Raw genomic sequence first — 72,089 nt, forward strand, 5'->3', positions numbered from 1 at the left:
CAGAGAGGAACTGCCCTCTGTGCAGCCCCACCCGTCAGATTAACGGTAACGGTAAGGCCTCTGACCTGACGGCAACCCTCCCGTCCGAGCGTCTGCAAGGGGTTTAAAAGTAGAGGGAGGGGAAAACTGAGGAAAAACTAACGAGCTGGGGAAAACTGAGCACAACTAAGGACCCGAGGGCACGAAAATAGAAATCCCTACAACAAAATTATGGATAGTCCCTAAAATTTTGTGTAAAAGTGTTGCAACATTTTAAACATGCCATGTAGCAAGGAAAGGGCATATGCAAAATATCTCGTCGAATGTAGAAAAATCTTGGAGAAAATCGATCAGAACCCATCAACTCTGCAACCTGAAAATCTAGTGAATGCAACAATGTGAAAGTGCAACATGAAAACCAAAATCCATCGCCCGAGTTAGACATGTTTATGTAGCACACGCGATCTTGCAGTAAATCAAAATGCCTAATGCAACATCAAAATTCCTGATGCACTAACATATAAACTATCAACAATGGAGGCACGACCTTGGTTGATCTGACCAGGGCTCGCCTACCAGAAAATCCGTTTAGCGGAGATTGACTTGGCGATCATGCATCTATTCCTGATGTCTCAACATCTACCAGGGCTCGATGATGCATATTTAGGTTGTGGTCAGTTTTTACCCAAGATCGCCTTACCAAAATTTGGTTGAGCCTTTTGTTCCCTACAAGTTGGCCAACATTGGCTAAAAAATAAACTAAGTTTGGTAGTGGAGCATAGGCATACCAAAGACTTCGCAACTATTCAAACATCAGCCAACCTTTTGGTCTGACGCAGACTTTGCTCAAAAGAGCATCTCTAGTCAGAGCCCCCTCTCTGTCCGGATTTATGCTTTGGGAAGGTCTATGAGGGGCGCCGGAAAAACTTGCCGAGTATTGGGGGCATGTTTTCCTTGTGGCACCCCCAATAGATCTAGTATAACTAGCAGATTGCTCGTATGTTACCACAGAACATCATCAGATATGTTTGAAACAAGTCTATCTAAACCCTAAATATATGTTGGCCCTTGGGCACGAGCCGGCTACAGCTATGTCGGTGCGGGCAGTGGGGGAGCGTGCCATGGATTGGGGAAAGAGAGATTATGGAAAGAGTTAAATATGACATGTGGGTCTTGATTGTCACTGAGACTACCAATTGAGTTTTTTCTCACGTAGAAAATTGTTTCAAGGTTTGATTTAGATGGGGATTTGCAAGTTTAGGGTACACATGACAGAGATTTAAAATTCAAGGTCTATTTCGGCAAACCTGCGTATGAGTTTAGGGTTTTTAAATTATACTTGGAATACCAGGTTTGCTCGATGACAAGTATATACCACATGTATTCTTTAAATCTGCGATGGTTATCACTATTGTTGTAAGTAGTCTTCTGTTGAGGCCGAGAAAACTAGGTTAGACCTAGCCGCCGCCCCTCCACCCTTCGAGCGCCACTGCCGTCCCCCTCCCTCCACCACCACCCCCTCCCATCCCCTCACCTCCCTCCCCACCTTCGCCCCGGGTCGTCTCGCGCGAGGCGGCTCCGGGCGATGACCCAAATGTTGGAGATATGCCCAAGAGGCAATAATAAAAGTGGTTATTATATATCTTTATGTTTATGATAAATGTTTATATACCATGCTATAATTGTATTAACCGAAACATTAATACATGTGTGTTATGTAAACAACAATGAGTCCCTAGTAAGCCTCTTAACTAGCTTGTTGATTAATAGATGATTAGTTTCATAATCATGAACATTGGATGTTATTAATAACAAGGTTATATCATCTATTATATACTAAAAGCAAAATAAGGATGTTTAACAGAGACACCACGTTAATCCACATCATCCTAATTATTTTGATGGTTAGATCTAAAATTTACGGTTAAGATTAAATAATAAAAAAAATATTACGTAACATCAGTCACGTACAAAATATCCCGGCTGACACGCTACAAGACAATTTGGAAAACCAGAAAAGCATGTCGATAGCTAAGCAAATATGCTTCCAGATGCTTGACACGCTCAGAAAGTAATCGTGTTGAATACTGACTCTTGGAATTAAGCCAGCACTCCCCTTTTACTATGATCGTTTACTTATGATCAATACACGTACATCCTAGGATGGTACAAATAGGTGTCCCAAAAACGTAAAAATAGTGTCACAAAAACGTGAACGATATCTACCCCTTGCGCTGAAACGTGGTATTTGTAAAAAATAAAAGGACTGGAACATGGTGAAAGTGGAACCACACAGATTGGATATGTATTTTTTTCCCAAAAAAAAGATGGAGTATACAACTTGCATATGTTCTTCGACGGAACGATAAATAAGATCAAATTTGATTAGGCACGATCAGCTCTTTTCAAATTCCATGTATACAGTCAGGTTTTAAAAAGGTTTGGAGATATAGTATGCCATATGAATCCACGTACAGAACTCCTCAAATATGAAAAAAAAAGTACAGGACTCCAACACGTCCTGGCCGAGGACTTCTAAACACCCTATTCCAGCTTACCATGTTTGAAAGAATAACATAGCACGTCAAAATACGGAAACTGACTCCATCCATACACATGAATTGCATCGGCCGCACACTTATTTGTCCCCATATTCTACAAATGTAATCATGTAATAGGAAGAGACAAATCGATCACGACGACACAACGACGAGAGGCTCGACGGCATGTGGAGGTGGGTGTTGGTGGCTCCTGGGTCCGTATCTCCATCGTAAGAAAAATACAAATCAAATAAGGAGGTTAAACCAGCCCTGTATGTTCCGCCATTGTTGCTACTCGCAGCCGATCGCCGCAAACGGGAGCGGCGAGGAGAAAGAGCGCTTGACGGGCTGCTTATGATGCAGGTACGATGCGTAGCTCACGGACCGATGAGCCGCGGAGGAGGGGACGGTGAAGATAGCTGCGGACTGAACGCCATAGGCAGCGGCGAGAACGCGGTCGATCACGCCGGCCGTTGCTATCTCGCTGCCAATCGCCACGAAAAGGAGATGGAGGAGAAGGAGCTCCTTGATCAGGCCAGGCTGCTTATGCTGCGTATCTCGTGGATCGATGCGCCATGGAGAAGGGGACGGTGAAGATAACTGCGAACTAGGGGGCGGTGAAGATAGCTGCGAACTGTTCGCCATTGACAGTGGCGACAACGCGGTTAGGCGGAAAAAACCCCATCTCGCTGGAGACCAGGAGCTACCAAGCTAGCTTCCCTGTGACTACTCCAACCCTGCCACCGAGCTGGTCGCTGTTAACGCCTAGGACGCCTCGGTTGGACATGTTGTCGGTGGCGAACGAGAAGCGGCTGAGTGCTGAAGTATGGGGCGCTGGTGGTTAGCTTCAGAAAGGCTTCGGTGTGCGGGCTGCTTCGATTTAGGCTAGGATGGTAGAGGTGCCTGGTACAAGCACGAGCTCGGCGGAAGAAGGCAAGAAGTGCTCCGGCTGCGCTGATGTTGTGCTGCCAGGTGCGGTGCTTCAACGAGGCAACGAATGCTCGAATTTATAGATTAGCGTTGCTTTGTGCCTTCGGAGATTCTGATTAATATGTGATTTGGAGCGAGCTGATGCAATCTGGGTGTAAAAACAATTGTGGATAATTTCACTGAAGTATCCTGACATCATCACATAGAATAGAATCTCAATAATTAATATGCATTGAATTGTCAGGCAGTGCACAAATTTTCAACCAGCCAAGCCTTATTCACATGTTTAACCGTTATTTATGAGCTTAATGCTATCCATGCAATGTCAATTGCACATGTACTAGCGTACTAGCCGGATTATCTTACAATTTACGTCTAGCACGGCAGCGGACGCTGCTTTGATTTCCTCGATCCCTTACGTTATGCACGTACACAAGTTTAAAATAACCATGAATTAGCTCTCATTTTGCTATAGGTTTCAAAAAAAAAACTCTCATTTTGCTATTACAAGCTCGAAACAGAACTGTTGCTACAAGCATGCGCTGAGTTGCAGATTTAGAAAAAATACAATCTTGCAACACAGGAGACCCATAAAAATATATTATGTGTATTCCGGTCGGCCGTAAAACAAAAGAGTTATATGTCAAAATATGGTTCAGACGAAATAGTGTACCCGTCCGTCCAACAAAAGATGTCTCAATTTTGTCTATATTTAGATGCATCTAGAGGTGGTTTAGTGTATTGATAATCCACATTTAGACAAAGTTAAGACATATTTTATTGGACTGAAGGATTATTACAAAATGAACAGTGAAAACCTAATGTATATTACATATTATACCTGAGTAATAAATATTTGGATCAGGTTAAATGAAAATTCTTATTATTAAGGTGTCCTACACAAGGTTTTGGCTCCCGACAGGAAAAAAATCCCGGGGGGGATCGGGATTCCCGGTCCCGACCGGTTACCGGACGAATTAAAAATTCGAAATTTGAATTTTAAGAGAATATTCGCTAAAATTATATAGAATATTCGCTAAAATTTTAAATTTTCACTAAAATCCAAAAATTTCGGGAATTTTCGCCCGGTAAGACCAATTCCCGGGGGTGGTCGGGATATCCGGTTCCTGGCCGGGAACCGGATTTCCCGGGCGGTAACCAAATCCCTGGTCCTACATATAATGTTGTGTGTTTTAGATGCTATATTCCGGCATAGGAGAACATGTCGCTACAATACAATCATGACATGCTATATTTATCATACACAATATTAGCCAACAGGAAATTCAAGCAACTAATTCGCAAAAAATAAATGAATGATAACCAATTATCCATTTCCATAGAGCATCACCATGAAACAATGATCTTCAATTTAAACCCCCCTCCAAGCAACGTTTCCTAATACAAAACACAGACACACCCTCTGCTGTTGCATCCGACCATTGGAGAAAATATCAAGGACTTTCACAAATGTGCTACAATTACATGACCATATTTTTGTACTTACATAAAAAAAAATCTACAAAACTATCAACGTACACATAAAGATGATGCCCTCGCATTTGCGAGGGCCACTGTGCTAGTTATATGAATGATGTAATGGACACACCCAAATTAAGCGTAGCATAAGATCACGTCATTAAGTTATTTGCTATAAGCTTTCGATACATAGTCACCTAGTCCTTTTGACCATAAGATCACGTAAATCACTTATACCGGAAAGGTACTTTGATTACATCAAACGCCACTGCGTAAATGGGTAATTATAAAGGTGGGATTAAGTATCCGGAAAGTATGAGTTGAGGCATATGGATCAACAGTGGGATTTGTCCATCCCGATGACGGATAGATATACTCTGGGCCCTCTCGGTGGAATGTCGTCTAATTAGCTTGCAAGCATATGAATAAGTTCATAAGAGACTACATACCACGGTACGAGTAAAGAGTACTTGTCAGGAGACGAGGTTGAACAAGGTATAGAGAGTGATACCGATGATCAAACCTCGGACAAGTAAAATATCGCGTGACAAAGGGAATTGGTATCGTATGTGAATGGTTCATTCGATCACTAAGTCATCGTTGAATATGTGGGAGCCATTATGGATCTCCAGATCCCGCTATTGGTTATTGGTCGGAGAGAGTTCTCAACCATGTCTACATAGTTCGCGAACCGTAGGGTGACACACTTAAGGTTTGATGTTGTATTAGTAGAACTTGAATATGGAATGGAGTTCGAAGTATTGTTCGAAGTCTCAGATGGGATCCCGGACATCACGAGGAGTTCCGGAATGGTCCGGAGAATAAGATTCATATATAGGAAGTCATTTTATAAGTTTGAAAATGATCCGGTGCATTTATGGAAGGTTCTAGAAGGTTCTAGAAAAGTCCGGAAGAAATCACTTTGGAAGGCAGAGTCCAGAAGGGACTCCACCTCCCATGGTCGGCCAACCCTAGAGGGGTGGAGTCCCAGGTGGACTCCACCAAGGGTGGCCGGCCACCCCCCTCATGGAAGGGTGGGAGTCCCACTTGAGGTGGGAATCCCACCTTGGGTAGGTTTCCCTACACATGGAAGGTTTTGGGTTGGGGTCTTATTCGAAGACTTGTAGTCCAACACTTGGGGGTTCCACCTATATAATGAGGGGCAAGGGGAGGGGGCCGGCCACCCCAAAGCCACCACCTTGGCCGCACCCCTTGGAGGCCGGCCACCCCCTCTCCCCAAACCCTAGCCGCCCCACTCCTCCACCTCTCCCGCAACGCTTAGCGAAGCTCCGCCGGAGATCTCCATCGCCACCGCCACCACGCCGTCGTGCTGCCGGATTCAAGGAGGAGCTACTACTTCCGCTGCCCGCTGGAACGGGGAGAAGTACGTCGTCTTCATCAACACCGAACGTGTGACCGAGTACGGAGGTGCTGCCAGTTTGTGGCACCGTCAAGATCTTCTACGCTCTTTTGAAAGCGGCAAGTGATCGTCTACCGCAGCAACAAGAGCCTCATCTTGTAGGCTTTGGAAATCTTCAAGGGTGAGTCTCGTTCATCCCCTCGTTGCTCCCGTCTTCTAGATTGCATCTTGGCTTGGATTACGTTCTCGCGGTAGGAATTTTTTTGTTTTCTATGCAACGAATCCATACAGTGGTATCAGAGCCGTGTCTATGCATAGATGGTTGCACGAGTAGAACACAATGGTTTTGTGGGCGTTGATGCTTATGTTGTCTTTAGTTTGAGTACTTTGCATCTTTGTGGCATAGTGAGATGAAGCGGCTCGGGCTAACTTTACATGACCGCGTTCATGAGATTTGCTCCACGCTCGACATGCAACTTGTATTGCATAAGTGGCTTTGCGGGTGTCTGTCTCTCCTACTATAGTGAAGATTCAATTTACTCTTCTATTGACAACACTAGTATCACCGTTGTGGTTCATGTTCGTAGGTAGATTAGATCTCACTCGAAAACCCTAAACCACGTAAAATATGCAAACCAAATTAGAGAACGTCTAACTTGTTTTTGCAGGGTTTGGTGATGTGATATGGCCATAATGTGATGATGAATATGTATGAGATGATCATTATTGTATTGTGGCAACCGGCAGGAGCCTTATGGTTGTCTTTAAATTTCATGTTGAGTAGTATTTCAAAGAAGTTGTAATAGTTGCTACATGGGAGAACAATCATGAAGACGGCGCCATTCACCTTGATGCTACGCCGACGATGATGGAGATCACGCCCGTTGATGATGGAGATCATGTCCGTGCTTTGGAGATGAAGATCAAAGGCGCAAAGACAAAGGGGCCATATCATATCACATATGAACTGCATGTGATGTTAATCCTTTTATGCATCTTATTTTGCTTAGATCGCGACGGTAGCATTATAAGATGATCCCTCTCACTAAAATATCAAGATAATAAAGTGTTCATCCTTAGTAGTACCGTTTCCAAGACTTGTCGTTTCGAAGCATCTCGTGATGATCGGGTGTGATAGACTCAACGAGTGCATACAATGGGTGCAAGCCAGTTTTGCACATGCGGATACTAAGGTGGCCTTGACGAGCCTAGCATGTACAGACATGGTCTCGGAACACGTGATACCGAAAGGTAGAGCCTGAATCATATGATTGATATGATGAACACTTTGAGTGTTCGCCATTGAAGTTACATCTTGTCTCGTGATGATCGGACTTGGTGTGGTGGATTTGGTTCGTGTGATCACTAAGACAATTCGAGGGATATTGTTTTGAGTGGGAGTTCACCTAGTTTTTAATTTTGTTGAATTAAAATTTGAACACAATTTGTCATAAACTTAGTCTAAACTATTGCAAATATATGTTGTAGATATGGCGTCCCCAATCAATTTTAACCAGTTCCTAGAGAAAGAAAAGCTTAAGAGCAACGGTAGCAACTTCACCGACTGGTTCCGTCATGTGAGGATCTTCCTCAATGGTGGAAACCTGCAATATGTGCTTGATGCACCGCTAGGTGACCCTCCTGCAGAAACTGAAACCGATGAAGTAAAGAATGTTAACGCGACTCGGAAAACTCGGTACTCTCAAGTTCAGTGTGCCATCCTATGCAGTCTGGAAGCCGATCTTCAAAAATGTTTTGAGCACCACGATCCTCATGAGTTGGTCAATGAGTTGAAAACTATCTTTGAAACTCATGCGGCCGTGGAATGCTATGAAGCATCGAAACACTTCTTCAGTTGCATGATGGAAGAAGGCAGCTCCATTAGTGAGCACATGCTCGCCATGACCGGGCATGCGAAGAAACTCAGTGACTTGGGAATAGTGATTCCTAACAGACTGGGGATTAATCGTGTCCTTCAATCACTGCCACCTAGTTACAAGAACTTTGTGATGAACTACAATATGCAGAACATGAACAAAGAGTTACCTGAACTCTTCGCCATGCTAAAATCTGCTGAGATTGAGATCAAGAAAGAGCACCAAGTGTTGATGGTCAACAAGACCACTAGTTTCAAGAAACAGGGCAAGTCTAAAGGCAAAAACAAGAAGGGTGGCAAGAAAGCTGCCACGCCTCCTGTGAAACCTAAGACTGGCCCTAAGCCTGATGCTGAGTGCTATTACTGCAAGGAGAAGGGACACTGGAAGCGTAATTGCTCCAAGTATTTGGCGGATCTGAAGAGCGGCCTTGTCAAGAAGAAGAAAGAAGGTATATCTGATATACATGTTATAGATGTTTATCTTACTGGTTCTCGTACTAGTACCTGGGTATTTGATACTGGTTCGGTTTCTCATATTTGTAACTCGAAACAGGAACTAAAGAATAAACGAAGACTATTGAAGGATGAAGTGACGATGCGCGTTGGAAATGGATCCAAAGTCGATGTGATCGCTGTCGGCACACTTCCTCTACATCTACCTTCGGGATTAGTTTTAAACCTCAATAATTGTTATTTTGTACCCGCGTTGAGCATGAACATTATATCTGGATCTTGTTTAATGCAAGACGGTTATTCATTCAAGTCTGAGAATAATAGTTGTTCTATTTTTATGAATAATATCTTTTATGGTCGAGCACCTGAAAAGAATGGTTTATTTCTGTTAGATCTCGATAGTAGTGATACACATATTCATAACATTGATGCTAAGCGAATTAAATTGAATGATAATTCTACTTATATGTGGCACCGCTGCCTTGGTCATATTGGAGTGAAACGCATGAAGAAACTCCATACCGATGGATTACTTGAATCACTTGACTTTGAGTCACTTGATAGATGCGAAGCATGTCTAATGGGAAAAATGACTAAGACTCCATTCTCTGGTATTATGGAGCGAGCTACAGACTTATTGGAAATCATACATACCGATGTGTGTGGACCAATGAGTGTAGCCTCGCGCGGTGGTTATCGTTATGTTCTAACCTTCACAGATGATTTGAGTAGATATGGGTATATCTATTTCATGAAACATAAATCCGAAACTTTCGAGAAGTTTAAGGAATTCCAAAGTGAAGTAGAAAATCAACGTAACAAGAAGATTAAATTTCTACGATCTGATCGCGGAGGTGAATATCTGAGTTATGAGTTTGGCATGCATTTAAAGAAATGCGGAATACTTTCACAATTGACACCGCCGGGAACACCACAACGAAACGGTGTGTCCGAACGTCGTAATCAAACTCTCTTAGATATGGTTCGTTCTATGATGTCTCTTACTGATTTGCCGTTATTATTTTGGAGTTATGCATTAGAGACAGCCGCATTCACTTTAAATAGAGCACCATCAAAATCCGTTGAAACGACACCGTATGAATTATGGTTAAATAAGAAACCTAAGCTGTCGTTCCTTAAAGTTTGGGGTTGCGAAGCCTATGTAAAAAAGTTACAACCGGACAAGCTAGTGTAGGGATACGTTGCATAGAAAACAAAAAATTTCCTACCGCGAGAACGCAATCCAAGCCAAGATGCAATCTAGAAGACGGGAGCAACGAGGGGATGATCAAGACTCACCCTTGAAGATTTCCAAAGCCTATAAGAGTAGGCTCTTATTGCTGCGGTAGACGATCACTTGCCGCTTGCAAAAGCGCGTAGAAGATCTTGATCACGGTGCCACAATCGGGCAGCACCTCCGTACTCGGTCACACGTTCGGTGTTGATGACGACGTCCTTCTCCCCGTTCCAGCGGGCAGCGGAAGTAGTAGATCCTCCTTGGAATCCCGGCAGCACGACGGCGTGGTGGCGGTGGTGGTGGAGAACTTCGGCAGGGCTTCGCCTATGCGCTGCGGGAGTTTGTATGTGGAGGAGGGGAGGCTAGGGTTTGGGGAGAGGGGGTGCCATGGGCGCCGGCCTCAAGGGGGCAGGGGTGGTGCGGCCAAGCCATGGGCTGCCCCCTCCCTCTCCTCCTCATTATATAGGTGGAACCCCAAGGGTTTGCCCAAAGTCTTCGAATAAGACCCCAACAGAAAAACTGCCTTATGGACGAAACCTAGAGGGACAGGGACTCTCCCCTTTCCCCTTTTCTTGGCCGGCCAAGGAGGTGGAGTCCACCATGGACTCCACCCTCCCACTTGGTTGGCTGGTTAGGGTTTGTGGAGTCCCTCCGGGACTCCTCCTTCCATAGTGAATTATTTCCGGATAATTCTAGAAACCACCTTCCATAAATTCACCGGATCATTTCCAAACTTGGAAAGTGACTTCCTATATATGAATCTTATTCTCCGGACCATTCTGGAACTCCTCGTGATGTCCTGGATCCCATCCGAGACTCCGAACAAAACTTCGAACTCCATTCCATATTCCATATCTACTTAAACGACATCAAACCTTAAGTGTGTCACCCTACGGTTCGCGAACTATGTAGACATGGTTGAGACTTCTTTCCGACCAATAACCAATAGCGGGATCTGGAGATCCATAATGGCTCCCACATATTCAACGATGACTTTAGTGATCGAATGAACCATTCACATACGATACCAATTCCCTTTGTCACGCGATATTTTACTTGTCCGAGGTTTGATCATTGGTATCTCTATACCTCGTTCAACCTCGTCTCATGACAAGTACTCTTTACTCGTACCGTGGTATGTGGTCTCTTATGAACCATTCATATGCTTGCAAGCTATTAGACGACATTCCACCGAGAGGGCCCGTGAGTATATCTATCCGTCATCGGGATGGACAAATCCCACTGTTGATCCATATGCCTCAACTCATACTTTCCGGATACTTAATCCCACCTTTATAACCACCCATTTACGCAGTGGCGTTTGATGTAATCAAAGTACCTTTCCGGTATAAGTGATTTACATGATCTCATGGTCATAAGGACTAGGTATCTATGTATCGAAAGCTTATAGCAAATAACTTAATGACGTGATCTTATGCTACGCTTATATGGGTGTGTCCATTATATCATTCACATAATGACATAACCTTGTTATTAATAACATCCAATGTTCATGATCATGAAACGATGATCATCTATTAATCAACAAGCTAGTTATACAAGAGGCTTACTAGGGACTCATTGTTGTTTACATAACACACATGTATCAATGTTTCGGTTAATACAATTATAGCATGATATATAAACTTTTATCATAAACATAAAGATATATAATAACCACTTTTATTATTGCCTCTTGGGCATATCTCCAACAGTCTCCCACTTGCACTAGAGTCAATAATCTAGATTACATTGTAAGGTACTTAACACCCATGGCATTCTGGTGTTGGTCATACTTTGCCCTAGGGAGAGCTTTAGTCAACGGTTCTGACACACTCAGAAACGTATGTATTTTGCAATTCATTTGCGTCTTCACGCATCACTTATTTTCCAAATGAGTCGGCATTAAATATGTTTGGTCTTCTGGTGGAACCTTAATTCCGCGGTCTGAAATATGTCACTAATATTGTCATACACAATATAGCTTCAAAGTTCTGACACTATCGGAACTACACCAAGTTCTCAAAGAACCTCTTGACTTAACATCCTCAGTCATTGTCAAAACAATGACATATTCTGCCTTCGTTTGTAGAATCCGTCACAATATTTAGAACTCTTCTAAATCTAGCATTGTGCTACCTTTTAAACAACACTTAGCCTAATTTTGAGATTGAAATTTTATTTTTTTATATGTGACAAAACCAATATCGGTGCAACACCTTACAGAGATTTGTTTGTCATTTCTCCATACAAAAATATTTATATATCCATGGTTCTTCTAAAGTACATAGGGATATTCTTACTGTTTGTCCAATGATCATCACATGAATCATTCTGGTATATGCTCCTAACATTTTAGAGTACAGGACATCTGATTGTGTACATATTAATTGTGATCTAAATCACTCATGTGTTTTTACTCATTGAGTGTCAGATACACTCAAGTTTTGTTAAAACTTCACATGACAAGAACATTTTCTTAATATTTCTATATTGAACTACTTCAATATTCTTTCTATGTACTTTGACTTAAACTTATTATGTGTTTCAATCTATCTTCATAGATCTTGACACTAAATATGTTTCAGTCCATATCCTTTCATTGAAGTTAATTCTCAATGAAACCTTTTATAATCAAGTATATAATTACATCATTTATAACCAACTATATGTATCTACATAAAGTATTATAAATATGTCTCAGCGCTCCCACTTAATTTCTTGCAAATGCAAGCCTCTTCATCGTTTCTGATGAAATCAAAAACTCTTTGACTATTTCATCCGGTGAAGATTCCAACTCCGTGATACTCACTTCATCCAATTGAAGTTTGTTTACCTATCTAGTATTCCACGGACTAGCAAAACAATTGGTTGTATCTTGTATACACCTTTAATACACACTTCTGTTAAGTAATGTATTTTGCCATCCTACTATCTGTAGGGATTCGTAGCATAGAAAACAAAAAATTTCCTACCGCGAGAACGCAATCCAAGCCAAGATGCAATCTAGAAGATGGTAGCAACGAGGGGATGAACGAGACTAACCCTTGAAGAGTTCCAAAGCCTACGAGAGGAGGCTCTCGTTGCTGCGGTAGACGATCACTTGCCGCTTTCAAAAGCGCGTAGAAGATCTTGACGGTGCCACAATCGGGCAGCACCTCCGTACTCGGTCACACGTACGGTGTTGATGACGACGTCCTTCTCCCCGTTCTAGCGGGCAGCGGAAGTAGTAGATCCTCCTCGGAATCCCGGCAGCATGACGGCGTGGTGGCGGTGGTGGTGGAGAACTCCGGCAGGGCTTCGCCTATGCGCTGCGGGAGTATTATGTGGAGGAGGAGAGGCTAGGGTTTGGGGAGAGGGGGTGGCTAGGGCGCCGGCCATGGGAAGCCCTAGGTGGTGCGGCCAAGAGTGGCTGCCCCCTCCCTCTCCTCCTCATTATATAGGTGGAAATCCCCAAGAGTTGTAGTCCAAGTCTTCGAATAAGACCCCAACAACAAAACCTCCCATAGGTGGGAAACCTACTCAAGGGGGGAGTCCTACCCAAGGTGGGACTCCCACCTTTCCCTTAGGTGGGGTGGCCGGCCACCTATGGTGGAGTCCACCTGGGACTCCACCCCTTAGGGTTTGGCTGGCCATGCAAGGTGGAGTCCCTTCGGGACGCCACTTTCCATGGTGATTTCTTCCGGACTTTTCTAGAACCTTCTAGAACCTGCCATAAATGCACCGGATCATTTCCAAACTTGGAATATGACTTCCTATATATGAATCTTATTCTCCGGACCATTCCGGACCTCCTCGTGATGTCCTGGATCCCATCCGAGACTCCGAACAAAACTTCGAACTCCATTCCTTATTCCATATCTACTTAAACGACATCAAACCTTAAGTGTGTCACCCTACGGTTCGCGAACTATGTAGACATGGTCGAGATCTCTCTCCGACCAATAACCAATAGCGGGATCTGGAGATCCATAATGGCTCCCACATATTCAACGATGACTTAGTGATCGAATGTGAAGGAGATATGCCCTAGAGGCAATAATAAAGTGGTTATTATTTATATCTTTATGTTTATGATAAATGTTTATATATCATGCTAGAATTGTATTAACCGAAACATTAGTACATGTGTGATATGTAGACAAACAAGAAGTCCCTAGTATGCCTCTTAAACTAGCTTATTGATTAATGGATGATTAGTTTCATAATCATGAACATTGGATGTTATTAATAACAAGGTTATGTCATTGTGTGAATGATGTAATGGACACACCCAATTAAGCGTAGCATAAGATCTCGTCATTAAGTTATTTGCTATAAGCTTTCGATACATAGTTACCTAGTCCTTATGACCATGAGATCATGTAAATCACTTATACCGGAAAGGTACTTTGATTACACCAAACACCACTGCGTAAATGGGTGGCTATAAAGGTGGGATTAAGTATCCGGAAAGTATGAGTTGAGGCATATGGATCAACAGTGGGATTTGTCCATCCCGATGACGGATAGATATACTCTGGGCCCTCTCGGTGGAATGTCGTCTAATGTCTTGCAAGCATATGAATGAGTTCATAAGAGACCACATACCACGGTACGAGTAAAGAGTACTTGTCAGGAGACGAGGTTGAACAAGGTATAGAGTGATACCGAAGATCAAACCTCGGACAAGTAAAATATCGCGAGACAAAGGGAATTGGTAATATATGTGTATGGTTCATTCGATCACTAAAGTCATCGTTGAATATGTGGGAGCCATTATGGATCTCCATATCCCGCTATTGGTTATTGGTCGGAGTGAGTACTCAACCATGTCCGCATAGTTCTCGAACCGTAGGGTGACACACTTAATGTTGGATGTTGAATTGGTAGTTCTTGAATTATGGAATGAAGTTCGAATATTTGTTCGGAGTCCCGGATGAGATCCCGGACATCACGAGGAGTTCCGGAATGGTCCGGAGAATAAGATTCATATATAGGATGTCATTTTATGTGAAATAAAATGTCGCGGAAGGTTCTATGGAAGGTTCTAGAAGGTTCTAGAAAAGTCCGGAAGAAACCACCAAGGAAGGTGGAGTCCACAAGGGACTCCACCTCCATGGCCGGCCAGCCCTAGTGGGGGTGGAGTCCCAAGTGGACTCCACCATAGGGGGCCGGCCACCCCCCCACATGGGAGGTGGGAATCCCACCTTTGGGTGGGAGTCCTAGTTGGGCTAGGTTTGCCCCCTCCTATGGAAGGTTTTGGTTTCGGGTCTTATTCGAAGACTTGGACACCAACACTTGGGATCCACCTATATAATGAGGGGCCAAGGGAGGGGGCCGGCCACCCCAAGACCATAGCTTGGCCGCCCCCTTGAGTGGCCGGCCACCCCTCCCAAACCCTAGCTTTGCTCCTCCACTTCATATTGTCCGGTTTGCTTAGCGAAGCTCCGCCGGACTTCTACACCGCCACCGACACCACGCCGTCGTGCTGTCGGATTCAAGAGGAGCTACTACTTCCGCTGCCCGCTGGAACGGGGAGGTGGACGTCGTCTTCATCAACAACCGAACGTGTGACCGAGAACGGAGGTGCTGCCCGTTCGTGGCGCCGGAACCGATCGTGATCAAGATCTTCTACGCGCTTTTGCAAGCGGCAAGTGATCGTCTACCGCAGCAACAAGAGCCTCATCTTGTAGGCTTTGGAATCTCTTCAAGGGTGAGACTCGATACCCCCTCGTTGCTACCGTCTTCTAGATTGCATCTTGGCTTGGATTGCGTGTTCGCGGTAGGAAAAATTTTGTTTTCTATGCAACGTTATCATACAGTGGTATCAGAGCCGTGTCTATGCATAGATGGTTGCACGAGTAGAACACAATGGTTTGTGGGCGTTGATGCTCTTGTTATCTTTAGTTTGAGTACTTTGCATCTTTATGGCATAGTGGGATGAAGCGGCTCGGACTAACTTTACATGACCGCGTTCATGAGACTTGTTCCTCGTTCGACATGCAACTTGTATTGCATAAGAGGCTTTGCGGGTGTCTGTCTCTCCTACTATAGTAAAGATTCAATTTACTCTTCTATTGAAAACATTAGTATCAACGTTGTGGTTCATGTTCGTAGGTAGATTAGATCTCTCTCGAAAACCCTAAACCACGTAAAATATGCAAACCAAATTAGAGACGTCTAACTTGTTTTTGCAGGGTTTGGTGATGTGATATGGCCATGATATGATGATGAATATGTATGAGATGATCATTATTGTATTGTGGCAACCGGCAGGAGCCTTATGGTTGTCTTTAAATTTCATGTTGAGTAGTATTTCAAAGTAGTTGTAATAGTTGCTACATGGAGGACAAACATGAAGACGGTGCCATTGACCTTGGTGCTACGCCGACGATGATGGAGATCATGCCCGAAGATGATAGAGATCATATCCGTGCTTTGGAGATGAAGATCAAAGGCACAAGAACAAAAGGGCCATATCATATCACATATGAACTGCATGTGATGTTAATCCTTTTTATGCATCTTATTTTGCTTAGATCGCGACGGTAGCATTATAAGATGATCCCTCACTAAAATCTCAAGATAATAAAGTGTTCATCCTTAGTAGCACCGTTATTAAGTCTTATCGTTTCGAAGCATCTCGTGATGATCGGGTGTGATAGATTCGATAAGTACATACAACGGGTGCAAGACAGTTTTGCACATGCGGATACTAAGGTGGCCTTGACGAGCCTAGCATGTACAGACATGGTCTCGGAACACGTGATACCAAAAGGTAGAGCATGAATCATATGGTTGATATGATGAACACTATGAGTGTTCGCCATTGAAATCACACCTTTTCTCGTGATGATCGGGTTTAGGTGCGGTGGATTTGGTTCGTGTGATCACTAAGACAATGCGAGGGATATTGTTTTGAGTGGGAGTTCACCTAGGGTTTTAATTATGTTGAATTAAAATTTGAACTCAATTTGTCATAAACTTAGTCTAAACTATTGCAAATATATGTTGTAGAGATGGCGTCCTCAATCAATTTTAATCAGTTCCTAGAGAAAGAGAAACTTAAGAGCAACGGTAGCAACTTCACCGATCGGTTCCGTCATGTGAGGATCTTCCTCTCTCGGCGGAAATCTGCAATTTGTGCTTGATGCACCGCTAGGTGACCCTCCCGCAGAAGATGAATCCGATGAAGTAAAAGCTGTTTACGCAACTCGGAAAACTCGGTACTCTCAAGTTCGTGTGCCATCCTGTGCGATCCTGAATCCGATCTTCAAAAACGTTTTGAGCACCATGATCCTCATGAGTTGATGAATGAGCTGAAAGCTATATTCGAGACTCATGCGGCAAGGAATGCTATGAAGCATCGAAACATTTCTTCACCTGTATGATGGAAGAAGGCAGCTCCGTTAGTGAGCACATGCTCGCCATGACCGGGCATGCGAAGAAACTTCGATGACTTGGGAATAGTGATTCCTAACAGATCGGGGATTAATCGTGTCCTTCAATCATCGCCACCAAGTTACAAGAACTTTGTGATGAACTACAATATGCGTAACATGAACAAGGAGTTACCTCGAACTCTTTGGCATGCTAAAAGCTGCTGAGATTGAGATCAAGAAAGAGCACCAAGTGTTGATGGTCAACAAGACCACCAGTTTCAAGAAACAGGGCAAGTCTAAGGGAAAATTCAAGAAGGGTGGCAAGAAAGCTGCCACGCCTCCTATGAAACCTAAGAACGGCCCTAAGCCCGATGCTGAGTGCTATTATCGCAAGAAGAAGGGACACCGAAGCGTAATTGCTCCAAGTATCCGGCTGATCTAAAGAGCGGCCTTGTCAAGAAGAAGAAAGAAGGTATATCTCGATATACATGTTATAGATGTTTATCTCACTAGTTCTCGTTCTAGTACACTGGTATTTGATACCGGTTCGGTTGCTCATATTTGTAACTCAAACAGGAACTAAAGAATAAACGACAACCGCTGAAAGATGAAGTGACGATGCGTTGGAAACGGATCCAAGGTCAATGTGATCGCAATCGGGACACTTCCTCTACATCTACCTTCGGGATTAGTTTTAAGCCTAAATAATTGTTATTATGTACCTGCGTTGAGCATGAACATTATATCTGGATCTTGTTTAATGCAAGACGGTTATTCATTCAAGTCTGAGAATAATGGTTGTTCTATTTTTATGAATAATATCTTTTATGGTCGAGCACCACAAAAGAATGGCTTATTTCGTTAGATCTCGAAAGTAGTGATACACATATACATAACATTGATGCTAAGCGAATTAAACTAAATGATAATTCTACTTATATGTGGCAATCGGCTGCCTTGGTCATATTGGAGTGAAACGCATGAAGAAACTCCATACTGATGGATTACTTGAATCACTTGACTTTGAGTCACTTGATAGATGCGAAGCATGTCTAATGGGAAAAATGACAAAGACTCCATTCTCTCAGATGATGGAGCGAGCCACCGACTTATTGGAAATCATACATACCGATGTATGTGGACCAATGAGCGTAGCATCGCGCGGTGGTTATCGTTATGTTCTAACCTTCACAGATGATCTGAGTAGATATGGGTATATCTATTTCATGAAACATAAATCCGAAACTTTCGAGAAGTTTAAGGAATTTCAAAGTGAAGTAGAAAATCAACGTAACAAGAAGATCAAATTTCTACGATCTGATCGTGGAGGTGAATATCTGAGTTATGAGTTTGGCATGCATTTAAAGAAATGCGGAATACTTTCACAATTGACACCGCCGGGAACACCTCAACGAAACGGTGTGTCCGAACGTCGTAATCGAACTCTCTTAGATATGGTTCGTAGTATGATGTCTCTTACTGATTTGCCGTTATCATTTTGGAGTTATGCAGTAGAGACAGCCGCATTCACTTTAAATAGAGCACCATCAAAATCCGTAGAAACGACACCGTATGAATTATGGTTTAATAAGAAACCTAAGTCAGTCGTTCTGAAAGTTTGGGGTTGCGAAGCCTATGTAAAGAAGTTACAACCGGACAAGCTAGAACCCAAAGCGGAGAAATGCGTCTTCATAGGTTATCCTAAGGAAACTATAGGATACACTTTCTATCACAGATCCGAAGGCAAAATCTTTGTTGCTAAGAACGGAACCTTTCTTGAGAAAGAATTTCTCACTAAAGAAGTGACTGGAAGAAAAGTAGAACTCGATGAGATTGATGAATCTATACTCGTTGATCGAGTAGCGCAAAGATCGGAAGTTGTACTGTACCGCCTACACCGGCAACAGAGGAAGCTAATGATAATGATCATGAAACTTCGAACGAGGAAACCATCGAACCTCGCAGATCGACAAGGGAACGTGCCACTCCGATTGGTATGATCCTTGTCTAAATGTCATGATTGTGGATAACAATGATGAGGACCCCGCGACGTATGAAGAAGCGATGATGAGCCCGTATTCCAACAAATGGCAAGAAGCCATGAAATCCGAAATGGGATCCATGTATGATAACAAAGTATGGACTTTGGTAGACTTACCTGATAGCCGAAAGGCTGTCGAAAATAAATGGATCTTCAAAGAGAAAAACAGATGCTGATGGTAATATTACTGTCTATAAAGCTCGACTTGTCGCAAAGGGTTTCCGACAAATTCAAGGAGTTGACTACGATGAGACTTTCTCACCTGTAGCGAAGCTGAAATCTGTGAGGATTTTGTTAGCAATAGCTGCATTTTTCGATTATGAGATTTGGCGATGGATGTCAAAACGGCGTTCCTTAATGGAGACATTGAGGAAGAGTTGTATATGGTACAACCCAAAGGTTTTGTCGATCCTAAAAATGCCGACAAAGTATGCAAACTTCAGCGTTCAATCTATGGACCGAAGCAAGCATCGAGAAGTTGGAACCGACGCTTTGATAAGGTGATCAAAGACTTCGGTTTATACAAGGTCATGGAGAGGCCTGTATTTACAAGAAAGTGAGTGGGAGCTCGTAGCATTCCTGATATTATATGTAGATGACATATTATTGATCGGGAATGATATAGAACTATTAAGCGATGTTAAGGGTTATTTGAATAATAGTTTTTCAATGAAAGACCTTGGTGAAGCATCGTATATATTAGGCATCAAGATTTATAGAGATAGATCAAGACGTCTAATAGGGCTATCACAGAGTACATATCTGGACAAGATTCTAAAGAAGTTTAGAATGGACGAAAGTAAGAAAGGGTTCTTACCTATGTTACTGTGCAAGGTATTGAGTAAAACTCAAGGACCGGCTACTACAGAAGAAAGAGAAAGGATGTGTAACATCCCCTATGCCTCGGCAGTAGGATCTATCATGTATGCCATGCTATGTACTAGACCGGATATAGCACATCTGCCGTTAGTTTGACTAGCAGATATCAAAGTGATCCAGAATGGAACATCGGACAGCTGGTCAAGAATATCCTGAAATACTTGAAAAGAACTAAGGATATGTTTCTTTGTTATGGAGGTGACCAAGAGCTCGTTGTAAACGGTTACACCGATGCAAGTTGGAACACCGATCCCGATGACTCTAAGTCACAATCTGGGTACGTGTTTATATTGAATGGTGCTGCAGCAAGTCGGGCAAGCTCGAAGCAAGGCACGGTGGCGAAGTCTTCAACGAGAATCGTAGTACATAAGCGGCTTCGGAGGCTTCATCGAAGCGGTATGGATGAAGAGGTTCATTGTAGAGCTCGGTGTGGTTCCGAGTGCATTGGACCCATTAATCATTTATCGTGATAACATGGGTGCCATCGCCAATGCACAAGAGCCAAGGTCACACAAGAGGCTGAAGCATATCAAGCTGCGTTACCACTCGATTCGCGAGTACATCGAAGATGGAGAAGTAAAGATTTGCAAAGTACACACCGATCCGAATGTAGCAGATCCGTTGACTAAAGCTCTCCCTAGGGCAAAGCATGACCAACACCGAATGCCATGGGTGTTAGGTATATTACAATGTAATCTAGATTATTGACTCTAGTGCAAGTGGGAGATCAAGGAGATATGCCCTAGAGGCAATAATAAAGTGGTTATTATTTTTATCTTTATGTTTATGATATATGTTTATATATCATGCTAGAATTGTATTAACCTAAACCTTAGTACTGGTGTGATATGTAGACAAACAAGAAGTCCCTAGTATGCCTCTTAAACTAGCTTGTTGATTAATGGATGATTAGTTTCATAATCATGAACATTGGATGTTATTAATAACAAGGTTATGTCATTGTGTGAATGATGTAATGGACACACCCAATTAAGCGTAGCATAAGATCTCGTCATTAAGTTATTTGCTATAAGCTTTCGATACATAGTTACCTAGTCCTTATGACCATGAGATCATGTAAATCACTTATACCGGAAAGGTACTTTGATTACACCAAACACCACTGCGTAAATGGGTGGCTATAAAGGTGGGATTAAGTATCCTAAAGTATGAGTTGAGGCATATGGATCAACAGTGGGATTTGTCCATCCCGATGATGGATAGATATACTCCTGGGCCCTCTCGGTGGAATGTCGTCTAATGTCTTGCAAGCATATGAATGAGTTCATAAGAGACCACATACCACGGTACGAGTAAAGAGTACTTGTCAGAGACGAGGTTGAACAAGGTATAGAGTGATACCGAAGATCAAACCTCGGACAAGTAAAATATCGCGAGACAAAGGGAATTGGTAATATATGTGTATGGTTCATTCGATCACTAAAGTCATCGTTGAATATGTGGGAGCCATTATGGATCTCCAGATCCCGCTATTGGTTATTGGTCGGAGTGAGTACTCAACCATGTCCGCATAGTTCTCGAACCGTAGGGTGACACACTTAAAGTTGGATGTTGAAATGGTAGTTCTTGAATTATGGAATGAAGTTCGAATATTTGTTCGGAGTCCCGGATGAGATCCCGGACATCACGAGGAGTTCGGAATGGTCCGGAGAATAAGATTCATATATAGGATGTCATTTTATGTGAAATAAAATGTCGCGGAAGGTTCTATGGAAGGTTCTAGAAGGTTCTAGAAAAGTCCGGAAGAAACCACCAAGGAAGGTGGAGTCCACAAGGGACTCCACCTCCATGGCCGGCCAGCCCTAGTGGGGGTGGAGTCCCAAGTGGACTCCACCATAGGGCCCCGGCCACCCCCCCAAATGGGAGGTGGGAATCCCTCCTTTGGGTGGTAGTCCTACTTGGGCTAGGTTTCCACCTCCTATGGAAGGTTTTGGTTTCGGGTCTTATTCGAAGACTTGGACACCAACACTTGGGATCCACCTATATAATGAGGGGCCAAGGGAGGGGGCCGGCCACCCCCAAGACCATAGCTTGGCCGCCCCCCTTGAGTGGCCGGCCACCCCCTCCCAAACCCTAGCTTTGCTCCTCCACTTCAGATTGGCCGGTTTGCGTCGCGAAGCTCCGCCGGACTTCTACACCGCCACCGACACCACGCCGTCGTGCTGTCGGATTCAAGAGGAGCTACTACTTCCGCTGCCCGCTGGAACGGGGAGGTGGACGTCGTCTTCATCAACAACCGAACGTGTGACCGAGTACGGAGGTGCTGCCCGTTCGTGGCGCCGGAACCGATCGTGATCAAGATCTTCTACGCGCTTTTGCAAGCGGCAAGTGATCGTCTACCGCAGCAACAAGAGCCTCATCTTGTAGGCTTTGGAATCTCTTCAAGGGTGAGACTCGATACCCCCTCGTTGCTACCGTCTTCTAGATTGCATCTTGGCTTGGATTGCGTGTTCGCGGTAGGAAAATTTTTGTTTTCTATGCAACGTTATCCTACAGAATGAACCATTCACATACGATACCAATTCCCTTTGTCACGCGATATTTTACTTGTCCGAGGTTTGATCATCGGTATCTCTATACCTTGTTCAACCTCGTCTCCTGACAAGTACTCTTTACTCGTACCGTGGTATGTGGTCTCTTATGAACCATTCATATGCTTGCAAGCTATTTAGACGACATTCCACCGAGAGGGCCCAGAGTATATCTATCCATCATCGGGATGGACAAATCCCACTGTTGATCCATATGCCTCAACTCATACTTTCCGGATACTTAATCCCACCTTTATAACCACCCATTTACGCAGTGGCATTTGATGTAATCAAAGTACCTTTCCAGCATAAGTGATTTACATGATCTCATGGTCATAAGGACTAGGTAACTATGTATCGAAAGCTTATAGCAAAAAACTTAATGACGTGATCTTATGCTACGCTTAATTGGGTGTGTCCATTACATCATTCACATAATGATATAACCTTGTTATTAATAACATCCAATGTTCATGATTATGAAACTAATCATCTATTAATCAACAAGCTAGTTGAGAGGCTTTACTAGGGACTCATTGTTGTTTACATAACACACATGTATCAATGTTTCAGTTAATACAATTATAGCATGGTATATAAACATTTATCATAAACATAAAGATATATAATAACCACTTTTATTATTGCCTCTTGGGCATATCTCCAACAGTCTCCCACTTGCACTAGAGTCAATAATCTAGATTACATTGTAATGTACCTAACACCCATGGCATTCTGGTGTTGGTCATACTTTGCCCTAGGGAGAGCTTTAGTCAACGGTTCTGACACACTCAGAAACGTATGTATTTTGCAATTCATTTGCGTCTTCACGCATCACTCATTTTCCAAATGAGTCGGCATTAAATATGTTTGGTCTTCTGGTGGAACCTTAATTCCGTGGTCTGAAATATGTCACTAATATTGTCATACACAATATAGCTTCAAAGTTCTGACACTATCGGAACTACACCAAGTTCTCAAAGAACCTCTTGACTTAACATCCTCAGTCATTGTCAAAACAACGACATATTTTGCCTTCGTTTGTAGAATCCGTCACAACATTTAGAACTCTTCTAAATCTAGCATTGTGCTACCTTTTAAACAACACTTAGCCTAATTTTGAGATTGAAATTTTATTTTTATATGTGACAAAACCAATATCGGTGCAACACCTTACAGCGATTTGTTTGTCATTTCTCCATACAAAACTATTTATATATCCTTGGTTCTTCTAAAGTACACAGGGATATTTTTACTGTTTGTCCAATGATTATCACATGAATCATTCTGGTATATGCTCCTAACATTTTAGAGCACAGGACATCTGATTGTGTACATATTAATTGTGATCTAAATCACTCATGTGTTTTTACTCATTGAGTGTCAGATACACTCAAGTTTTGTTAAAACTTCACATGAAAAGAACATATTCTTAATATTTCTATATTGAACTACTTCAATATCCTTTCTATGTACTTTGACTTAAACTTATTATGTGTTTCAATCTATCTTCATAGATCTTGACACTAAATATGTTTCAGTCCATATCCTTTCATTGAAGTTAATTCTCAATGAAACCTTTTATAATCAAGTATATAATTATATCATTTATAACCAACTATATGTATCTACATAAAGTATTATAAATATGTCTCAGCGCTCCCACTTAATTTCTTGCAAATGCAAGCCTCTTCATCGTTTCTGATGAAATCAAAAACTCTTTGACTATTTCATCCGGTGAAGATTCCAACTCCATGATGCTCACTTCATCCAATTGAAGTTCGTTTACCTATCTAGTATTCCACGGACTAGCAAAACAATTGGTTGTATCTTGTATACACCTTTAATACACACTTCTGTTAAGTAATGTATTTTGCCATCCTACTATCATATCTCATGAAAGAAATATGAAGCGATTACTAGAATAATCCACATAGACTATAAGCATTGCTACGGAAGATCTAATCTTATCGTAGTCAACTCTTTGAATTTTGTCGTAAACAACTTTTCGACAAGTCGAGCTTATTCAAGGATATTCCATCCAAGTCCATCAATTTTATAGATCCGTTTACTTTCAAAAAGTATTCATCTATCTTGGATTTCATGACGTATAGCCATTTTAACGGAGTCAGGGTCCATCATAACTTCTTTGTATGTAGTTGGTTTATCATTGTTCAAAAAACAATCCTTTGTTCACAAATCATTTATTTGATCACAAAGTAAACCATACCTACAAGGTTTAATAAGTACTTCGATCTCCATGACTATAACATTTTGTAGACATGGGAGCCATGATCGTCATGGCCGCTTCCGGAACCAATTCCGATGCTGCGCTACTCTGATCATTATGCTCAGGTTCATAAACCTTATCAAGTTCTATTGTCCTCCCACTCAAATACTTCACTAAAAACAATTTCTTGGAAATAAGTAAGAAACATCGACAGACACTTTTGTCTTTGTCTCCATAGTGGAAAGAATTCCCAATCAATTCTGTGGGATAACCAACAAAGACATTCATCCGATTTTGGTTGTAAACTTATTTACTTTATGCTATGCATTCCAAAATTTAAGAAAGGACTCCATGCCATAACTCGTATGGTGTCATTTCAACGGATCATGATGATGCTCTATTTAGTGTAAAAGCGGTAGTCACTAAAGCATAATCCACAAAAATATAATAGCATCAATATTTTATCTCATCATTGACCCAACAAGGTTTGGATACATCTCTCGGATACTCCATCATCACTATGATACTCCAAGAAACGTGAGTTGTAGAACAATTTCATAACTCTCTTAGATGTTCACTAAAACTCGTAATTCAAATATTTCCACTATGATCCAATCATAGATATTTGACTTTTCTATTACGATGATTTCCACCTCATGCTGAAATTTATTTGAATCCATTCAAATGTTTCAAACTTCTTCCTTATCGAATATATCCACATATATATACTCAATTCATTGTTGGAAGTTTTCATGAAGTAGAAGAATCTCCCGCACAACCTATGCCCAGTGAACCACATACATCATCATGTATTTTTCCACTAAGTTAGTTGCCCGTTCAACTCTTGGCCTATGAACGGTATTTCAGTCATTCTCTTTAGAAAAGATTTGCAAGCACCAAACGATTCAAAAATCGAATGACTCCAAAAATCCATTTGCATGGAGTTCTTTCATGCGTTCCTCTCTAATATGACCTAAATGGCGGTTCCACAAATAAGTGGAATTCAAATCATTTGCCTTATGGCATTTTAGCGTCAGTGTTATGTATGTGTGTTTCACCATTAATATTTATAATAACTTATCCATCGTACATGGAGTAATGTCATAATTTGAACAACTCATTGTTTTCATTTGACCAGAGCAAAATAACAATTATTAAGTTCTTTATTATAAATTCTAAGGGCTAGATAGGATGCCAACGACGAACATAATAACACTTTATTTTTGTTCCAGAAGTGCATTCCTATCATATTCCTTGTCAGTCACTTAGGCCATTGTATTCTTGTATTGCGTTGTTTTGTATGACATTTCATACCAACCAATATGGTACTAATACCCAAGAATTTCATTGTGTGACCAAACTAGGAATACAACCATAACATGTATATCATGTATATACACCTGAGCTAGACTTTCTCGTCTTCTCTTTTCTTTACTTAAAATATCTTTTGTAGTTTCTCTTTTAGCTTTCCTCATTATTCAGAAAATACTTCACCTTCAATAACTTCTAGGTTTGTTGGTCAAATACCAATAACCTTGAGGTTCTTACTTTGAAGTTGATCATCATATGACAAGTGTTTCAGATTTCACTATTAGTAACTTTGTAATATGATGAACAATTTCACTCATAATTTTATCCATCATATCATGACGACTTTTCTGAGACCATGTCTGTACATGCTAGGCTCGTAAAGTTTAACCTCAGTATTCGCATGTGCAAATCTGGCTTGCACCCGTTGTATGCACACGTAGAATCTATAACACCCGATCATCACGTGATGCTACGAAACGACAAGTCTTAGCAACGGTGCATACTAAGGACGATCACTTCATGGATATGCGAATATCGTTAGTGCCCCAATAGTTGGAGGATTGGGACGCCTTGCGTCTTCAACCTTCCTACATTCCCATAAAACTTATGAGTTTATGTAGTCTCACCAAATTATATTCTATCATCTTACAATAAGGTCTTAGATATCACATATATCTCATACCTTGATTATTTCTGAAAACAAAATTTTCAGCTCCTTACTTTTCAAACAGATTTGAACTTCAAGTTTCACGGAGACAAGATAACTTTAGGTACTAATTGAAACCATAGCTCTTTGAATCAACAATGTGAGGTTTACTAAAAGTTTGCAATAGGACTTAATCATTTCTTGATTCTTTAACAATACGGTACCAGTCCGTAAAGTTTCTTGTCAGATTTTAACAGTATTTCTATCTCAATTACAAGACTAGCGCTTGGTAGAAAACGGATGCCAATACTACAAATTAATTCAAAATACTACTCAGACTATGTTTATGATAATTATTTCATGTTTTAATCTAATTACTAATGAACTCCCACTTAATACAACATCCCTCATAGTTGTTAAGTGGTACACGATCCACATCTACTACACCAAAACCGATCATCACGTGAGATGATGTAGCTTCAATGGTGAACATCAACATGTTGATCATATCATCCATATGACTCGTGTTCAACCTTTCGGTTTCCGTTGTCCCGAGGCCATGTCTGTACATGCTAGGCTCGTCAAGCAAACCCAAGTATTCCGCGTGTGCAACATGGCTTACACCCGTTGTATGTGAACGTTGAGTCTATCACATCCGATCATCACGAGATGCTTCGAAACGACGAACTGTGCAACGGTGCATACAAGGGGAGAACACTTTATTATCTTGATATTAATGTGAGGGATCATCTTATAATGCTACCGTCGCGATCTAAGCAAAATAAGATGCATAAAGGATTAACATCACATGCAATTCATATGTGATATGTTATGGCCCTTTAGTCTTTGCACCTTCGATCTTCATCTCCAAATCACGGACATGATCTCCATCATCAACGGGCATGATCTCCATCATCGTCGGCGTAGCGTCAAGGTCCATGGCGCCGTCTTCATGATTGTTCACCTCATGTAGCAACTATTACAACTACTTTGAAATACTACTCAACATGAAATTTAAAGACAACCATAAGGCTCCTGCCGGTTGCCACAATACAATAATGATCATCTCATACATATTCATCATCACATCATGGCCATATCACATCACCAAACCCTGCAAAAACAAGTTAGACGCGTCTAATTTGGTTTGCATATTTTACGTGGTTTAGGGTTTTCGAGTAAGATCTAATCTACCTACGAACATGAACCACAACGGTGATACTAGTGTTGTCAATAGAAAGAGTAAATTGAATCTTCACTATGGTGGGAGAGACAGACACCCGCAAAGCCACTTATGCAATACAAGTTGCATGTCGAACGTGGAGCAAGTCTCATGAACGCGGTCATGTAAAGTTAGCCCGAGCCGCTTCATCCCACCATGCCACAAAGATGCAAAGTACTCGAACTAAAGACAACAAAGCATCAACGCCCACAAAACAATTTTGTTCTACTCGTGCAACCATCTATGCATAGACATGGCTCTGATACCACTGTAGGGATACGTTGCATAGAAAACAAAAAATTTCCTACCGCGAGAACGCAATCCAAGCCAAGATGCAATCTAGAAGACGGGAGCAACGAGGGGATGATCAAGACTCACCCTTGAAGATTTCCAAAGCCTATAAGAGTAGGCTCTTATTGCTGCGGTAGACGATCACTTGCCGCTTGCAAAAGCGCGTAGAAGATCTTGATCACGGTGCCACAATCGGGCAGCACCTCCGTACTCGGTCACACGTTCGGTGTTGATGACGACGTCCTTCTCCCTGTTCCAGCGGGCAGCGGAAGTAGTAGATCCTCCTCGGAATCCCGGCAGCACGACGGCGTGGTGGCGGTGGTGGTGGAGAACTTCGGCAGGGCTTCGCCTATGCGCTGCGGGAGTTTGTATGTGGAGGAGGGGAGGCTAGGGTTTGGGGAGAGGGGGTGCCATGGGCGCCGGCCTCAAGGGGGCAGGGGTGGTGCGGCCAAGCCATGGGCTGCCCCCTCCCTCTCCTCCTCATTATATAGGTGGAACCCCAAGGGTTTGCCCAAAGTCTTCGAATAAGACCCCAACAGAAAAACTGCCTTATGGACGAAACCTAGAGGGACAGGGACTCTCCCCTTTCCCCTTTTCTTGGCCGGCCAAGGAGGTGGAGTCCACCATGGACTCCACCCTCCCACTTGGTTGGCTGGTTAGGGTTTGTGGAGTCCCTCCGGGACTCCTCCTTCCATAGTGAATTATTTCCGGATAATTCTAGAAACCACCTTCCATAAATTCACCGGATCATTTCCAAACTTGGAAAGTGACTTCCTATATATGAATCTTATTCTCCGGACCATTCCGGAACTCCTCGTGATGTCCTGGATCCCATCCGAGACTCCGAACAAAACTTCGAACTCCATTCCATATTCCATATCTACTTAAACGACATCAAACCTTAAGTGTGTCACCCTACGGTTCGCGAACTATGTAGACATGGTTGAGACTTCTTTCCGACCAATAACCAATAGCGGGATCTGGAGATCCATAATGGCTCCCACATATTCAACGATGACTTTAGTGATCGAATGAACCATTCACATACGATACCAATTCCCTTTGTCACGCGATATTTTACTTGTCCGAGGTTTGATCATTGGTATCTCTATACCTCGTTCAACCTCGTCTCATGACAAGTACTCTTTACTCGTACCGTGGTATGTGGTCTCTTAATCCCACTGTTGATCTATATGCCTCAACTCATACTTTCCGGATACTTAATCCCACCTTTATAACCACCCATTTACGCAGTGGCGTTTGATGTAATCAAAGTACCTTTCCGGTATAAGTGATTTACATGATCTCATGGTCATAAGGACTAGGTATCTATGTATCGAAAGCTTATAGCAAATAACTTAATGACGTGATCTTATGCTACGCTTATATGGGTGTGTCCATTATATCATTCACATAATGACATAACCTTGTTATTAATAACATCCAATGTTCATGATCATGAAACGATGATCATCTATTAATCAACAAGCTAGTTATACAAGAGGCTTACTAGGGACTCATTGTTGTTTACATAACACACATGTATCAATGTTTCGGTTAATACAATTATAGCATGATATATAAACTTTTATCATAAACATAAAGATATATAATAACCACTTTTATTATTGCCTCTTGGGCATATCTCCAACAGCTAGAACCCAAAGCGGAAAAATGCGTCTTCATAGGATACCCTAAGGAAACTATAGGGTACACTTTCTATCACAGATCCGAAGGCAAGATCTTTGTTGCTAAGAACGGAACCTTTCTTGAGAAAGAATTTCTCACTAAAGAAGTGACTGGAAGAAAAGTAGAACTCGATGAGATTGATGAATCTTTACTCGTTGATCAGAGTAGCGCAGTACCGGAAGATGTTCCTGTGCCGCCTACACCGGCAATAGAGGAAGCTAATGATAATGATCATGAAACTTCAAACGAGATAGCTACTGAACCTCGCAGATCGACAAGAGAACGTGCCACTCCTGATTGGTATGATCCTTGTCTAAATGTCATGATTGTGGACAACAATGATGAAGACCCTGCGACGTATGAAGAAGCGATGATGAGCACAGATTCCAACAAATGGCAAGAAGCCATGAAATCCGAAATGGGATCCATGGATGATAACAAAGTGTGGACTTTGGTAGACATACCTGATAGCCGCAAGGCTGTCGAGAATAAATGGGTCTTCAAGAGAAAAACAGATGCTGATGGTAATATTACTGTCTATAAAGCTCGACTTGTCGCAAAGGGTTTCCGACAAATTCAAGGTGTTGACTACGATGATACTTTCTCACCTATAGCGAAGCTAAAATCTGTGAGAATTTTGTTAGCAATAGCTGCATTTTTCGATTATGAGATTTGGCAGATGGATGTCAAAACGGTGTTCCTTAATGGAGACATTGAGGAAGAGTTGTATATGGTACAACCCAAAGGTTTTGTCGATCCTAAAAATGCTGACAAAGTATGCAAACTTCAGCGTTCAATTTATGGACTGAAGCAAGCATCGAGAAGTTGGAACCGACGCTTTGATAAGGTGATCAAAGACTTCAGGTTTATACAGTGTCATGGAGAGGCCTATATTTACAAGAAAGTGAGTGGGAGCTCTGTAGCGTTCCTGATATTATATGTAGATGACATATTATTGATTGGGAATGATATAGAACTATTAAGCAGTGTAAAAGGTTATTTGAATAATTGTTTTTCAATGAAAGACCTTGGTGAAGCATCGTATATATTAGGCATCAAGATTTATAGAGATAGATCAAGACGTCTAATAGGGCTATCACAGAGTACATACCTGGACAAGATTCTAAAGAAGTTTAGAATGGACGAAAGTAAGAAAGGATTCTTACCTATGTTACCAGGCAAGGTCTTGAGTAAGACTCAAGGTCTGGCTACGGCAGAAGAAATAGAAAGGATGAGTCAGATCCCCTATGCCTCGGCAGTAGGCTCTATCATGTATGCCATGCTATGTACAAGACGGGATATAGCACATGCTGTTAGTTTGACTAGCAGATATCAAAGTGATCCAGGAATGGAACACTGGACAGCGGTCATGAATATCCTGAAGTACTTGAAAAGAACTAAGGATATGTTTCTTTGTTATGGAGGTGACCAAGAGCTCGTTGTAACAAGTTACACCGATGCAAGTTGGAACACTGATCCTGATGACTCTAAGTCACAGTCTGGGTACGTGTTTATATTGAATGGTGCTGCAGTAAGCTGGGCAAGCTCAAAGCAGTGCACGGTGGCGAAGTCTTCAACAGAATCGGAGTACATAGCGGCTTCAGAGGCTTCATCAGAAGCGGTATGGATGAAGAGGTTCATTGTAGAGCTCGGTGTGGTTCCTAGTGCATTGGACCCACTAGTCATATACTGTGACAACATGGGTGCCATCGCCAATGCACAAGAACCAAGGTCACACAAGAGGCTGAAGCATATCAAGCTGCGTTATCATTCGATTCGCGAATACATCGAAGATGGAGAAGTAAAGATTTGCAAAGTACACACTGATCTGAATGTAGCAGATCCGTTGACTAAAGCTCTCCCTAGGGCAAAGCATGACCAACACCAGAATGCCATGGGTGTTAGGTACCTTACAATGTAATCTAGATTATTGACTCTAGTGCAAGTGGGAGACTGTTGGAGATATGCCCAAGAGGCAATAATAAAAGTGGTTATTATATATCTTTATGTTTATGATAAATGTTTATATACCATTCTATAATTGTATTAACCGAAACATTGATACATGTGTGTTATGTAAACAACAATGAGTCCCTAGTAAGCCTCTTAACTAGCTTGTTGATTAATAGATGATTAGTTTCATAATCATGAACATTGGATGTTATTAATAACAAGGTTATATCATTATATGAATGATGTAATGGACACACCCAAATTAAGCGTAGCATAAGATCACGTCATTAAGTTATTTGCTATAAGCTTTCGATACATAGTTACCTAGTCCTTTCGACCATGAGATCATGTAAATCACTTATACCGGAAAGGTACTTTGATTACATCAAACGCCACTGCATAAATGGGTGATTATAAAGGTGGGATTAAGTATCCGGAAAGTATGAGTTGAGGCATATGGATCAACAGTGGGATTTGTCCATCCCGATGACGGATAGATATACTCTGGGCCCTCTCAGTGGAATGTCGTCTAATTAGCTTGCAAGCATATGAATAAGTTCATAAGAGACTACATACCACGGTACGAGTAAAGAATACTTGTCAGGAGACGAGGTTGAACAAGGTATAGAGTGATACCGATGATCAAACCTCGGACAAGTAAAATATCGCGTGACAAAGGGAATTGGTATCGTATGTGAATGGTTCATTCGATCACTAAGTCATCGTTGAATATGTGGGAGCCATTATGGATCTCCAGATCCCGCTATTAGTTATTGGTCGGAGAGAGTTCTCAACCATGTCTACATAGTTCGCGAACCGTAGGGTGACACACTTAAGGTTTGATGTTGTATTAGTAGAACTTGAATATGGAATGGAGTTCGAAGTATTGTTCGAAGTCTCGGATGGGATCCCGGACATCACGAGGAGTTCCGGAATGGTCCGGAGAATAAGATTCATATATAGGAAGTCATTTTATAAGTTTGAAAATGATCCGGTGCATTTATGGAAGGTTCTAGAAGGTTCTAGAAAAGTCCGGAAGAAATCACTTTGGAAGGCAGAGTCCAGAAGGGACTCCACCTCCCATGGCCGGCCAACCCTAGAGGGGTGGAGTCCCAGGTGGACTCCACCAAGGGTGGCCGGCCACCCCCCTCATGGAAGGGTGGGAGTCCCACTTGAGGTGGGAATCCCACCTTGGGTAGGTTTCCCTACACATGGAAGGTTTTGGGTTGGGGTCTTATTCGAAGACTTGTAGTCCAACACTTGGGGGTTCCACCTATATAATGAGGGGCAAGGGGAGGGGGCCGGCCACACCAAGGCAACCACCTTGGCCGCACCCCTTGGAGGCCGGCCACCCCCTCTCCCCAAACCCTAGCCGCCCCACTCCTCCACCTCTCCCGCAACGCTTAGCGAAGCTCCGCCGGAGATATCCATCGCCACCGCCACCACGCCGTCGTGCTGCCGGATTCAAGGAGGAGCTACTACTTCCGCTGCCCGCTGGAACGGGGAGAAGGACGTCGTCTTCATCAACACCGAACGTGTGACCGAGTACGGAGGTGCTGCCAGTTTGTGGCACCGTCAAGATCTTCTACGCGCTTTTGAAAGCGGCAAGTGATCGTCTACCGCAGCAACAAGAGCCTCATCTTGTAGGCTTTGTAAATCTTCAAGGGTGAGTCTCGTTCATCCCCTCGTTGCTCCCGTCTTCTAGATTGCATCTTGGCTTGGATTGCGTTCTCGCGGTAGGAAATTTTTTGTTTTCTATGCAACGAATCCATACACCAAACCCAAGAAGAGGCGGCCCATCTTCCTCCTCATGGCCGCTGCCGCCGTCGGGGTCGGCGGTGGCGGCCGCGTCCGACTGCCAAAGTCAGGGGCGGTGGTGGTGCTTCCATTGACTCCCCTTCGCGCGGAGGAGGCGTCTTCCAGGGGCGGCGGCGGTGGACGACAGGTCTGGTGGTGGTGGCCTTCAGCTACTTCACCTAGATCATGGCGGGAGACACGGTGGTGTGGCGGAACTCGGTGGAGAAAGGGAGGCAGCGGGATCACTACTGACCTCCACCGGCCGGGTTGGAGGAGGAAGATGGACCACGGTTCTAGCCATGGCAGCGGCGTGGGGGCCGGCCGTTCCGGCTTTCATGGTGATGGTCCTAGGGTTCTTCTTTCACGAAGATGAAGACATTCCGTATGCCGATCTTTCTTCATCTAGCCAGAGTGATGAGTTCCGGAAGGCTCCGACAGCGAATGGAACAATGCATCTTTTGCCTGGAGTTCACAGGATCGGGTGGTATTCGGTCGCGCGCACCCATGCTTTTATTCCGACCGTTTGGTTCCGGAGGGAGCGGCGCGAAGCTCTGTTCTATATTGACATCAAGAGACTTTTGGTCCATGGTGAAGTCAGAAGCAGAGAATTTCATGAAGGCGGGATTGGGGGATTAGGTAAAGAAGGTTCAAGTCTCCGCGATGTTGAGGAACTTGCTTGGTGTTCCGGGATTCGCAGCAGTGGTATGAAAGTGGGGGCGGCAGCACAGGTGAAGTTCAGAGTCCTACCTTTCAGGGTGAAAATCCAAGGTCTGGGCTTAACTGGTTGTGCCTGACAATGACCTTGTTGGAGTCATTGTTTTGAGAGCGGAGACTATCTTCGGGGTGAAAACATAAGATCTTTGATCGGGCGATGACAGCATTGGTGCATTGTTCCCTTCTTGAAGGCGTCGCTTTTGGAGGGTTTGTATTCCAGGTGTTGTCTAGGGGTGGATGTATTACTGTTGCTAGGCCTGTGATACTATAGCAGAACTTTTTCTTCTTAGTTTTCTTTTATCTTTTTTGGCTTTATGCATGGTGCACTTGGTATCTTTTGATATTAATATATTTCCTTTATCGATTTTTTTCTTTAAATCTGCTCTTCCATCACCTATAGGCCGTTGATCGATTCGCACAGTCTTCAATTTTCTTGGGACTTAGTTTTTTCCTATTAGTACAGGGTCAGCCTTAATTCAACATGAATATTCTGATAAATACATCCTTACATGAAATAATAGAAAATTATTATATTCCCTCTCTCACAGTTTATTAGACGTTCGCGTACCTCTAGGTCGCAAATTCGATCAAGTTAGCATTAGTTATATGTTATAAAAATTATATAATTAGAAATTTTAGATGTTCTATTTTCCAATGATATAATTTTTGCATTATATAATTTAAATTATATATGTTAAATTGGTGACCTAGAGATACGGGAAAGACTAGTAAACCTCATGATCTCCCTACTTGGGTTTTGGTCCGACTGAATTAATTGCCGTGCACGTAGCATGTGTGCTAGCACACCCATGAAATGCAAGTCAAGGAAAAGAAATAAAACGCCCGGAAAAACTACATGTATATGCATAAATGTACAAGCTACATACCTCTGGCTAGGAATTATGCGATAAACTCGCATGTACACGGGCTGCCGGGGACTTTGATCCAATGTTAGCCAATGGGGAACTAAAAGGGATGCCCTGTTGGGGTCTCCTCGTATTTCAGTGGATTCCTGACAAGTTATTTACCAGTACTTTTGATAATCAAGGAAGGCGAGGATTTGACAGTGGTAGTTACGGATCTGATCTGAAGGAGTCCTATAACCAACAGCGGGAGCATGGACATCCCTGATGGTTTATGTGCGTACTGACTAAGTTCAAGCGAACCTTGTGTTACCCATATATCATTTTCTATTGCTTCTCGATATAATGAAAGCCCGAGGCGAGACTTTGGTACCTCGTCATTTAACTTTTGATCACTATACCAATTATTCTAGTTTGGTTTCATTCTCTTTTCTCATTTATTTTGATGTCTTTGTAATTACTATCGTATTGCATGGACTGGGAATTGCTAGACGAGTCATGTGAGCGGAGATGCTCTTACTCCCTCCGTTTTTATTTACTTTATGTTAGGTTTTGCCATAGTCAAACTTCGCAAAATTTGTCAAAAATATACAATATTTATAATACCAAACATGTATATAATATAAAATATACTGTATTTACTATTTCAATACAACAGATTTTATATTGTAAATGTTTATGTTTTTTCATTAGTATTTGATCAAGATCTACAGTCTGGATGCCGAAGTAATTGTCAATATCTATCATAAACACATATATAATATAAAAATATACTTCATTACTATTTCAATACTCCAACAGATTTTATGTTGTAAATGCTCATATCTTTTCATTAATATTTGGTCAAAATCTACAGTCTGGATGCCGAAGTAATTGTGAAGGGAGACTTGCCACCGTCCGTGGTTAATATAGACAGCTAATCACTGTCCACCAAAGATATTCGAAATCCACCAAAGATATTCATTCACGCACGGAGCCGTTACGATCTTATCTCGTCGTCATCCCAAATTTCCCAAGTCGTTTCCTCCTCGCGAGGATCCCAGCTAGGGTTTACGACCTGCCGCTCCCAATGCTCGTCTGGCGGCGGGGCGTGGTGGTCGAGCCCGTCAGGGAGAGGCACCAGGCGCTTGTCCTCCGCTTCCGCCGCCGCGGGTCAGCAGTACCTCCCCATCCCTCTGATCCATGGTGGTGCTATTGTATTTCCTCGGATCCTCTGTTTCACGTTCTATGGATTCTGACCGTTTCGTGCTTTTTTTTGTTGGACGGATCCAATTTCGCTCGCAGGCTGCAGCCATGGGTGGAACGCTAGGATGACCGCGGAGGAGATCGACGCCTGCGAGGTATGCGCTCAACTGCGATGTCTTGCTGCTCTGTCTATGATCACAGCCACTGGCTGAATAATGAATATTGTAGTCAATATGGAACGATTCTGCAAGGAAACATACATGATTGTTAGCAACTTCACAAATCACAAGTGTATAGGCGACGGAGGACATGGTTGGTTAAGACTTAAGACCTCTTGTTATCAAACGGGGGTTTGTTTTCTGAGTTCTAATCACGGGGGATTTAAGTTTGGGAACCAGGATTTTGTATCCCTTATCTCAGTGCAGACCTCAGAGTGCTGATACTTGAAAGTTGAAATAGGTAAACAGTTTTCTTCTTTTCGTCTATAGCCATTTTGAAACTAATCCTTGCAACTTCCCTTGTCAACAAGTTCTAGTCCAGTACTTCTCAACACAACGTGTATTTTAGTGTATATACTACTCACGACTTTGGATCCAACTCTCTCTTATGATGCATGTGCAGTGGTTGAAATCAATAGCCCATATTATACACCAGATTAGGAAGGGAATCCACAACTAAGCCATATACGGATTAAATCCAAATAGTTGTGTCTAGATTTGGGCAGGACTCGAGTAGGCAACATATGACAGATGATCCATAGTTGGCTTTTTAATATGTGCAAAGTCCATGCCACTCAGTGCTGCTGGACAAAAATAATCGTATGCAGGGTTTGAACCAACAATCAATAGTATCACACATATGCATGTACATGATAACCAATTTGACTAGTTGGGTTTCATGTTTCTTGTGAAAGGAGGAACTGTAGTAATGATGGCAGCTAGTTATTCTGCACAAACACTACAAGTCCACAACATGCTATAGAAATTCTAGATCGTTGATCATGTTATGCTAACTTCATTCCATTGTGATCATAATATAGAACATTTGACGAGCCTGCCCATTTACTATGTGCATATAACTACTATAACATTTGATCCAGTGTGAGTGTTTCGGTGTAGCACGCTATTCATATCATGTACTCATTTTGATATTGTAGTAATCTGGTTTAATCTTCATGATTTATGTCTGTCTGCAATATCCGCTATTTGTGGATGTTTAATTTGAACTCATCTTGTCTCCACCCCATGTTTGCATCCAAGATAATATGATAATATATACAGGGGCGGAGCTAGAGAAGTGCATACCAGAGTGCCAAGCTCTAGAAAACCTTGTCTTAACTTGTTCCATTTTTCGTTGGTCTTGGCTTGGGATTTTATCATCAATATCTGAAGCACACTTTTCTTATTTGTTGGTCTATATGCATTTCTAATTGTTTTTCTCTTCTTCATTTATGTTGTGTGTGTCAAAAATTTCATATCAGGTACATGATGGTTTGGTTGACCGTGGTCCGTCCTGTTGGATAGTTGGCCTTGGCCACATTCTCCCTATTCACATGTTGTCAGAGATCTTAATAGTTACTTAAGGTGCTACCATGCTCTTTGTCAGAGTATGTCATTCTCTTAAGTTTATAGTGTCACTCAGCTTCTAATGCACCGACCCCTCATTAGATACAATGACCACAACAAAAACTAAAAAGAAATGTATCCAAAGTTATCCCTGTTATGCATGGAGAGAGAAACAATGCAAAATATTCTCACCTCAATGAATCTGTCTCGCGAGAAAAGGGGAACCAAGTACTATATAATAGGAGGAGATGGAGTGTACAAAACAAGACATAGCTGTGTATATAAATAGAAGGCTCGCAACAAAATCTTCTCCCGAGATATGAATTTATTCGATGCCATTAACTGCAAAAGAGAAAATATTCCCTAAATGAATAAGCGTTCTACCGCTAAGTGATATGATAATTTATACATGTAGCAAATGACAAGTAATAATACAATATGGAAAATTGTATTCATAGTGCTAAAATAGCACTAAAACAATAATTATCCATCAAAATATCACGTATACAAATACCATACTAAAACCGGACTAATCCACCGAAATATATGATAAATTGATTATCAAAAATGTTGTTATGTTTTCGATATTCCATGAGGGAACTTTCATTTTTGTTAACATATTAATTTTGTCGAACCGAAAGAGCAACATAAAGAAATATATTTGCATTACCTTGTGCAATCATATGCATATTTGAGTAAACTTTTGGATACGAAGAGTGTTAGAATGCAAATATGAAAGGGATATGGTGGTGGTTTCCTTTTTCTCAAAATCCGGCTTTCACGTGTTTACAAACCCATTCTACTGAAGAGAAAAAATGATATATCGTCCCTCCACCCATCCCAAATTCCCCAATTAGATTCCAGAACTATGGCTAGGGCCGCGCCTAATGATCTAACGGCGGTAGGGCATGGTGGTCGGGGCCGCTAGCGAGAGGCACCAGGCGCTTCTCCTCGGAACCGGCTGCCACCACAGATCAGCACAGTACAAGTACACTAACGAAAAAGCATGTAGTGAAGGGCCTCATTATCATGTGGTGAAGGGCACAATAGTGGGAAGACTATGAGTAGGAGTGTGGTGTACTCGTGTATCACGGAATCAGAGCAAGGGTGACTTCCATTCAAAGCAAAAGGGATTTCCACCAGCAAATGATCTCACTTGTTACATATTTTTGGATTGTTGGGAATTAAAAAATGGGGATTTGTGCCTTGTGAATGTTTATGTACACAAGCGAATCGTATTGCCTAAATTCATAGAAATATTAACTTTATGTTAAATGTTGAAAAGTAGCGCACTATAAAATTCTATTTTTAACTCTATAACAGAAAAGATATCTAACATATGTAAAGTACCATGCTCTTTCTTATTTGGATCTTAAGAGTTACTCCCCCGTTCCGATCTAATTGATGCGGGAGTGTACCAACATACTCGCCCGCGGGGCTACCATTGTCGTCAATTAAAACGGAACCGAGGTAGTATTTTTAAGGTGGTACCATGCTCTTTTTCTTATTTGGATCCATTTCAAATAACTCAGAGAGTTAATTTGAATGTCAAATACCATGTGGTAATTAATGTAGCACTTAGTTCACCTACTAGCCGAGTTAAGTATTATAGTTTTAAGCTGTTAGAATTGATGGCTAACACACAGTATATGAACTTAAACTATTAAAAAAAGTGCATACATTGCATATTCTCATTCTAACACTCTTAGTGTCTCAATTTTACTTAATAACACTTATGATTGTACAACATGTTGCGAATACAATTTTGTATGTTGCTCATTCGGTTCTACTAACAGATATGCTACCGTACGAGAACGAAAGTACCCTAACAGACAATCCAAAACAACACGAATTCAAAGATCAGATTTATTATATAATTTGGTGAAATAGTTCGCTTTTAGTATTTTTTTTTGTATATTTGATGGATAATTATTGTTTTGGTGCTATTTAGCAGTATGGACACAATCGTTCATTCTTTATTACTACTTGTCATTTGTTAGATCTATAAATTATCATATCACTTGTAGTATGACTATTTATGTAGGCAAGATTTTCTTTTGCATTAAATGTCATTGAGGAAATCCATATCTCTGAGAAGATTTTGTCTCGGGTCATCTATTTATACACATGGCCATGTTTTATTCTTCATACTCCATCTCCTCTTACTATATAGTCCCTTTCGCCCCTTTTCTCGCGAAACTCATTCATTGAGGTGAGAACATTTGCATCGTTTCTCTCTTTGTGCCTAACGTGGATAACTTTGGTTACATTTCATTTTAATTTTTGTTGTGGTCAGGGCCGGCGCATCATAAGTGGAGTGGCAATATAAACTTGAGACAATGAAATACTTCGAGAAAGAGCATGGTAGCACCTTAAAAATAACTCTTTTCTACTACAATGTCAAGTTAAAATAACCTCATTGGGTGCCGTGTGTTGTCATTCTTCTATCTTTGTTTCTTGCCATGCTACGATGATGCCATCAAGACATGACTTTGGATGTTTTCTTATCTTGATTTATTACCTTTTCTACTGCAATGCCATTGCATACATGGATACGTCTTCATGTGATTGGGTCGGGTGTTTAATGCCTTTGAGTATTTTGTAGTGTCCTTATCCATGTTCACACTCCTGCATCTTTTAGTTTATTTGTATGTGTACACAAAATTAAGCATTGAGTTCGCATTGCATTCGGTACTATATATTCACCCCTTTGGACTCTTCAAAATCCAACTTAACCCACACTTGTGCCCTCCTCAATCCTTTCGGTGCTTTAGTTACGCGACAACAACTCTATGATTGATTTCCTCAAAAGTCATAATCATGAGCTTCATGAGCTATGCGGGATTGAAGCCGGTTGCTCTATCCATGTCTCAAGGTGAGGATGCTCTATCGAAAAGTATCTATATAGGTCTATTTGTGGATGCTTTGATGGGGATTAGCTAGGCTATACTGGATTGGTAATTCACATCTTGATAAAATTAATATATTACTCCCTCCGATCCAGAAAAAATGTCGGACAGGTTATTTTACGAAAACAACCTTGCGTTTATCTTGTACACAACCCGCACTCCATGTCACTTGGAGCAAGCGCGCGTGGGTCGCTGTGGTGGCATTGGCCAGATCCTGATGGTCTAGTTTCGTGATTTTGGAAGGGTGTAACTGTAAAACGCTATTGTACTAACTGCCCGACGTTTTTTCCGGATCGGAGGAAGTAGTTGTTTGTGATTTCTAGTATTGACAACTTCCCTTTTATCATGCAATGTGGTTTTTCGCCCTTGTTTTGTTAAGGAAACAATTTTATTTTAGGTTCTGTTTGGATCATAACCAACGGTTACCTTACCAAAATCTTGGCGTTGACCGGTAATATAGGCCACCGTTTGGTTTGAAGCCCACTTCCCTGAACCACACCAAATTATTGGTCATCTAGTTCAGATTTCACGCCAACCGCTGGCGAAACACGAGCGAGCAAATGGTTAGAAAAAATATTGACACGCCCTTGATTTGGCGTGGCTGGCCTGGGCATGAACCAAACACCCCTTAGATACTGCATATAAATTCGCAATTGCAAGAATTAACATAAATAGATAAGCAACGACATTTTTTTCACTTGCCTTGTGCAATGTAAGAATGTATATCTCCTCTAAGGTTGATAGGAGACTTGAATTACCTTTTCACCCTTCTCAAATTTGTGAATTTGTATGTATACACATGATTATGTGGTGTGGTAGCATTACATCCTGTACTACATATCCGCCCCTCTGGACTCTTCCAAATTCAACCTAACCCACTCTTGTGCATTCCTCCATCTTTTGGCGCTTCGTTGATTTCCTTGAAAACGTAATCATAAGCTTCATGAGCTACGAGGTATTGGAGCTAGCTGCTTTATCCATGTCTCGACGTGAGGATGCTCTATCAAAATGGATCTATATGGATCCATTCATGGATGCTTTGAACGGGGTTTCAGCTAGTTTGTATTGGATTGATCATTCCAGACTGATGAAAATGGATATATTTGTTTCATTTTTGTTTTTGATATTGACAGCTTCCCTTTATCATGCATGGTAGTTTTGCATCCTTGTTTTGTTAAGAAAACTATTTTAAATAATCACGGATAAAATTATAATTGCTACAATTACCATAAATAGTTGTGCAACTACAAATTTTACACTTGCCTTGTGCAATGCAAGAATGTATATCTCCTCCAAGGTTGATAGGAGAGTCGAATTGCCTTTTGGACCTTCTCAAATTGAAACCTTCTAAAATTAGTATTCTTGTATGTGTACACACGATTATGCGTTGTGTTCGCATTGCATCCTGAACTATATATTCATCCCGCTGGACTCTTGAAAAAACAACCTAACCCACACTTGTGCACTCCTCCATCCTTTCCGTTCTTCAAGTATGCCACGATAGTTTTATCGTTGATTTATTCGAAAGACGTAATCGTCTTCATGAGCTACGAGGGATTGGAGCCAGTTGCTTTATGCATGTCTCAAGGTGAGGATGCTCTATCAAAATGTGTCTGTAAAGGACACTGTAGTTTTTCATCCTTGTTTTGTTAAGAAAAATAATTTATTTTGAATATCGCGGATAAAATCATAGTTGCTAGAATTACCATAAAAATCCCTCTCTTTCCTGCGTCACCCACGTGGCGACGGCGAGGGAACCCTAGCTGCCACCCAACAGAGCCCTCTCTCCCTCTCTTCCCCCTTCTCACCGCCGCCGGTCGGTGCCGCCGGGCGAAGCCCGGGAATTGGCGGCAGCGGGGCCCCTTCTCCCCCTCACATGGAGGCTTTGGCACGGGCCGGTGAGGGCGATGCGCTGGGCGAGGGGCGTGGCGGCTTCGCGGTGGTAAGGGTGGAGCCAGCTCACACTGCTGCGCTACTTGCGGAGTAGCGGTAGTTGGGTGGCGGCGGCAGCTGCAGCCGTGGTGCTGCAGCCTGCCAGCAGGGACTTTACGGGCCCAATCTGGGCCCTGGCCAGGCCCAATATAGGCCTGGTGTGCTCCTGCTGTGTCCAGCGGTGGAGGGTGCACTCCTACGACTGGCTGCTGCGCGGCTGTGACCGGCGGCTGATCCCTCGCTCACCTACCTCATTCGAGTCGGCGGCCCCATAGTGTGCTGCTGTCCTGAGCTCACGGACGCCAGGGCGGCGGCCCCAGGAGGTAGATCGCGCAGGCGTCTTTACGGCTAGCGGCGCGGTGGTGATGGCGTTGCTCCTTAGTCATTTGAATGCGAGGAGCAGGCAACCTGTGATCCTGGTGTTGACGGAACTTCGGCAATGGTAGCTCCCAGATCGCGATTTGGAGGCTGGGCTCAGTGTGCGGTCCGAAATATCAGGCGTGTGCGATGATTTGTCTGGGCGAAAGCTTTGCGTTTCGACGCCAACTGCGGCGATACATGCGGGTGTCGTAACCCTCTTGAGGGCACCGTTGTGGGTACATTTCCCCGTTAGGGATCCGGGTGAAAACCTTTAACCGTCGCGGTCTCAACGACAACGGCGCTGTGCGTCGTTATCTTCTTAGGGGCGTCGTCGTGGAGCTTAGATTCCACTGGGTCTCGTTCTGGTGTCTTTAGTGGCAAGTTTTGGTTCCCTTGTACTTTTTTGTTTATCTTTGATCTACTTGTTTGTGGCTTCATTTATAAAGCGGGTTGAAAGCCTATCTCAAGGAGGATCTCTAAGGTTAATAGGAGATTCACATTACCCTTTCGCCCTTCTCAAATTGGTACTTTTAGCTTTATATGTCTATTGTTTTGTTTTGTTTTGTCTGGTACTTTCTCAATCAAGTACACCCTCTGTCCCTTAATATAAGATGTTATCACAACATATATATTATGGGACAGAGGGAGTATTAGGTAAGGTTTGTAGTGATAGTAATGACTAGTGAAGTGGTCGGCAAGGTCAACTGTGCCTGGTGGTAACCAACTAACTGGTCGGTGAGGCCTATGGTGGTGATTGGTGTTCCAGGCAGTGGCTGGGAAGAGCTGTGGTGGCCGAAATTAGTTAACGCATGTTTGCAGTGACTAGTATAGCTAATTGTGGCACAATGCATCATAGCAATAGCTAGTAAGGTAGGTTATGTGTGACAAATGGATGAAAACGGCGATAGAGGAGAGGTGAGAAGCATAACTGATAGAGTGCATGTGTTTCGCTAGCAGAGTTAGTGGTTGTGTTGTGCAAGAAGTAAGCGAAACTGGTCATGCTGATGGTCAGTACTCAGTAATGGCATTAACAAATGGGAAAACAGAGGCAACAAAGAAGTGTTAATTGACAGGAGAACCATGTGGCCATTGGCTGTTTATTACAAACTCTTGGGGGAAAGAGGAGAGATAGTTTTTCACTTACACTTAATATTGTGCAAAGTGCAAACCCAGCGGAACGTTTGCAGACTTGTGAATTACTATGGCCTTTCTAAGAATAGAGTTTATTTACAGGAGAACCATGTGGCCATTGGCTGTTTATTACAAACTCTTGGGGGCAAGAAGAAGAAAGAAGAGATAGTTTGCCACTTACACTTAATATTGTGCAAAGTGCAAACCCAGCGGAACGTTTGCAGTCTTGTGAATTACTATGGCCTTTCTAACAATAGAGTTTATTTACCAGTTCTTTTTAATCTTGGAGAAGATTCACTTGCTAACATAAATTTTACAACATACTAGCCTGGTGGCTGAAATATTCCTTTGACCATGTCCTCGAATAAAAGCTGTGCACGCCAAACTGTACCCGTCTTCATTTTACATTATTTTCACAATCTAGTACAATGAGGTAATCATCAGAATTCTCCCAAAAAAATGCTCTGGTTCTTGAGGTGGCATCTGTTGGACACTTTTTTCCAGTTCAATGCATAGTTTTGGTTTTTGAAACGCCCTAAATTTTGTTTTATGTTATAGCTGGAATTATGAATAGGAAAGTATATTCTGGTCAAATATTTGTTGCGTGATTGTGTAGTACACCTTGAGGCTTGAGCCAAACTGTGCACACTTATAGTGTGTGCGGTGTTTGTTTCCGACATCGGATAGAACACCTAATATATAAGCCCTTATTATTATTTGATATGCCAATCAACTCTCTGAGATTTGTCTGATATGTAAAATTAAGCATTAGGTCAATGAAACATGGGCTCAAGGATATTGAATAGTTACTGAATATATGTTCTTTGCAGTAATATATTGTATTGACATTTATCGAAATGTGTCACTTCAAGTAATGAAAAAATGGAAGTATAAAAAAACTGAAAGCAATTCTCATTATGACGACTTTGTTCGTACCATTGTTTTTTTTCAAGGATTTTCCTTTTACAGAAAAGTAGTAAAATATATCCTGCAAATTTCTCTAAATTTCGTCATCGTAGATTATGCATAGATGTGGCTGAGTAACGTACATACCTGGGTGCGTACACAAGATAATACTACTGATGTCCAAAATGAATGTGTTTGTATGTCTTTTGTGGAGAACATAAGTATAGGTTGGGTTAAAGGGATTGGACACAGCCTCTAATTTTATAAGATCTAGGATTTTTTTTTCTTGTTATACTTGTTTAATCAATGGTTTTCAGCTATCTGTGCTGAACTTTTAGTCTTGGTTCACTTGACTATTCGATTGCTCACTTGTTTTACTGTAGGGACCCCTGATGGATTTATGGATCTTAAAAATGTAATTAATAATGCATGGTTTGTGGCATTTGGTTCCAGGTAGTGGACCACAATCTTCTGAGGGCTCGAAGTCGGGTCTTGGTGAGGTAAGTTCTTCCCAGTTTACAATTCGAAATGCATTTCTGAACTTGGTAGCACTGCCGATGCTTCATAATTAAAACGATTATGTTAATGCAGACAAGCCCTGACTTCAGTGGTGCCAGTTTCTCGTTGGATGACGACAAGATCAACGCCTACGACAGCATCCTGAACCTCCAAGCGCCTGACTTCACCACTGTCATGGCAATTGTGCACGGCGAAGGGTACTGGACCGAGGTTGCGTGCTACTTCCAGGACTCTGACTTCGTGACTCTCCTCAACTTTATGAACAGCCTCGGGCTGGAGGCCGTCGAGGACGAGGACTTTCTTTACTTCGCCAATGCCGTGAGCTTCGCAAACAGCTTCGGGAAGGAGTCCAACGAAGAAGACGACATGGTCAGGGTGTTGCTGAATGTGGATGATGTTTCTGAAGAGTTGTGAGCAGGCAGGGGGGAGATAGAGCGTAGGGCATGCTCTGCCATCATCTGGAAGACTTGAGTATGCTTGAATATGAAGTTGTGTGGCACTGGGTTATTTTTTCTGGTATACCAAAACTATGAATTTTATTCAGATTGGTTGATGTGTTGTATGGCTGATGTCTCCGTGCCGTGGGGCAGAGAGGTGATGTATGTTTGTTTCTTTTTTTGATGGATGGCAGTATTTTATTTGCAGTACTTGTTTATGTTTGATTTTCTGAACTTTCAAGCTTTTGCATATTCTCATATTACTTTGTTTTCTGCATTCTCTGTGCTTAAAATTACTTTGTGGGAAGGAAACTAGGCAGTGCGCTGGAAGAACTGTCACCGCAACAGATCGGAAGTGAATTCAATAAATTGATTAAATTTTAGCTTGAGTTCGTTTCCAATGCACAATGCAATAATATTACCTGAAGTTTATAGGAACTTCACATACAACACTATGATCCCTGGCTCCTTTTGGACCATGGAAATCGAACTATCAGTTGTGCGAAAATGTCCGAGCAACTAGGCTGTCCGCGCATGAATCTCCAGGTTTGAAGTTTTTGCGGGAGATCATTAGGAACAGGTCATGTTGTGTGATGCCTGAGCCGGGCCTTGAGAGGGACAAGTTCGATGGGTGCGAACTTGTAGGGATTGCACTGCCTTTGATCATGTCACTGGAAACTTTTGCACAGTAAGTAGGAGGACTACTAGCATTTGCGTTAAATATAAATATACAAGCGTGGAGATTTGGTGCACATGACACCAGTGATTCCTTATTTTGAAAAATTGAAAATCATATTTATATCTAAAATCTCTAAAATTATTGCATTGTGATTTTGCATGCTTGTAATATATATCATTGGCGAAGTCCGAAGATGTTTTCATTCTTTTTTTGAAACTTATAAGTAAGTTTTTTGCAGTCATCAGCCCCATGGCATGGGTAGATGCCATGGCGTGACAAGGTATCTAACCGCGCCACCATGGGACCTACTTTGGGCCTCGTGGATTTCCCAGTTGACTCCTTGTGTCCATCGTCTTTATTTAGATGAAAAATTTCAGTGGTATTTTTTTAATTATTTAACTCCACGAAAGTCACTAAAACATAAAATATGAGAAAAGAGATTTTCCGCCTCCCACTAATTAAATACGAAAACATGAGACTTTGTATAAAAGTACCATAAATCATCTAAATAAGTGGAAATAATGCAATATCTATGCAGATAACAATAAAAACTATCCCTATATGATGCATATATGATGATATAAATGCATGTATCACATGGCGCTGGCTTTTTTTTCGAAATGAGGGAAATATCGCCCCAGCTTCTGCATCCAAAGGATGCACACGGTTTTTTTATTAGATTATTCACAACACCTTACAAGAGCAATACAAAAGATCAAACTCGAACCCACGGGGATGTGCCGGTGAGTTCGTGAAGGGGAGCAAGGACATGGGAAGATCCGGCGGAGGAGCCATTGGAGACCTGCAGTGCACACGTCCGAGGCGCGAGCATGGACGGCTGTGGCACATGACCCGAAGCTCGTCCTTTGGAGGCACCGTCCCCCATTTGCAAGGACTTGTCCCTAAGATCCAAAAAACATATTTAGTAACTCCGCAACTCTTCCGATATTTCTCTGAAACAATAATAACAACTCTGGAATACTTCCAGTAGTTTTTCTCTCACGTATTGAAATCCCAGAACAATTCCGAAACATCTCCGAATTTTGTATGTCGATGATCCCTGGACAATTTTGATGTCGCTATCTCAACCACATATCATATATAACACTTATATGAATTCTCACAAAATATTAAATTACTTTAAGCATGCGACCCAACAGGTTTGGTAACACACAAATGTGACTCCAAAACTTATTCGGATCAATAACCAATGAGAATATGGACGTCCGTGATGGCTCGTGTGCGTACACGATTAACTTCGAGCGAACCTTGTGTTATCCATATATCATTCCCTATTGCTTCTCGATATAATGAAAGCCCCTGATTCAACTTTTGATCACTATACAAATTATCCTCGTCGGTTGCATTCTCTTTTCTTGTTTCGTATTCAGAAGTCTTTGTGATTACTATTAAAGTTTGTCTAGCAAGATGAAGTGACATCCCGAGGGACCAGAGCATATGTCTCCATATCTTGTTTGGGCCGAGAACTGTTGGACGCCATTTGAGTCATGTGAGTGGAGATGCTCTTATTCCCTCCATTTTTTTTTTTTGCTTCCACACATTCTAGGTTTAGTCAAAGTCAAACTTCGCAAAACTTAACACAAAATAAATAAAAATGTCAATATCTATAATACCAAACACATATATAATAGTATTAAAATATACTTCATTACTATTTCAGTACAACAGATATTATATTGTAAATGCTTATATTTTTTTATATACTTCATTAATATTTCAATACAATATATTTTATATAGTTCATTAATATTTCAATACAACAGATTTTATATTGTAATAAATGTTCATATTTTTTCATTAATATTTGGTCGAAATCTACAGTCTGGATGTCGAAGTAATTGTGAAGGCAGACTGTCACCGTCCTCCAAAGATATGGTATTCATTCACGCACGGAGCCGTTACGATCTTGTCTCGTCGCCATCCCAAATTTCCTCCTCGCGAGGATCCCAGCTAGGGTTTACGACCTGCCGCTCCCCGACCGCGCCCAATGCTCGTCTCGCGGCGGGGCGTGGTGGCCGGGCCCGTCACGGAGAGGCTCGTCACGGGGCTTCTCCTCCGCCTCCGCCGCCGCGGTTCAGCAGTACCTCCCCATCCCTCTGATCCATGGTGGTGCTATTGTATTTCCTCGGATCCTCTGTTTCACGTTCTATGTATTCTGACCGTTTCGTGCTTTTTTTGTTGGACGGATCCAATTTCGCTCGCAGGCTGCAGCCATGGGTGGAACGCTAGGATGACTGCGGAGGAGATCGGCGAGGTATGCGCTCAACTGTCATGTCTTACTGCTCTGTCTATGATCACAGCCGCTGGCTGAATAATGAACAATATGGAACGATGCTGCAAGGAAATGTATAGGCGATGAAAGACATCGTTGGTTAAGACTTAACCTCTTGTTATCAAACGGGGGTTTGTTTGCTGAATTCTAATCACAGGGGATTTGAGTTTGGGAACCAGGATTTTGTTTTTCTATTTCAGTTCAGAATTCAGAGTGCTGATACCTCAAAGTTGAAATAGGTAAACAGTTGTCTTCTTTTCGTCTATAGCCATTTTGAAACTAATCCTTGCAACTTCCCTTGTCAGCAAGTTCTAGTCCAGTACTTTTCAACACAACGTGTATTTTAGTGTATACACTACTCGCGACTTTGGATCCAACTCTCTCTTATGATGCATGTGCAGTGGTTGAAATCAATAGCCCCTATTATACACAAGATTAGGAAGGGAATCCACAACCAAGCCGTATACGGATTAAATATAAATAGCTGCGTCTAGATTTAGACAGGACTCGAGTAGGCAACATATGACAGATGATCTATACTTGGCTTTTTAATATGTGCAAAGTCCATTCCACTCAGTACTGCTGGACAAAAATAGCTTGAACCAACAATAAATAGTATCACACATACGCATGTACGTGTTGGGTTTCATGTTTCTTGTGAAAGGAGGAACTGTAGTAATGATGGCAGCTAGTTATTCTGCACAAGCACTACAAGTCCACAACATGCTATAGAAATTCTGATCGTTGATCATGTTATGCTAACTTCATTCCATTGTGATCATAGTATAGAACATTTGACGAGCCTTCCCATTTACTATGTGCATGTAAGTACTATAACATTTGATCCAGTGTGAGTGTTTCGTTGAAGCACGCTATTCCTATCATGTACTCCTTTTGATATTGTAGTAATCTGGTTTAATCTTCATGATTTATGTCTGTCTGCAGTATCCACTATTTGTGGATGTTTAATTTGAACTCATCTTGTCTCCACCCCATGTTTGCATCCAAGATAATATGATAATATATGCGGGGGCAGAGCTAGAGAAGTGCATACCAGGGTGCCAAGCTCTAGAATAGGGTGAAGGATCATAAGAAAAACTTGACTTAACTTGTTCCATTTTTCGTTCGACTTGCGGCTTGGGATTTTATTATCAATATTGGAAGCACACTTTGCTTATTTGTTGGTCTATATGCATTTCTAATTGTTTTTCTCTTGTTCATTTATGTTGTGTGTGTCGAGAAATTTCATATCAGGTACATGATTGTTTGGTTGACCATGGTCCATCCTGTTGGATAGTTGGCCTTGGCCACATTCCTCCCTATTCAAATGTCCATGCTAGCTCTCTCAGTTAAGATGTCAGAGATCTTAATAGTTATTTAAGGTGCTACCATGCTCTTTCTCGGAGTATGCCATTCTCTGAAGTTTATAGTGTCACTCAGCTTCTAACGCATTGGCCCCTCATTAGATACAATGACCACAATAAAAACTAAAAAGAAATGTACCCTGTTATGCATGGAGAGAGAAACGATGCAAAATATTCTCACCCCAATGAATCTGTATCGCGAGAAAAGGGGAACAAAGTACTATATAATAGGAGGAGATGGAGTGTACAAAATAAGACATAGATGTGTATATAAATAGAAGGCTCGCAACAAAATCTTCTCCCGAGATATGAATTTATTCGATGCCATTAAATGCAAAAGAGAAAGTACTCCCTAAATGAATAAACGTTCTACCGCTAAGTGATATGATAATTTATACATGTAGCAAATGACAAGTAATAATACGATATGGAAAATTTTATCCATAGTGCTAATATAGCACTAAAACAATAATTATCCATCAAAATATCACGTATACAAATACCATACAAATACCGGACTAATCCACTGAAATATATGATAAATTTGATTATTAATTTTTTGTTATGTTTTCAATATTCCATTAGGGAACTTTCATTTTTGTTAACATATTGATGTTGTCGAACCGAAAGAGCAACATACAGAAATATATTTGCATTACCTTGTGCAATCATATACATGCTTAAGTAAACTTTTAGATATGAAGAGTGTTGGAATGCAAATATGAAAGGGATATGGTGGTGGTTTCCTTTTCCTCAAAATCCGACTTTCTCGTTTTTACAAACCCATTTTACTGAAGTGAAAAAATGATATATTGTCCCTCCACCCATCCCAAATTCCCCAGTTAGATTCCAGAACTCTGGCTAGGGCCGCGCCTAATGATCCAGTGGCGGTAGGGCATGGTGGTCGGGGCCGCTAGCGAGAGGCACCAGGCGCTTCTCCTCGGAACCGGCCTCCACCACAGATTAGCACAGTACAAGTATACTAATGAAAACCATGTAGTGAAGGGCCTCATTATCATGCGGTGAAGGGCACAATACTGGGAAGACTATGAGTAGGAGTGTGGTGTATCACGGAATCAGAGCAAGGGTGGCTTCCATTCAAAGCAAAAGGGATTCCCACCAGCAAATTATCTCACTTGTTACTGTTTTTTTGGATTGTTGGGTATTAAAAAATAGGGATTGATGCCTTGTGAATGTTTATGTATACAAACGAATTGTATTGCCTAAATTCAAAGAAACCATAACTTTATGTTAAATGTTGAAAAGTAGCGCACTATAAAATTCTATTTTTAACTCTATAACAGAAGATATCTAACATAGGTAAAGTACCATGCTCTTTCTTATTTCGATCTTAGAGTTATTTTTAAGGTGGTACCATGCTCTTTCTAATTTGGATCCATTTCAAATTAATTCATAGAGTTCATTCGAATATGAAATACCATGTGGTAATTAATGTATCACTTAGTTCACCTACTGTCCGAGTTAAGTATTATAGTTTTAAGCTGTTAGAATTGATGGCTAACACATAGTATATGAACTTAAACTATTAAAAAAGTGCATACATTGCATATTCGCATTCTAACACTCTTAGTGTCTAAAGTTTACTTAATAACACTTATGATAGTACAACGTGTTGCAAATATAATTTTGTATGTTGCTCATTCGGTTCGACAAACAGATATGTTAACAACGAGAACGAAAGTACCCTAACCGACTATCCAAAACATAACACGAATTCAAAGATCACATTTATCATATAATTTGGTGAAATAGTTCGGTTTTAGTATGGTTTCTGTATATTTGATGGATAATTATTGTTTTGGTGCTATTTAGCAATATGGACACAATCGTTCGTTCTGTATTATTACTTGTCATTTGTTACATGTATAATTATCATATCACTTGTAGTATGACTATTTATGTAGACAAGATTTTCTTTTTCATTAAATGACATTGAGGAAATCCATATCTCTAAAGATTTTGTCCCGGGTTATCTAATTATACACACGCCCATGTCTTATTCTGTATACTCCATCCCCTCTTGCTATATAGTCCCTTTTCCCCTTCTCTCGCGAAACGTATTCATTGAGGTGAGAACATTTTGCATCATTTCTCTCTTTGTGCCTAACGTGGATAACTTTGGTTACATTTCATTTTAATTTTTGTTGTGGTCAGGGCCGGCGCATTATAAGTGGAGTGGCTAAACTTGAGACAATGAAATACTTCGAGAAAGAGCATGGTAGCACCTTAAAAATAACTCTTTTCTACTGCAATGCCATGTTAAAAATAATCTCATTGGGTGCCGTGTGGTTTCACTCTTCTATCTTTGTTTCTTGCCATATTACGAGATGATGCCATCAAGACATGACTTTTGGATGTTTTCTTATCTTGATTTACTACCTTTTCTACCGCAATGCCATTGCATACATGGATACATCTTCATCTGATTGGGTCGGCTGTTAAATGCCTTCGAGTATTTTGTACTGTCCTTATTCATGTTCACACTCCTGCGTCTTTTAGTTTATTTGTATGTACACAAAATTAGGCATTGTGGTTGCATTGCATCCGGTACTATATATTCACCCCTTTGGACTCTTCAAAATACAACTCAACCCACACATGTGCCCTCCCGAATCCTTTTGGTGCTTCAGTTACGCGACAACAACTCTATGATTGATTTCCTCAAAATTCATAATCGTGATCTTCATGAGCTATGCGGGATTGAAGCCTGTTGCTCTATCCATGCCTCAAGGTAAGGATGCTCTGTCGAAATGTATCTATATAGGTCTATTTGTGGATGCTTTGATGGGGTTTAGCTAGGCTATACTGGATTGATAATTCACATCTTGATGAAATTAATATATTAGTTCGATGTTGTGATTTCTAGTATTGACAACTTCCCTTTTATCATGCAATGTGGTTTTTCGCCCTTGTTTTGTTAAGATTTGTTTATTTTAGATATTGCATATAAATTCACAATTGCAAGAATTAACATAAATAAATAGATATGCAACTACATTTTTTTCACTTACTTTGTGCAATGTAAGAATGTATATCTCCTTTAAGGTTGATAGGAGACTTGCAGTACCTTTTTATCCTTCTGAAATTTGTAAATTTGTATGTGTACGCACGATTATGTGGTGTGGTCGCATTGCATCATGTACTATATATCCGCCCCTTTGGACTCTTCAATATTCAACCTAACCCACTCTCGTGCGTTCATCCATTCTTTGGCGCTTCGTTGATTTCCTTGAAAGACGTAATCATAAGCTTCATGAGCTACGAGGTATTGCATCTGGCTGCTTTATCCATGTCTCAACGTGAAAATGCTATCAAAATGGATCTATATAGATCCATTCATGGATGCTTTGAATGGGGTTTTAGCTAGTTTGTATTGGATTGATCATTCCAGATTGATGAAAATGGATATACTTGTTTCATTTTTTGTTTTTGATATTGACAGCTTCCCTTTTATCATGCATGGTAGTTTTGCATCCTTGTTTTGTTAAGAAAAAGTTTTTAAAAAAATCATGGATAAAATTGTAATTGCTACAATTACCATAAATAGTTGTGCAACTACAAATTTTACACTTGCTTTGTGCAATGTAAGAATGTATATCTCCTCCAAGGTTGATAGGAGAGTCGAATTACCTTTTGGACCTTCTCAAATTGGAGCCTTCTAAAATTAGTATTCTTGTATGTGTACACACGATTCTACGTTGTGTTCGCATTGCATCTTGTACTATATATTCGTCCCGTTGGACTCTTCAAAAAACAACCTAACCCACACTTGTGCACACCTCCATCGTTTCCATTCTTCAAGTATGCGACGATAGCTCTATTGTTGATTTATTTGAAAGACATAATCGCGAGCTTCATGGGCTACGAGGGATTGGAGCCAGTTGCTTTATCCATGTCTCAAGGTGAGGATGCTCTATCAAAATGTGTCTGTATAGGTCTATTCGTGGATGCTTTGATGGGGTTTTAGCTAGGCTGTATTGGATTGATAATGGCTGATTTGATGAAACGAATATGTTAGTCTGATTTAATTGCTTTTGATGTTGACAACTCCCCTTCCATCGCAACACTGTAGTTTTTTGTTCTTGTTTTGTTAAGAAAAAGAATTTATTTTGAATGTTGCGGATAAAATCACAGTTGCTAGAATTACCATAAAAATTCCTCTCTTTCCTGTGTCACCAATGTTTGGCGACGGGGAGGGAACCCTGGACGCCGCCCAACAGAGCCCTCTCTTCCCCCTTCACAGCGTCGCCGGATGGTGCCGCCAGGCGTAGCCCGGGAACTGGCGGCGGGACCCCTTCTCCCCCTCGCATGGAGGCTTCGGCACGGGGCGGGATGGCCGGTGAGAGCGACGTGCTGGGTGAGAGGAGTGACTATCTCGGTGTGACGGTGGAGCCAGCTCAGGACGGGTGATGATGGCGTGGCACACGGCTGATCAACTTGCGGAGCGGAGGTAGTTGGGTGGCGGCGGCAGCGGCAGCCCTCGTGCTGCAGCGTGCCAGCAGCGACTTTACGGGCCCGATCTGGGCCCTGGCCATGCCCAATCTAGGCTTGGTGCTCCTGCTGTGTCCGGTCAGCAACTGTCTCCAGCGGTGGAGGGCCCACTCCTACGACTGGCTGCTGCGTGGCCGTGACCGGCGGCTGATCCGTCGCTGATCTACCTCATTTGAGTCGGCAGCCCCATAGTGTGCTGCTGTCCTGAGCTCACGGACGCCGGGGCGGCGGCCCCGGAAGGTGGATCACGCAGGCACCTTTACGGTTAGCGGCGTGGTGGTGATGGCCTTGCTCCTTAGTCATTTGAATGCGAGGAGCAGGCGGTCTGTGATCCTGGTGTTGACGGAACTTCTGCAATGGCAGCTCCCAGATCGCGATTTGGAGGCCGGGCTCATTGGGCGGTCCAAAATATCGGGCGTGTGTGAAGGTTTTTCCGGGCGAAAGCTTAGTGTTTCGACGCCTACGGCGGCGATGCATGTGGGTGTCGTAACCCTCTTGAGGGCACCATTGTGGGTACCTTTTCCACGTTATGGATCCGGGTGAAAACCCTTGACCTTCGCGGTCTCAACGATAGCGGCGCTGTGTGTCGTTACCTTCTTGGGGGCGTCGTCGTGGATCTCCGATTCCCCTCTGTCTCGTTCCGGTGTCTTTGGTGACAAGTTTTGGTCCCCTTGTACTTTTTTGTTTATCTTTGATCTACTTGTTTCTGGCTTTATTTATAAAGCAGGGCGAAAGACTATCTCGAGGAGAATCTCTAACGTTCATATTAGACTCACATTACCCTTCTGCCCTTCTCAAATTGGTACTTTTAGATTTATATGACAATCTATTGTTTTGTTTTATCTGGTACTTTCTCAATCAAGTACACCCTCTGTCCCATAATGTAAGATGTTATCACAATATACATATTATGGGACAGAGGGAGTATTAGTTAAGGTTTGTAGTGATAGTACTGACTAGTGAAGTGGTCGGCAAGGTCAACTGTGCCTGGTGATAACCAACTAACTGGTCAGTGAGGCCTATGGTGGTGATTGCTGTTCCAGGCAGTGGTTGGGAAGGGCTATGGTGGCCGAAACTAGTTGACGCATGTTTGCAGTGACCAGTATAGCTAATATGTGGCACAATGCATCATAACAATAGCTAGTAAGGGTAGGTTTTGTGTGACAAATGGATGAAAACAGCGATAGAGGAAAGGTGAGGAGCATAACTGCTATAGTGCATGTGTTTCACTGGCAGAGTTAGTGGTTGTGTTGTGCAAGAAGCAAGCGGACTTGGTCATGCTGATGGTCAGTAATGGCAGTGTTAATTGACAGTAGAATCATGGCCATTGGCTGTTTATTACAAACTCTTGGGGGCAAGAAGAAGAAAGAGGAGAGATAGTTTGTCACTTTCACTTAATATCGTGCAAAGTGCAAACCCAGTGGAACGTTTTCAGTCTTGTGAATTACTATGGCCTTTCTAACAATAGAGTTTATTTACCAGTTCTTTTTAATCTTGGAGAATATTCACTTGCTATCACAAATTTTACAACATACTAGCCTGGTGGCCGAAATATTCCTTCGACCATGTCCTCGAATAAAAGCTGTGCACGCCAAACTGTACACCGTCTTCATTTTAGATTATTTTCACAATCTAATACAATGAGGTAATCATCAGAATTCACCCCAAAAAATGCTCTGGTTCTTGAGGTGGTGTCTGTTGGACCCTTTTTTCCAGTTCAATGCATCGTTTTGGTTTTTGAAACACCCTAATTTTTTTGTGTTATAGCTGTAATTATGAACAGGAAAAGTATAATCTGGTCAAATATTTGTTGCATGATTGTGTAGTATACACCTTGGGGCTTGAGCCAAACTGTGCATACTTATAGTGAGTGCTGACATCTGATAGAACACCTAATATATAAGCCCTTATTATTATTTGACATGCCAATCAACTCTCTGAGATTTGTCTGATATGTAAAATTAAGCATTACAGGTGAATGAAACATGGGCTCAAGGATATTGAATAGTTACTGGATATATGTTCTTTGCAGTAATATATTGTATTGACATTTATTGAAATGTGTCACTTCAAGTAATGAAAAATTGAAAGTATAAAAAAAACTGAAAGCAATCTCATAATGACAACTTTGTTCGTACCATTGGTTTTTTTTTTCAAGGATGATCCTTTTACAGAAAAGTAGTAAAATATATCCTGCAAATTTATCGTAGATCATGCATAGATGTGGCGGAGTAAGGTACATACCTGGGTGCGTACACAAGATAATACTACTGATATTCAAAATGAATGTGTTTTTATGTCTTTTGTGGAGAACATAAGTATAGGTCGGGTTAAAGGGATTGGACACAGCTTCTAATTTTATAAGATCTAGGATTTTTTTTTCTTGTTATACTTGTTCAATCAATGGTTTCCAGCTATCTGTGCTGAACTTTTAGTCTTGTTTCACTTGACTAATCGATTGCTCACTTTTTTTACTGTAAGGACCCCTGATGGATTTATGGATCTTGAAAATGTAATTAATAATGCATGGTTTGTGGCATTTGGTTCCAGGTAGCGGACCACAATCTTCTGAAGGCTCGAAGTCGGGTCTTGGTGAGGCAGGCTCGAACTCTGGTCTTGGTGAGGCACATCCTTGTGAGGGCTCGAACTCCGGTCTTGGCGAGGTAAGTTCTTCCCAGTTTACAATTCGAAATGCATTTCTGAATCTCGGTAACACTGCTGATGCTTCATAATTAAAACAATTATGTTAACACAGACAAGCCCTGACTTCAGTGGTGCCAGTTTCTCGTTGGATGACAACGAGATCAACGCCTACAACGGCATCCTGAACATCCAAGCGCCTGACTTCACCACCGTCATGGCGATTGTGCACGGCGAAGGGTACTGGACCGATGTTGCGTGGTACTTCCAGGACTCTGACTTCGTGACTCTCCTCAACTTCATGAACAGCCTCGGGCCGGAGACCGTCGAGGACGAGGACTTTCTTGACTTTGCCAACGTCGTGAGCTTCGCGAACAGCCTCGGGAAGGAGTCCGACGAAGAAGACGACATGGTCAGGGTGTTGCTGAATGTGGATGATGTTTCGGAAGAATTGTGAGCAGGCAGGGGGGAGATAGAGCGTAGGGCGTGTCCTGGCATCATCTGGAAGACTAAGTATGCTTGAATATGAAGTTGTGTGGCGCTGGGTTATTTTTTATGTTATACCAAAACTATAAATTGTATTCAGATTGGTTGGTGTGTTGTATGGCTGATGTCTCCGTGCCGTGGGGCGGAGAGGTGATGTATCATGTATGTTTGTTTCTTGTTTTGATGGATGGCAGTATTTTATTTGCAGTAATTGTTTATGTTTGATTTTCTGCAATTTCAAGCTTTTGCACATTCTCATATTACTTCATTTTCTGCATTCTCTATGCTTAAAATTATTTTGTTGGAAGGAAACTTGGCAGTGCGCTGGAAGAACTGTCACCGCAACAGATCGGAAGTGAATCCAATAAATTGTTTATATTTTAGTTTGAGTTCGTTTCCAATGCACAATGCAATAATATAACCTGAAGTTTATAGGAACTTCACATACAACACTATGAGACCTGGCTCCTTTTGGACCATGGAAATCGAACTATAAGTTGTGCGAAAATGTCCGAGCAACTAGGCTGTCCGTGCATGAATCTCCAGGCTTGAAGCTTTTGCGGGAGATCATTAGGAACAGGTCATGTTGTGTGATGCCTAAGTTCGATGGGTGCTGAACTTGTAGGGATTGCACTGCCTTCTTGATCATGTCACTGAAAACTTTTGCACAGTAAGTAGGTGCTGGGCGATGTTGTCCATGGCGTCGGAGTGGACGGAGCAAGGTGGAGGCTCTGCGGAGTTCGAGGATCGATGACTTCCCGTCCGCTGGGGATGCTTCCGTTCCAAGGTTCAAGGAAGTTGCAGTGGAGGCGCGCCGTCGGCACGTCTTGCTCGCCGTCGACGAAGATGGGATCCATGAGGGCTTTCTTGTATTTTTCCTCTTTGTGTTGGATCTTTCTGTAAGAATCATGGGTTGATATTGTCAGTTCCTTTTCGCAAAAAAAAAAAAAAGTAGGACTGCTGGCATTTGCGTTAAAAATAAATATGCAAGCGTGGAGATTTGGTGTACATGACAACATTGATTCCTTATTTAAAAAAATTGAAAAGCATATTTATATTTAAAATCTCTAAAAAAATATTGAATTGCGATTTTGCATGCTTGTAAGATATATCATTGACAAAGTCCGAAGTTGTTTATAGTTTTTTTTACTTATAAAAATGTTTTTAAATATTTTAAATATAGAGGATCACTAAAGTTCATATGCCAGAAGAACTTTCCGTGCAAATATGAGAAACTTATGTGAAATTCCAATTTTTTGGTTTATCTTTTCCACCGTCTTATTTCCCAAGCGTTGTTAACCGACTTGGGCATCTGCCGACTAGTTTATGCTTCCAAGTCAACATCCTGGCCAGCATCCATGAGAAGGTTCTGAACATTTAGGGCATCTCCTAACGACGAGACCTAATGAAGGTTGCCTATTTCGGTCCGTGCAGATAGGGGGCAAGACCCAACGATGCATCCAAACAGACTAAGGGGGCCCCGTTTCTAGCCTAAATTTGGTATTGAATTGCAGTAGTGCGGACATCTTCCGCGTCCTCCTTTTTTCATCCTCGGGTTCTCCGGTTAGAGGCACACTTACACTTCCTCTCCCTCTACTCTTATACGAAACCCGTTGTCGCAGCCGCCCAAGCCCTAGCGAGCAATGGAGGACACTCCGTCGCCGGCCACCACCTCCACCTCCGCTCCAACCCTGCTCAAGCTGAAGAAAGAGCTCACACCGGTGCATCGAGCTCTTGAGACCAATAAGCGTGTCGGGCGGAGAGACAAGGCCAAGGCATGTATGGCCGAAGCCGAATATGCCGCCACCCTTTAGGCATGAACCACGCCAACACCATCGTGGCCCAAACCATCACCAATGTTGTGCTCCTGCTCAAGGAGGAGGCACTCACCGTCACCCTAGCCAGCGCCTGCATAGTTCGTGTCTCCCTTGCTGCGGTGGCGAGACCGGACTCATTCCTGAACGGACGACTGCCTCTTCGACCCTAGTCACCAGCTCTCTTAATCTACTAGATAAGGGTAGACTATTGGGGATTGACAAAAATACGGCCTGTTTGGTACTAGGCGTATTTGTGGGGATTTATCCTCAATATCTTTAAGCTTACTAACATGATTGAAGAATTTTTCAATGTTATCTTTCCCAATTATAGAACCACTACCTACTGATAGGTCCTTCATATCGTACTTAGGGATCAACATAATGAACTAAAAACAAAATAACAACTATAAAAACAACTAATTTATTTTTGTGTTTTTGATATAAAGAAGCAAACAAGACAAAATAAAGTAAACTAAGTAAAACAATGACAAAGTAAAGAGATTGGAGATGAGAGACTCCCCTTGCAGAAATTCTCTTTCTTCCCGGCAACGGCGCCAGAAAATCTTGATGGTGCTTGATGGAAGCGGTTAGAAAACCCCAAGAGGAAGGTGTGATGAGCACATGAGCAAGTTTTCCCTCAGTAAGAAACTAAGGTTTAATCGACCAGTAGGAGAAATGTGTGACTTCTGAAGGTGTTGCTAGCTGACTATTGCAAGGGCGCACTACCGGCGTCAGTAACAACGTGGAACCTGCACACAACACAACCAAAATACTTTGCCCCAACTTACAGTGAGGTTATCAATCTCATCGGTTTGCTGAACACAAAGGATTAAACGTATCGAGTGAAAAGAGATGTTTGCAGTAATTAAACAGAATAGTGCTTTCTGAAAGTAAACAGGATTGCAGTAGATGAATTTATCAGTGTAAAGGAAAGGACCGGGGTCCACAATTCACTAGAGGTGTCTCTCCATAAAGATAAATAACATGTTGGTTAAACAAATTACAGCTGGACAATTGACAGAATACCGACCATACATGACAAGATGATTACTATGAGATTCGTTTCGGTATTACAACATAATACATAGACCGTAATCCAACTACGTCTATGACTAATAATTCGCCTTCCGGTTATCGTCCGAACCCCTTCCAGTATCAAGTTGCAAGCAACAGATTATCGCATAAGCAATGTGTGTAAAGTAAATAATAGAATTACCCTCGGATAAAACATTGTTGTTTTCTCCCTAGTAGCAATAGCAAATCTACAATCTTAGAAGTTATTGTCACTCTTCCAGAAAACTAGAGGCATGAACCTATCATCGAGCATAAATACCCCCTCTTGGAGTCACAAGCATCTACTTGGCGAGAGTATCTACTAGCAACGGAGAGCATGCAAGATCACAAATAACATATGACAAGAATATATAATCGATCTCAACATAGTATTCAATATTTATCGAATCCCAGCAAACACAACATGTAGCATTACATAAGGATGATCTTGATCATGTAGGGCAGATCACAAGATCTAAACATGAGGTACAAATTAGAGAAGACAACCATCTAGCTACTGCTATGGACCCATAGTCAAGAGATGAACTACTCACGCATCACTTCGGAGGTGGGCATGGCGATGTAGATGCCTCCGGCGATGATTTCCCCCTCCGGCAGGGTGCCGAGAAGAGCTTCAGAACCCTCCGAGCTAGGGTCTGCAATGGCGGCCGTGACGGAACTTTTCGTGGATGGAGGCTCGGGTGTTTAGGTTCTTCCCGAAATTTTATTCAGATTGGTTGGTCCGTGGGGCGGAGAGGTGATGTATCATGTATGTTTGTTTCTTGTTTTGATGGATGGCAGTATTTTATTTGCAGTAATTGTTTATGTTTGATTTTCTGCAATTTCAAGCTTTTGCACATTCTCATATTACTTCATTTTCTGCATTCTCTATGCTTAAAATTATTTTGTTGGAAGGAAACTTGGCAGTGCGCTGGAAGAACTGTCACCGCAACAGATCGGAAGTGAATCCAATAAATTGCTTAAATTTTAGTTTGAGTTCGTTTCCAATGCACAATGCAATAATATAACCTAAAGTTTATAGGAACTTCACATACAACACTATGATCCCTGTCTCCTTTTGGACCATGGAAATCGAACTATCAGTTGTGCGAAAATGCCCGAGCAACTAGGCTGTCCGCGCATGAATCTCCAGGTTTGAAGCTTTTGTGGGAGATCATTAGGAACAGGTCATGTTGTGTGATGCCTGAGCCGAGCGTTGAGAGGGACAAGTTCGATGGGTGCGAACTTGTAGGGATTGCACTGCCTTTGATCATGTCACTGGAAACTTTTGCACAGTAAGTAGGACTACTAGCATTTGCGTTAAATATAAATATACAAACGTGGAGATTTGGTGCACATGACACCAGTGATTCCTTATTTTGAAAAATCGAAAATCATATTTATATCTAAAATCTCTAAATTATTGCATTGCAATTTTGCATGCTTGTAAGATATATCATTGGCAAAGTCCGAAGATGTTTTCATTATTTTTTGAAACTTATGAGTAAGTTTTTTGCAGTCATCAGCCCCATGGCATGGGTAGATGCCATGGTGTGACAAGGTATCTAACCGCGCCACCATGGGACCTACTTTGGGCCTCGTGGCTTTTCCAGTTGACTTCTTGTGTCCATCGTCTTTGCTTAGATGAAAAATTTCAGTGGTATCTTTTTTTAATTATTTAACTCCATGAAAGTCACTAAAACATAAAATACGAGAAAAGAGATTTTCTTCCTCCCACTAATTAAATACGAAACATGAGACTTTGTATAAAAGTACCATAAATCATCTAAATAAGTGGAAATAATGCAATATCTATGCAGATAACAATAAAAACTACTACCTCCGGTTCAAGGAATAAGGCACACGCGTATTTCAAGACGAACTTTGACCATGAAATTAAACAATAAAATCTTGATTATATTATATGTAATTAGTATCGTTGGATTCATATTGAAAAATACTTTTTAATAATACTAATTTCATACAAATATTCCTCTTCTATTTAAAGTAAATCTTGGTCAAACAAAAAGCTCGTAAAATGAGGGCGCCTTATTGCTTGAAACGGAGGTAGTATCCCTATATGATGCATATATGATGATATAAATGCATGTATCACATGGCGCTGGCTAGGCGGTTGATGCCAAGGTCTAGGAAGACAACATGGTTGCGAGAGTTCAAGCACCTGGAGACAATCAATGCACCTGGAGACGACATGGTGTTGACCTACCGCAACACGAGCGTCTTCTCGTTAGCGAGTTGCACGGGGATGTGCCGGTGAGTTCGTGAAGGGGAGCAAGGACATGGGAAGATCCGGCGGAGGAGCCATTGGAGACCTGCAGTGCACACGTCCGAGGCGCGAGCATGGACGACTGTGGCACATGATGTTGAATATATAAGCAAATATCCATATGAAATAATCCGTACAAGTAATTGATAAATCATGACTAAGAAAATATCAAATAAACTAATCGTGTAGACTAGTAAGATAGATGAACAGATCACGTCTAAATAAAATAAACCGATCGCATCTACCACAGAAACTAGAAAAAGGAACTCTAACAGAAACTGAAAGAGAAACGACAAGATCACATACTTCGCAGCAGCGTCGTTGTCGCCCATGTTGAGGTTGTCGAAGAAGTCGCTGAGGTCCGGGAAGAAGTTGTCGGTGTGGAGGAACTCGTCGTCCGATGACGACGTCGTGATGCCAGTAGTCGCGCCGGAGCGCTCCCCAAAAGCCTGATTGCCCCTCACCCATACAGGTTCACGAGAGGCAGGGTTCCGGAGGCCTACTGTCCCGGCAGTCGGTGCACGCCGACGGACGGGATGAGGAAGACGAAGGCGGCGGCGCAATGAACTGGAAACAAGTAGTCGCATATGCGTCTGGTACAGACTAGGGTTGGCGTCCACGCTTATATAGTGCGGTTCGAGAAGGTCGTGGGACGCAGCCCACGTCCGAGTCAGCACAGCCACGATCCAGAAAAACCGGAAGGCAAAACGGCTGAGTAACGCGTCCGTTAATGACTCGAAATTGATTACACAATTAATTTCCCAAACAGCAAAAAGATAAGCTCGGCTCGGCGAGATTCCCGCAACCCGCGGCGCGTCGTGACGTGTCGTGACGAGGCGAGGCGAGGCGTGGCGAGGCGAGGCGGGCGGCGGAGGAGGAGTGCGCGAGGGCTCTCTCTCTTCTCACTCACTTACTAGGACTAGAACAACCCACCTTATATACCACTCCAACTCTCTCCCAACTAGCAATGTGGGACTAAACTTTAGCCCCCACTAGTGCTGCCACTGATTATTGGAATGGGCCATGTGAGTTTCAGAATTTGATCATGGACCATGGACCAAAGGCCAAATGCCCAAAATTCCAGCAATCCCCCACAAACTCTCATTGGCACATCTCATCAGTAAGTTTCCAGAACATTGTTTTATATACCGGTATGTCGTGGAGACTGTTAAGTTGAACTTCCACTTAAAGCTTCATATTACACTAGATTGCAACTTGGATAGTGGACTATGCCTTGAACTACAAGTTTTCTGCACACTAGCTTCATACAAAGCCTAGACCGATACTAGGCTGCCGCGAGGCTTCCTCGCGGTTTGGAGCTTATACGTCATACTCCAGGGCCTTTCATGAGTTTACTAGAGAGCATCCAACTCTCATAGATTGCGACGTTTAACAATCAGACTCATATAGGTGTGTTCTTCAAAAGATGTTCTGCAGGACAACATCTCTGCTAAAATAAGCCACTTAGAACACATTAAGATAATTATCAACCTGCCATGCAAATTAGGAGAGTATTGCATCTTACGGAGTGGTAAAATTGCTATAGGGATATATACTCTCCTCCCAGCTGACCAACAGCTTGTCTCCCAGTTCTAATTCACGGGATCTCCGATCACATAGAGTGGGTTACCACCGTGGGCAGCTCATAGTGTGGGTATCATACCCATCTCCCTCGATGCATTTTCTATCACATTTCGTGATAGTCCCTTTGTGAAGGGGTCTGCCAGGTTTCTAGACGTATGGATATAATCCAACGCTATAACTTCGGAGTTTCTCATTTTCCTGACAGTTTTCAGTCTCCTCTTCACATGCCTTGATGACTTCATATTATCCTTAGAACTGTTTACTTTGATGATCACAGTTCATAGGAATAGCGGGTATTGGTTTCTCAACCACAGGTAAGTCCATCAAGAGCTCACGAAGCCACTCTGCTTCAACAGTGGCTGTGTCTAATGCTGTGAGTTCTGCTTCCATAGTTGACCTCGTAATGATGGTCTGCTTGCAAGACTTCCAGGAAACAGCGCCACCTCCAAGTGTAAATAAATAACCACTTGTGGCTTTAGTCTCATCAGCATCAGATATCCAATTTGCATCACTATAACCCTCAAGCACCCTTGGATACCCAGTATAGTGAATGCCATAACTCGCAGTGCCTTTCAAATAGCGTAAAACTCTCTCAAGAGCATGCCAATGAACATCTCCAGGTCTAGACACAAAACGGATGAGTTTACTTATAGCAAAGGAGATGTCAGGCCTCGTGGCGCTGGCTAAATACATAAGCGAGCCGATGATCTGCGAATATCGCAATTGATCTCTAGCGATTCTTTTATTCTTACGAATTATCACACTAGGATCATAAGGCGTTGGAGAAGATTTGCAGTCGCTATACCCGAAGCGACTCAGGATCTTTTCCACATAGTGGGACTGAAGCAATGTAATCCCACCATCGTCATCCTTCAACAGCTTGATGTTTAAGATCACATCAGCTACTCCCAAGTCCTTCATCTCAAAACAACGAGATAGGAACTCCTTGACCTCCTTAATCACAGTAAGGCTGGTCCCGAATATCAATATGTCATCGACATAGAGACAAAGAATAACTCCCTCGCCCCCACCATGGCGATAGTATACAAACTTGTCAGCTTCGTTTACAACAAAGCCTTCAGCGGTTAAAGTTCTTTCAAACTTCTCATGCCACTGCTTAGGTGCTTGTTTAAGCCCATACAAAGACTTCAGTAATTTACACACCTTTCCTTCTTGACCATCTACTACAAATCCATCAGGCTGCTCCATATAAATTTCCTCTTCAAGCTCTCCATTTAGGAAAGCAGTCTTAACATCCATTTGATGAACGAGAAGACCGTGTGAGGCAGCCAAGGATAGTAGCACTCGAATGGTGGTCAATCTGGCAACAGGTGAGTATGTATCAAAGAAATCTTCACCTTCTTTCTGGGTATAACCCTTGGCCACAAGACGTGCCTTGTACTTTTCAATAGTACCATCAGGTCTAAGCTTTTTCTTGAACACCCATTTACATCCTACAGGTTTGCACCCATAAGGACGATCAGTAACCTCCCAAGTTCCATTGGCTAAGATGGAATCCATCTCGCTACGGACAGCTTCCTTCCAGTAGTCAGCATCCTGAGATGCATAGGCTTCTGAAATAGACGTGGGAGTATCATCCACGAGGTACACAATGAAATCATGTCCAAAGGACTTTGCAGTCCTCTGTCTCTTTCTCCTTCTGGGAGCTTCATTGTCATCCTCCACAGGATTATCAAAGTGTTCTATAGCCATGGTAGGTTCAGGAAATAATTCCTGAGTAGATGAACTAGGCATCTCCTGAATTGATGAGCTAGACGTTTCTTTCATAGGAAAGATGTCCTCAAAGAAAGTCGCATCATTCGACTCCATAATTGTACCAACATGCATGTCGGATACCTTAGATTTTACTATCAAAAATCTGTAGCCAATGCTATGAACTGCATATCCCAGAAGAACACAATCCACGGTTTTTGGTCCAAGCTTGCGCTTCTTGGGTATTGGCACATTCACTTTCGCCATACAGCCCCAAGTTCGTAGGTAAGAGAGTTTCAACCTTTTCCTTTCCCATTCCTCAAACGGGGTAATGGTTTTGTTCTTTGTGGGGACACGGTTTAGGACATGACATGCAGTCAATATCGCCTCCCCCCACCATGCCTTGGATAGACCCGATGTATCTAACATGGCGTTAACCAAATCAGTTAGAGTACGGTTCTTTCTTTCGGCCACCCCATTTGACTAAGGTGAGTAGGGAGGCGTCCTCTCATGGATAATACCATGTTCCGCACAAAAAGAATCAAACTCGTTGGAAAAATACTCTCCACCACGATCAGACCTTAGCCGCTTGATCTTTCGATCAAGTTGGTTTTCTGCTTCAGCTTTAAAGATTTTGAAGTAATTGAGAGCTTCATCTTTAGATTTCAGGAGGTACACATAACAATATCGAGTAGAGTCATCAATTAAAGTCATGAAGTATCTTTTCCCTCCTTTTGTCAATTCACCATTCATTTCACAGAGATCCGAATGTATAAGCTCCAGTGGTGCCAAGTCTCTTGCCTCCGCAGTCTTGTGAGACTTACGTGGTTGCTTAGCTTGCACACATACTTGGCACTTGGATTTCTTGACAATAGCAAATTTCGGAATTATATTCATATTCGCTAGCCGCGTCATGCACCCAAATATAATATGACAAAGTCGTGAATGCCAAATATCGGACTCACTATCATTGCAAACATGATTAATAATTTGAGTACATAAGTCTGACAGAGATAAGTGGAACAAACCTCCGCACACATAACCTTTTCCAACAAATTGTCCACACTTGGAAATTACAACTTTATTGGACTCAAAAACCAACTTAAAACCATCTCGACATAAAAGCGATCCGCTAACGAGATTCTTATTAATGGAGGGAACGTGCTGCACATTCTTCAGCTGGATGGTCTTCCCCGAAGTAAACTTCAGATCCACCGTACCAACACCACGAACAGAAGCACGTGAGCCGTTTCCCATCAGCACGGAGCAAGTCCTTGCGACCCAACGTCCTTCATCTCAGTATCAACACCAATAACAACATTTGCGGACTTCCCGCTGTTCCCACGCCGATCATGGCGTTCTGGGCAATCAGGAGCCCAATGTCCAGGAGCGCCACAAACATGGCAGCTCCCTTTCTTCTTATAAGGAGTCTTCTTCTTGAAGTTGGTTGAGTTAGAGGCTTTGTTCTTCTCGTCAAACTTGCCTTTTCCATTTTTCTTATTCTTAGACTTGTGAGATTGGAAGTTTTTCTTCTGTACCACATTGGCACTAGAACCTCCCTCAAAACTACGAGCGCGTGTGTCCTTTGCTCTCGCCTTCTCTTCCACATGAAGCGAGCCAATGAGATCCGAAACGGAAAACTCTTGCCTCTTATGTTTCAGAGAAGTAGCAAAGTTCCTCCACGAAGGAGCAAGCTTGGCAATAATGGCACCGGCCACAAATTTGTCCGGTAAGGTACACTTAAACTGCTCGAGTTCTTTGGCAAGTGACTGAATCTCATGAGCCTGCTCAACCACGGAGCGCTCATCAGTCATCCTGTAGTCATAGTATTGCTCCATGACATACAATTCAGTGCCAGCGTCCGAGACCCCAAATTTGGCCTCGAGCGCATCCCACGCATCTTTACCATGGTCGAAAGCCATGTACGGGTCAACAATGTTGTCCCCAAGAATGCTGAACAAGGCCGCCTTAAACATGGCATCGACCTTCTCAAACTTTTCCTGCTCCTCTGCAGAGAGAGGCCCCTCAGGTCTAGCATCTGTGGCGCTAAAACAGCCTAGGTTTGTAAACCATAGGACTGCCTTTGTGCGCCACCTCTTGTAATGCATACCATCAAAGAGGGGAGGTCGAGTAGCAGCAGCAACGCTGCTTGAATTGATTTGCTTCTAATCAGGTTTTTGGATTGTTGAATATATAAGCAAATATCCATATGAAATAATCCGTACAAGTAATTGATAAATCATGACTAAGAAAATAACAAATAAACTAATCGTGTAGACTAGTAAGATAGATGAACAGATCACGTCTAAATAAAATAAACCGACCGCATCTACCACAGTAACTAGAAGAAGGAACTCTAACAGAAACTGAAAGAGAAACGACAAGATCACATACTTCGCAGCAGCGTCGTTGTCGCCCATGTTGAGGTTGTCGAAGAAGTCGCTGAGGTCCGGGAAGAAGTTGTCGGTGTGGAGGAACTCGTCGTCCGATGATGACGTCGTGATGCCAGTAGTCGCGCCGGAGCGCTCCCCAAAAACCTGATTGCCCCTCACCCGTACAGGTTCACGAGAGGCAGGGTTCCGGAGGCCTACTGTCCCGGCAGTCGGTGCACGCCGACGGACGGGATGAGGAAGACGAAGGCGGCGGCGCAATGAACTGGAAACAGGTAGTCGCATATGCGTCTGGTACAGACTAGGGTTGGCGTCCACGCTTATATAGTGCGGTTCGGGAAGGTCGTGGGACGCAGCCCACGTCCGAGGCCCACGTCCGAGTCGGCACAGCCACGATCCAGAAAAACCGGAAGGCAAAACGGCTGAGTAACGCGTCCGTTAATGACTCGAAATTGATTACACAATTAATTTCCCAAACAGCAAAAAGATAAGCTCGGCTCGGCGAGATTCCCGCAACCCGCGGCGCGTCGTGACGTGTCGTGACGAGGCGAGGCGAGGCGTGGCGAGGCGGGCGGCGGAGGAGGAGGAGTGCGCGAGGGCTCTCTCTCTTCTCACTCACTTACTAGGACTAGAAAAGCCCACCTTATATACCACTCCAACTCTCTCCCAACTAGCAATGTGGGACTAAACTTTAGCCCCCACTAGTGCTGCCACTGATTATTGGAATGGGCCATGTGAGTTTCAGAATTTGATAATGGACCATGGACCAAAGGCCAAATGCCCAAAATTCCAGCACATGACCCGGAGCTCGTCCTTTGGAGGCACCTTCCCCCATTTGCAAGGACTTGTCCCTAAGATCCAAAAAACATATTTAGTAACTCTGCAACTCTTCCGATATTTCTCTGAAACAGTAATAACAACTCTGGAATACTTCTAGTAGTTTTTCTCTCACCTATTGAAATCCCAGAACAATTCCGAAACATCTCCGAATTTTTTAGGTCGATGATCCATGGACAATTTTGATGTCGCTATCTCAACCACATATCGTATATAACACTTATATGAATTCTCACAAAATATTAAATTACTTTAAGCATGCGACCCAACAGGTTTGGTAACACACAAATGTGACTCCAAAACTTATTCGGATCAATAACCAATGAGACAATGAACGTCCGTGATGGCTCGTGCGCGTACACGATTAACTTCGAGCGAACCTTGTTGACAAGGTGTTAACTTGTTAATGCCTACAGATTGTAGACTAGGGTTTCGTTGGATGTAGAGGGCAAGTAGATCTCGATGGTTTCAGCCGAAAAGTACTCGATGAATATGAAACTAGGGTTGTGTTGACAGTTAATTCGATCCTTTCTTTGTCCCTCGACTCCCCCTTATATAGGAGGTGGAGCCGAGGGTTTCGTAATACACAAGTTTACAGAGTCCGGGAGGGTTTCTGACCCGTCCCGCAAGATTACAAGTAATGCTTCCTATTACAACTCTAGCTTTCCTTAATAGCATCTTGGGCTTCCGAATCTTCTTGCTCTTCGGGTTATGGGCCTTCAGTAAACCTCGGGTACCATTTTCGGCAGGCCCATTGGGGATGCCTATGTCAGTAGCCCCCGAGATTTTGCTTGAATCGCAGAGTCAGGGAAAATCTCCAACTTTAATCATTCAATACATCTGCCGAATTTATCACATATCTTTAGATACGCAATTCTATATTGTACAGGGATAATGGTAGTTGGGGCTAGTTCATCTGACGGATCAAGTACTAGTTAACTGCTCTAGTGGCAATCCGCAAAAACCTACTTCAAGATCACGTCCCTGGACATGATCTCGGGATACTGGTGTAAACTTCGACAGGTGCCGCTTGAGGTCTTACCATTCTGTCGAGTCCCAGTCATATTTTATCGGGTACCTAACGCGTCCGTTAGGATTTTTCTTCATATCTGTTGATACGGAAAAAAGTAGCAAACCGACGTCAGAGATGGCGCTACGCCGCTCAGAACGGATCTGGGGTCTTACCTTCGCAATGTTTTGCGGCATTCAGAGATTATTCGCTACTTTGGCGCTCTGAGAATATATTGTCGAGTGCTTTTTCGGCTGTTGGAATAGCACATTTCATCGAGTCAATGTATGACTTATTTTGCCTTCCCGATGGGAGTATATGTAGAGTTATTTGTATAACTCGAAATATGCTCACTTCTTCTTTTTTCTTCTTTTTTTTATAATTTCATCGGGCACGCGAACAGCGTTCCCGATGGGAGTAGCCCCCGAGGCTACAGCCAAGGACTTGTGCTTGGTTGTAGGCTCAACACTTTATTGCCTCATGTCAATATATTTTCATTCTTTCTCGAACTTTTTATATTTATCGGGTGCGCGACCAGCGCTCCCGATGGGAGTAGCCCCCGAGGCTATGAACAAATGCTTGCATTTGGTCATAGGCTCTCGACATTTCTATTTTGTCATACTCGAATTTTTCTTTTTTCCAAAGTAGCCTGATGGCGTGTAACTCACACGTTTGTTGGGAACCCCAAGAGGAAGGTATGATGCGCACAGCAGCAAGTTTTCCCTCAGAAATAAACCAAGGTTTATCGAACCAGGAGGAGCCAAGAAGCACGTTGAAGGTTGATGGCGGCGGGATGTAGTGCGGCGCAACACCAGGGATTCCGGCGCCAACGTGGAACCTGCACAACACAATCAAAGTACTTTGCCCCAACGAAACAGTGAGGTTGTCAATCTCACCGGCTTGCTGTAACAAAGGATTAACCGTATTGTGTGGAAGATGATTGTTGATACGTCTCCGACGTATCGATAATTTCTTATGTTCCATGCCACATTATTGATGTTATCTACATGTTTTATGCACACTTTATGTCATATTCGTGCATTTTCTGGAACTAACCTATTAACAAGATGCCGAA

At 42.3% G+C, this 72,089-nt stretch overlaps 2 protein-coding genes across 9 annotated transcripts; both read left to right on the forward strand.

The window, feature by feature from the left end:
* The first annotated feature begins 36,363 nt into the window (after nucleotides 1-36,363).
* LOC127298559 (uncharacterized) lies at nucleotides 36,364-46,584 on the forward strand. 6 transcript variants are annotated; one of them, XM_071819848.1, is made up of 6 exons: nucleotides 36,365-36,591; nucleotides 36,691-36,746; nucleotides 37,872-38,174; nucleotides 40,453-40,520; nucleotides 45,848-45,894; nucleotides 45,986-46,584. In XM_071819848.1, exons 4-6 carry the CDS (start codon nucleotides 40,496-40,498, stop codon nucleotides 46,325-46,327), a joined length of 414 nt encoding a protein of 137 aa, XP_071675949.1. In that variant the 5' UTR covers nucleotides 36,365-36,591; nucleotides 36,691-36,746; nucleotides 37,872-38,174; nucleotides 40,453-40,495; the 3' UTR covers nucleotides 46,328-46,584. The 6 variants fall into 6 exon arrangements, 4 of the variants coding, with proteins under 4 accessions (XP_071675949.1, XP_071675946.1, XP_071675947.1 ...); XR_007849858.1 differs by lacking the exons at nucleotides 37,872-38,174; nucleotides 40,453-40,520 and having other exon boundaries at nucleotides 36,364-36,591; XR_007849859.1 differs by lacking the exons at nucleotides 37,872-38,174; nucleotides 40,453-40,520 and having other exon boundaries at nucleotides 36,364-36,558.
* Nucleotides 46,585-48,879: 2,295 nt separating this feature from the next.
* Nucleotides 48,880-58,535, forward strand: LOC127298557 (uncharacterized). 3 transcript variants are annotated; one of them, XR_011744737.1, is made up of 4 exons: nucleotides 48,880-49,156; nucleotides 49,255-49,304; nucleotides 57,749-57,861; nucleotides 57,954-58,535. XR_011744737.1 is itself a non-coding variant. In XM_071819844.1 (3 exons), exons 1-3 carry the CDS (start codon nucleotides 52,901-52,903, stop codon nucleotides 58,293-58,295), a joined length of 480 nt encoding a protein of 159 aa, XP_071675945.1. In that variant the 5' UTR covers nucleotides 50,462-52,900; the 3' UTR covers nucleotides 58,296-58,535. The 3 variants fall into 3 exon arrangements, 2 of the variants coding, with proteins under 2 accessions (XP_071675945.1, XP_051184368.1); XM_071819844.1 differs by lacking the exons at nucleotides 48,880-49,156; nucleotides 49,255-49,304 and adding an exon at nucleotides 50,462-52,925; XM_051328408.2 differs by lacking the exons at nucleotides 48,880-49,156; nucleotides 49,255-49,304 and adding an exon at nucleotides 52,934-54,609.
* The last annotated feature ends 13,554 nt before the right edge of the window (nucleotides 58,536-72,089 follow it).

The sequence above is a fragment of the Lolium perenne genome, chromosome 5 (assembly GCF_019359855.2).
Source record: "Lolium perenne isolate Kyuss_39 chromosome 5, Kyuss_2.0, whole genome shotgun sequence".
Taxonomy (NCBI): Eukaryota; Viridiplantae; Streptophyta; class Magnoliopsida; order Poales; family Poaceae; genus Lolium; species Lolium perenne.

Coding starts and splice junctions, on each gene's coding strand:
- LOC127298559 (XM_071819845.1), top strand. CDS start 45,820: ATGCATGGTTTGTGGCATTTGGTTCCAGGTAGTGGACCACAATCTTCT. Junction 45,895..45,985: donor CGAAGTCGGGTCTTGGTGAG/GTAAGTTCTTCC, acceptor ATGTTAATGCAG/ACAAGCCCTGACTTCAGTGG.
- LOC127298557 (XM_051328408.2), top strand. CDS start 54,564: ATGGGCTACGAGGGATTGGAGCCAGTTGCTTTATCCATGTCTCAAG. Junction 54,610..57,748: donor TGCTTTATCCATGTCTCAAG/GTGAGGATGCTC, acceptor ATTTGGTTCCAG/GTAGCGGACCACAATCTTCT. Junction 57,862..57,953: donor CGAACTCCGGTCTTGGCGAG/GTAAGTTCTTCC, acceptor ATGTTAACACAG/ACAAGCCCTGACTTCAGTGG.